Source organism: Neomonachus schauinslandi, chromosome 8 (assembly GCF_002201575.2).
Source record: "Neomonachus schauinslandi chromosome 8, ASM220157v2, whole genome shotgun sequence".
Lineage (NCBI taxonomy): Eukaryota > Metazoa > Chordata > Mammalia > Carnivora > Phocidae > Neomonachus > Neomonachus schauinslandi.
In genome coordinates, this window is record NC_058410.1 from 80,588,361 (window position 1) to 80,660,449 (window position 72,089).

General features: G+C 37.2%; 1 protein-coding gene and 1 pseudogene across 1 annotated transcript; both read left to right on the forward strand.

Annotated features, from left to right (window-relative positions):
- Positions 1-2,168: 2,168 nt before the first annotated feature.
- On the forward strand, positions 2,169-2,713 carry LOC110583090 (60S ribosomal protein L12-like). Its single transcript, XM_044917307.1, has one exon. The coding sequence runs from the start codon at positions 2,184-2,186 to the stop codon at positions 2,679-2,681; it is 498 nt and encodes a 165-aa protein (XP_044773242.1). The 5' UTR covers positions 2,169-2,183; the 3' UTR covers positions 2,682-2,713.
- A 26,241-nt stretch (positions 2,714-28,954) lies between these two features.
- LOC110583599 lies at positions 28,955-29,794 on the forward strand (annotated as a pseudogene).
- The last annotated feature ends 42,295 nt before the right edge of the window (positions 29,795-72,089 follow it).

Here is a 72,089-nt window from a genome sequence, read left to right on the forward strand (position 1 = left end):
TTTATTTATTTATTTGAGAGAGAAAATGAGAGAGACAGAGAACACGAGAGGGGGGAGGGTCAGAGGGAGAAGCAGGCTTCCCGCTGAGCAGGAAGCCCGATGCGGGACTCGATCCCAGGATCCTGGGATCATGACCTGAGCCAAAGGCAGGCGCTTAACTGACTGAGCCACCCAGGCTCCCCCCCCACCCCCCCACCCCCGCTCCCATTCTCAAGTCTTTGGACTCAGACTGAATTATACTATAAGCTTTCCTGTTTTTCCAGCTTGCAGATAAGATATTATGAGATTTCTCTGCCTCAATAATTGTATGAGCCAGTTCCCATAATAAATCTCTTCTTTTTATCTTGGTTCTATCTCTCTGGAGAACCCTGTAGCATTAACCCATGCTACAATCTAACTGCTTGATTATTTGCTCTACTTCATTCCCATCCACATCATGGCCACATCCCATTGTTGCCATCACTGGAAATTGCTTTAATTTGATCCTTGACCTCCCTGAGCTATACTTTCCAGGACCCAATCCCTTAATGATAAATTCAGTGAACACATTTCAGCTCATGTGTTACTTGGCCTTGCTACGGCATTGGGCCATCATTAGCCACCCTACTTCCTTGACATACTTTTGTCCCTAGGCTTCTCTGACACTGTGACTTCTTGATCTTCCACCTCCTTCTTTGGCTGATTTTTCTGAGTCAACTTACAGCTTCCTTTTTCTGTTCTACCCCTATATGTGGATGCTCCTCAGGGTTCTTTCTTCTGTGCCTGGGAAGTGTGTGGGGAGAAAGGCTAGAAGCAGGCTACCTCACCCAATTCAACTACTATCTTTATGACAATGACTCCCCGAGTTTGTAGCCCAAATCCATACGTTTACTAGATATTTCTGCTCTGTGTCCTTTGGTAGCTCATATTCTATACATCCAAAGCCAAATTCACCTTACTCCCAAATCTGTTTTCTCCCTTTCACTCACTCAAGTCAGAAGCATGGCATCCTTCTTAAATCTTCCCTCTCCCTTGCCTGTTACTTCTAACCCATCACTGACTCCCAGTCTATCTCCTGAGTGTCTTTGGACTGAAGCCCTTCATGCTTCCCAGTTTTTCTGCCACCACTGTAGTTCACAGGAAGCCAAACATTATATCAAGTAGAATATATTTAATAGGAACAAATCTGAAGTTGATCTAATGTCCTTTATTTTTATTTTAGCAAATATATGCAGTAATATTAAAATAATAAGATTATATATTTAGTTTTAAAATGTTTGCTTCTAAGGATATTGAAAAAATAACTGATATTTGGATTTAAAGATAACTATATTCTATTTGTGTGAACCACCTTCTAAAAGAAGATAGTCAAGCACATTTTTTTTTAAAGTAGGCTCCACATCCAACATGGGGCTTGAACTCCTGAGCCTTATGCTCTACCGAATGAGCCAACCAAGTACTTCAAGCACATTCTTAAATAGCACATTTTTAAAAAGAGGCATACGGTATACGTCCATCACACACATGCTATTGAATAAAGCTATTATACACCGCTAAAATGACAGACTGCTTTGGCAGAAGAGTGAAGCTATAATTCAAAAGCACTCAAGCCCTCTAAAACATTATGTTATCACTAGTTCCTTAAAGAAATAATGCCAGGAGGGACATTATTTTGCGTTCATATTTGCTTAGGGCCCTGCACTCTGAGGAGCTGGAGCTCCTAAGCAAATATGAACGCAAAATCACACATGGCCAGGACTAACAGGAAATTTCTTCCCTATTTTCCATTTTAACTTCTAGGCATGACATAAAAAATAATTCTAAATATTTCTAAAATACCAATCATACTGAAAACCCAGAAGAATAGGCATATAAAAGAAAATAAGTTATTTGTAAAAAAAAATCCTTTGAATTGTTTTACAGAACAACTGAGATAACAAAGACTTTTTCTTCATAGACTAGTCATGGCAGTGAAGATTCAGTGTGGAATACATATCAACACTATCATATCTGATTCTTACAACTAACTCTAATAAGGAAACTGAGCTTGCTATTCCAACATAAAATGAGAAAACTGGGGCATGTGGAGTTTTCTGCCTTTAGAATTACTAGGCAGGGTTTTGGCTTTCGGCTCGGGGAGGCAAAGGTGCAACTTTCTTCGGTCGTCCCAAATCCAGGTTCATCCGACACCAGCCACGTCCACCATGCCGCCTAAGTTCGACCCCAACGAGATCAAAGCCGTGTACCTGAGGTGCACCGGTGGCGAAGTTGGTGCCATGTCTGCCCTGGCCCCGAAGATCGGCCCGCTGGGTCTGTCTCCAAAAAAGGTTGGTGATGACATCGCCAAGGCAACTGGTGATTGGAAGGGTCTAAGGATTACAGTGAAACTGACCATTCAGAACAGACAGGCCCAGATTGAAGTGATACCTTCTGCCTCTGCCCTGATTATCAAAGCCCTCAAGGAACCACCAAGAGACAGAAAGAAGCAGAAAAACATTAAGCACAGTGGAAATATCACTTTTGATGAGATTGTCAATATTGCCCGACAGATGCAACACCGATCTTTAGCCAAAGAACTCTCTGGAACCATTAAGGAAATCCTGGGGACTGTCCAGTCTGTGGGCTGCAATGTTGATGGCCGCCACCCTCATGACATCATAGATGACATCAACAGTGGTGCGGTGGAATGCCCAGCTAGCTAACTACAAAGGAAAATATTTCAATAAAGGATGATTTGACAACCAAAAAAAAAAAAAGAATTACTAGGCAGGTTGATATACCCTTGTCCCATAGCTAGATAAGTACTAACTCTATCCAATATCAATTTAGTCCAATGAGCTCTGCATTGCCATTTGCTGCAGTTTTATGCATATGACTAATTATGCCAGTTTGCATTCCAACAATTCCACCTGTCCTATGAAGCAGTTTCTACCAGAAGGCCTTGGGGAAGCACATACACAGCTCCAAAGAATACCTGCAAACTGCTTAACCATTGATTAGTGACAGCAAAGTGCACAGTTGCAGAGAACATATTGGTTTTACTATGAAGGCACCTGGGATTTAACAATAAATGCCAAGTGTAATTTGGATCTGGAAACGATAAAGTGTGTGACTACTCTAAGATGTGATCTGACAGCTCAGCTCTGTCTATCAACCTGTAGGATGCCTTCTAATGACCCCCCAAGAGCTAATTTATATTACCTGGTCCAAAGCCAAGTAATTTGCCTTTCAAGCATTTCCTCAATGAAAAGCAATGACTTTAGCAAATAATTCAAACTGTTGCTTCTTTTCTTACACAAATCACTTTTACTCTGTGTATGACTTAAATAGTTCTTTTGTTCCAGACTTTTATAATCTTGACTTGATAACACCCATACAAAAACAGAGTACCATTCAGTCAAATTAAATTAATGCTGTGAGGACACTGTGAAGCCTGCCTGTGTCCAGGTGCCTAGAGCTCTCAATTTTCCTCTTATTTTTAGATAGGAATATTGATTTCAGAAACATCTAATTGATTTCAGTGAGTCCATGGCTTAGGCCTGCCATCATATCACATTAAGTTATATGCCTTCCTCAAAAAACCACCTTGTCAATGGTATTTCAAAAAATGCCTGACATATGACACTGGCAAATTCTAAGTGTTACATGACATTCTATGTCTGAATAATAGGACATAATTCACAATATGTGTCTTATTCATTTTCAAGTCAGTTCTGTTGAATGACAGGAAAAAGAGTATGTGTTTAAGATACTATTTTTTTTTCCTTAAAACTCCCAGAGCCTACAATGGCAAGTGTCACTAAGCACCAGTGTCTAGTAATGAGCACATAAGAGTTGATCAGTTCTAATGCTCTGCTCAGTAAAAACCAGCAAGTCGCTAAAATGTTCATTTAACATATGTCTACCCCAAAAACCACTCACTTCAAACATCTTACCTCTATTTGATTTAGCTTGAAAGCAAAATTGGCACAGTATTATACACCACTGGAGATTAACTTCTAATAGAGTTGTTAAGAGTACACATATGCATATGAATTGTTTGCCATTGTTTCAAAAAAGAAGTGAAGATTAAAAGAGAAATTGGCACAGATCTTTCAAATACTTAGAATGAGCCTGAAAATTAATTCTTGAAAGCCTTTTTCAATTTAGGTAAAAATAATGAAATAAGCATTTACAAAGAAAATAAAGAACACAAAGGACCATTAGCAAAAGCAGCACGAGCTTTGAGGGAATAAATCAGACCAAGTTGATAGCTTTTCCGTGAAGTTTTAAAATTGATGAATAAAGAAATAAAGAAGATATCTTTCATGTTATGGATATATTTAAGAAAATATTGATTTTCTATTACTCAAGTGTTCTAACCACATAACCAATGGAATAATAATAAGCAATTCAGTGTTTTGACCAACAGGCAGCTACTTTGGTCAATGTAACCCTTCTGAAGTTTTGGCAAAGAAACACTGGTACTAGTAAGTTCCTAATTCAGTTAAACATTGCTCTCTCTGGTCTGGAAGTTACAACATACAGCATACTGAGATTTTTCTAATTCAAGTATTTAGGAAACCTATCTAATAGTCCTAAAAGCAGAATATATCAATGCATCCATTTAGTTTTAAGATACTTATATCACTTAACAAAAAAAATAGCCTAGGAAAATATAAATTACCTTTGGAAGACAGGGTTAGAGTGTGAAAAAAATATTTTCTACAATAATGAGAATGAGAAAGTCTAGAAAGTATTAGCAATACAGTTTTGGGAAATAGCAATCAACAATTTATTTATGGTAAATAAAATTAATGAAATTAAATCACTTCAGAAAAAAGCATTTGGCAAATGGTGAAAAGCTGAAAATTTTTCCTCTAAGATCAGGAAGATTAGGATGCCCACTCTCACCACTTTTATTCAACATAGTATTGGAAATCCTAGCCAGAGCAATTAAGCAAGAAAAAGAAATAAAAGGCATCCAAATTGAAAAGGAAGAAGATAACATGATATCTGCAAGATAGAAAATCAATACATAAAAATCTGTTGCTATTCTGTACATTGATAATGTAACAATCAGAAAGACAAATTTTTAAAAACAATTCCATTTAAAATTGCATCAAAAAGAGTAAAATATGAAGGAATAAATTTGACCAAGGGAGGTGAAAGACCTGTGCACTAAAAACTATAAAACACTGATGGAAGAAATTGAAGAGAACACAATAAATGGAAAGATATTCCATGCTCAAGGATTAGAAGAATTAATATATTTTTTAAAGATTTTATTTATATATTTGAGAGAGATAGAAAGTGAGAAACACAGCATGAGTGGAGGGGGAGGGGCAGTGGGAGAGGGATAAAGCAGACTCCCCACTGAGCAGGGAGCCCAGTGTGGGGCTCAATCCCAGGACCTCAGGATTATGACCTGAGCTGAAGGCAGATGCTTAACCACCTGAGCCATCCAGGCACCCCTGGAAGAATTAATATTGTTAAAATGTACATACTACCCAAACACTCTATAGATTCTATTCAATCCCTACCAAAATTCCAGGGGCATTTTTCATAGGAATAGAAAAAAATCCTAAAATTTGTATGGAACCACAAAAGACCCCTAATAGCCAAACAATTTTAAGAGAGAAGAACAAAACTGTAGGCATCATGCTCCTTCCTTTCCAACTATATTACAAAGCTATAGTAATTAAAATAGTATGGTGCTGGGATAAAAATAGACAGACACAAAGATCAATGGAATAGAATACAGAGCCCAGAAATGAACCCACACATATATCATCAATTAATTTATGACAAAGGAGCTAAGAACATATTATGGGGAACAGTCTCTTTAATAAATGGTGTTGGGAAAACTGGGCAGAAAAAGAATAAAACCAGACCACTACCTTATACCATAAATAAAAATTAACTCAAAATGTACTAAAGACTTAAATATAAGACCTGAAACAATAAAATTCCTAGAAGAAAACAACAGTGGTAAACTCCTGAGACATCGGTCTTGGCAATGATTTTTTTTGGATTTGACACCAAATTACAGGCAACAAAAGCAAATATCAATAAGCAGGACTACATCACACTAAAAAGCTTCTGCACAACAAAGGAAACAATCAACTAAATGAAAAGGCAACCTATGTGATGGGAGAAAATATTTGCAAATCATATATCAGATAAAGGGTTAACATTCAAAATATATAAAGAACTCATAAAACTCAATGATAATCTGATTTAAAAATAGGCAGAGGAGTACCTCTGAAACAAATAATACATTATATGTTAAAAAAAAAAAAAAGAAGAAGAAGAAGAGGATAGCAGGAAGGAAAGAATGAAGGGGGGGAAATTGGAGGGGGAGACAAACCATGAGAGACTATGGACTCTGAGAAACAAACTGAGGGTTCCAGAGGGGAGGGGGGTGGAGGGATGGGTTAGCTTGGTGATGGGTATTAAAGAGGGCACGTACTGAATGGAGCACTGAGTGTTATATGCAAACAATGAATCATGGAACACTACATCAAAAACTAATGATGTAATGTATGGTGATTAACATAACATAATAAAAAAAAAAACCTAAAAAAAAAAAAAAAAGGCAGAGGGTATGAGTAGACATTTTTCCAAAGAAGATATACAGATGGCCAACAGGTACATGAAAAGGTGCTCAACATCATTAGTTATCAGATAAATGCAAATCAAAACAATGAGATACCACTTTAAACCTGTTAGATTGTCTATTATCAAAAACACAAGAAATAACAAGTTTTGGCAAGGATATAGAGAAAAGGGAACTCTCACACACTGTTGGTAGGAATGTAAATTGCTGTAGCCACTATAGAAAAGAGTATTGAGGATCCTCAAAAAACTAAAAATAGAAATATCATATGATCCAGCAATTCCACTTCAAGGTATTTATTCAAAGAAAAAGAAAGCACTAACTCAAAAAGATATATGCACATCCATGTTCATTGCAGTATTATTTACAATAGCTAAGATATGGAAGTAACCTAAGTGTCCATGGATGGACAAATGGATAAAGAAGATGCTGCATATACACACAATGGAATATTCTGTACACTTAAAAAAGAGGGAATTTTGTCATCTCCCCCTACACACATGAAGAGGTCATGTGACCACACAGCAAGATGGGTGGAAGCCACCCACAAGCCAAGTAAAGAAGCCTCACAATGAAACTCCTTGCCAGCACCTCAATCTTGGATTTCCCAGCCTCTAGAACTATGAGAAATAAAACTCTGTTGTTTAAGACCCTCAGTCTATGGCATTTATTGTGGCAGCCTGAGCTGACTAAATCAGGACAGGTCAAAAATAAAACTCCAATTTTCAATCTAGATTCATGGGGAAAATGACGATGACTCTGATTAACAGGAAGGAAAGGATTTAGTCTGAGGAGAGACCAATCTAAAGCCAGATAATTTAGGTCAACTTTAGCTGTTCCTAACATATGCTAATCAAATGGGGCTATGTGTCTTATATATAATAAAAACAAATATAATTGAGTATAAAATGATAATGCATGGGTATGTCTCTCTGGGATGATCACACAATGATTTTACATTAGAAACAATAGGATTAGCAAAGCTGTAAGAATGTAAAAAAAAATTATTTGAAACTCTCTGCTACTGGTTTATATTTGAGTGTTTCTATTTATTTTTCTCTAATGATGTTGGTAATAAGCTTTTCAAACAATCTTACTGCCAGGATTTGAAGTATTATATTCACATTGCTTTGACTTTTATTATGTTTTTATTATGATATGCCAGTTGGCACATAATGAGAGGAAAATCACTTAATACCCATTTAGACCAAAAAGGTTTTTCCATTACCTAACTTAAAATGATAAAACAATCATAGGAAGGTTTTTTTAAAAATGTAATCAGCCAGGTATTATTCTGATAATCACACCAAATCTTCAGGACTGATTTTTTTCTCTTACTGGATTTGTGTTGTTAAGATAGTTCTCAAATGATTGATGGACGTCTACCCAGTAATGGGCCATGTCAAAGTTAGTCTCCTAGGATCAATTCAACCACACCTATGCATGAGCTGTAGTAATTTAGAATTAAGTATTTGGAACAAATACTTTTCTCTTGTTGACTTCCATTGATGTTTTATCAAAACCAACACCATCTTTTTCCATTTAGTCTAATAAGGATATTTGTAGAGATAAGTTGAAACGTGGGTAAAATATTTTGCTTCTCCAAAAAAGCTCAAAAAAACCAAAAATTAGCGTCATCACAATCAGCAACAGGCTAAAATAGTCTTTTTTTTTTTTAAGTTAAAAGAAAAAGAAAAAAAAGGTCAAACTCACTAATAGGGATTTCATGATACATTCAGTGGAATATGATTCAGCATAAATCAGTAAAAAGCCTTGAAGACAAGGAAACTGGTTTTTATTTCTGTTTCTTGGGGAGACTGACATAAAATAGACACTCCATAAATACTGGGTAAGGAAAGGAAAGGAAAAAAAGTCATGGGGAAGAGAGGAAAAAAGAGTGGGAAAGGAGAAAGAAAGGGAGAAAGACAGAAACCACATTAAAGGCTTTAAATCCATGATTAGCTTGGTATCTTAGGTTCTCCAGAAAGCAGACACTGAGTCAAGGACTGAGTGCATCTAATTTATTTGGGAGGGGCAAGGACACCCACATTGGACGGAGGGTGGTACAGAAAGGGAAGGAAAAGCAAACAAGGATGTATTATTAAGGCAGCAAGCACTGTGGGCAATTGATGAGGATGAAAGGGAAGCTCTTGGAAACAGTGCAAAATGCATGCTTCCCATCTAAGGCACAAGATAGCTGGAGTGAATTTATCCCCACAGTCTTCATAACTGGTTAGGGGCTACCCCCGTTACTTCTCAGGCACATTCGGCCTGCTGTGCAAACGTCTCAGATGTTGGAAGTCAGGCTGGCATGAGCAGAAAGGGTAAAGGGATCCCAGGGATATGAATGAAGAACTGACAGCATTGTTACACTCAGCAACCAAAGAGAAATTTCCATTAAGTTATGTCCAAAAACAAAGAAAGAAGCTAGGTTGGAATATATAAACTTGGCATGTTCTGGTGCATCAATTAACAGATTTTAGGCTTCTATATTAGAAGAATCTGTTTTACAGTGGTAGGAATCAGTCTAAGGCAAATTTAAGGAGAGATACAGCATGATAACAAACCAAACCAATCAAACAAACAAACAAACAAAAAAAAACTGTATCTAATTCTCACCAATATCAAACTTCCTTAGAGACAGTCAATTGCCTGACGCAATTATCCTGAAGGAAATAAGTATGTAAAACAGACAAGACAGAAAGCTTAGTTATATGTCTCTGGGAGAGGTCTGGAGAGGCAAAGATTCCCTTAGCTAGGAATTGGTAAGTAAAACAAAAACAACCTTCAGCAGCATCCTCTTTCGAGGAATGGCTAATCAAGGTGATTATAAAGAAATCTATGAAAATATTCTCCTGGCACTTATTAAGTAAAAATATGTTCTTATTAACTCTTTATACAAGCCACATAAGTATGCTGTTGTTGTTAAAGCTGTATTTTCTGCTAACTTGAAAGCACTGTATCAAATGTCACATAAATTCAAAACAATTACATATGTATATAGGTACACTTTTTTCATTTCTGACTATTTGCAATCATTTCTAACCCCAGTTAATAAAATTACCTTCAGGCGAAGTTTAACTTATGATTCACTAAGCATTCAGCAAATGCCTTTATGAACAAAGCACAGGACTAAGCTTTGCGACATGAAGAAGAAATCACGGTGATTGCTCTCAAGAAATTTATGACCTAGGGGCGCCTGGGTGGCTCAGTTGGTTAAGCAACTGCCTTCGGCTCAGGTCATGATCCTGGAGTCCCAGGATCGAGTCCCGCATCGGGCTCCCTGCTCGGCAAGGAGTCTGCTTCTCCCTCTGACCCTCCCCCGTCTCATGCTCTCTCTCTCTATCTCATTCTCTCTCTCAAATAAATAAATAAAAATCTTTAAAAAAAAAAATTTATGACCTAGAAAGGAGATATGATGGGTGTGTAGAAAAATTAAGATTGCTAAGTGCCATCACAGAAAATAAGCTATGGAAAAGTCAGAGGGGATAGTTAATTTTGTGTGAGGGAGGGTCAGGTGGCATTTGAACAAAGCCTTAAACCACTTCCAGGATTTGGACGTGTGGAGAGGGATAATAGCATTCCATGGGTACAGAACAGCACAAAGACATGGTGGCAAAATAACCTGAATGATTTACAGATATGAACATAGTGTTCGATGTGGCTAGAGCATGGAATGTATACGAGGGAAAGGAAATTAGAGTCAGAAACATATTCGTAAAAGGTAGTGAAGGTCCCAGAGCTGCACTATTAGGGTAGCCATTAGCCACATGTGACATTGAACTCTTGAAATGTAGCTAGAAACATATTTCAAAGACTTAGTAGAAAAACAGTATAAAATATTAATAATTTTTATATTGATGATATGTTGAAATAATATTTTAATATATTGGGTTAAAATATATTTCTTTTCACTTTTTTAACATGGCTATGACACCATTTTAAATTACACATGTGGTGGAAATTGTCTTCTATTCTAGAACAATAGCTAGAATGCTTATGCTTTTTCTATAAGAAGTTGGGAGCCTTACGGTTAAGAGTGAATGACTGAGTGACGCAATTAGGTATCTGCTTTAAAATGATTAATCTTGATTTAAAGGGGAGAGGGTAGAGCAGAAGGGAGATAGAAAAACATACAAGATGTAATGAGGTCAGTGGCAGTGGGTGTGCAGAAAAGGAGATATATGTGGGACTCCTGGGTGGCTCAGTCGTTAAGCGTCTGCCTTTGGCTCAGGTCATGATTCCAGGGTCCTGGGATCGAGCCCTGCATCAGGCTCCCTGCTCAGCGGGAAGCCTGCCTGTCCCTCTCCCACTCCCCCTGCTTGTGTTCCCTCTCTCGCTGTCTCTCTCTGTCAAATAAATAAATAAAATCTTTAAAAAAAAAAAAAGAAGAAGATGGATGTAAGTGATGTTGGGGAGGTAGAATTGTCAGTATTTGGCAGGAAATCAGAAGCCATGTATAGGAAAGCACAGAAGTCAAGCACAATGCCAAGTTAGTGGAAGAAGTGGCTGGAATAAAGGCAATGATGTTAACAAAACAGCCAGAGGGAATTGGTTAAAAGAAAAAAAAGGTGGGTTCAGCTTGAGACCTAATGAGTTTTAGGTCCATAGGACATATAAGTGGAAGAGCTAGCAGACAGAAACATGTGAGAACAGATGCTCCTACAATTTAAGAGATTTTCAAAGACCATAAAGAGAGAGTGAGGAAAAAAAAAAAAAAACACTAACAGATTTTCTTAAATAGCAGTTTTTACTCAAGAAACAAAGTCCTCTTGTTCCTCTTAGATCAGGCATACAGACCACAGCTTCATGTGCTACCAAAAACATTGTAACAAATTGTCAAATATCATCAGATAATGGTGTCTTTAAAAGGAAGTTCAAGGGCGCCTGGGTGCCTCAGATGGTTAAGCGTCTGCCTTCGGCTCAGGTCATGATCCCAGGGTCCTGGGATAGAGTCCCACATCGGGCTCCCGGCTCAGCGGGGAGCCTGCTTCTCCCTCTGACCCTCTCCCCCCTCATGCTGTTTCTCTCTCGCTCGCTTTCTAAAAAATAAATAAAAATCTTTTAAAAAAAAAAAAAGGAAGTTCAAGCTATGGAAAAGCAGAAAATAAGGGAAAATGCCATTTAGCTCTTATTTATTGAGCTCCACTAAGAGTCAGGCAAAGCATAGCATGCTGGAGAGGTGGACATGAATGAGGCCTCACCCTATCCTGAGAGCATTCATAATCACATAGTCTTTTCTCAGGTAAAGTGAAAATGCTGGGGAATGAGGAAGCTGGTACAAAAATCTGTCAAACCTTTAAGCTGTAAAGATGTATAGAAACAAAACCTGAGGCAGAATGGTGCCATTTCAAGAATGGTACTATTCTTTCATTTTGTGACTGGTTTTAGTATAATACTAGCCTTAACACTTTTTAGCATTCTGTATCTTTAAGCTTATTTTTTTATGTTGATATTCTGGAATCATTTCTTTCCAGTGGAGACCAAGTCTGTTTTGTGTTTCATGTGAAGTCATGTCCCTAATTTAAAAATATCATTTCTGTGATCAAAATACCCACAGGAGCCTCCTTACAGCAAAGAAGACTACATCTTGTAAACTAGAAAATAACCATATCCATTTATTTACTAGTGAGGCAAATGACAATACCACATTCAATTCTCAAAGCATTAACTGGAATTGTATCACGGTCCACATGCAATTGTACAGGGCTTGGTTGGTAGCGCTCTAACAACTACACACAGAACATTTCGATGTTTGGGGGCAGGGGGAACAAGGACATTGAAGCCTTGAAGAATCATTAACTTCTCAAGAAAGTCTGACCCCCGAGTGACAGGAATAAAGAATACAAACATTTTTCAGAGAAATGGCACAGAATTGCCATGGTTTAAGAAACCAAATAATATAAACAGAAACTATCATCATGTCTGACAGAGTGTAAATACTGCACAATATTAGGGCTGAGTTCTGTGATTTCCATTGACTGAGGGTGAGTCACAGTTTTTCCAGATCTATACTGGTGGTTCTGGTGGAACACAGTGTAAAATTCCTTAAGAAAAGAAGACAGAAGTCTAAAAAATGGCCAAGTGTGGCAATTTTTTAGTACTGATAAATTATATACTCACTTTGACTCACTTTCCTTCCAAAAACAGAATAGAAAAGATAGATGCAGATCTAAGATCATGCTTTGTCAGAATCCTGATGATACATTCTAGGATACAGTCATGGCATTGGGGAGAGCTGATGGCACATCTTTATGCTTATAACTAACCCTAAAAGAAGAAAATATGATTGAATGATCGTTCTAATAACACAGGAATAAATGATGATACCGTGACAGATCAGACAAAGGAGTTCTTTCTCAGAGGAAAAATATTACTGCAATTTCATTTTAACTTGAACTGAACTATTATTTGGTAAAACTCTATAGATCCTTAAAGAATATTAATTCAAATCTTCTAAGCTGTCAGTGAAATACACTATAACTTTTTTCTTCTTCATTACTTCAGAAGTCCTGATGGTAGAATGAAGATGTAGTCCCCACTATAGAAAATGTCATTTTATGTGACCCTTATGATGATTATGGAAAAATCAAGGCACTGATCTTACCCTCATTCCACACTTATTTTTTTTTAAATTTTATTATGTTATGTTAGTCACCATACAATACATCATTGGTTTTTGATGTGGTGATCCAGGATCCATTGTTTTCGTATAACACCCAGTGCTCCATGCAGTACGTGCCCTCCTTAATACCCATCACCGGGCTAACCAATCCCCCCTCCCCCCTCCCCTCTAAAACCCTCAGATTGTTTCTCAGAGTCCATAGTCTCTCATGGTTCATCTCTCCCTCCAATTCCCCTCCACCATTTTTCCCTTCCTTCTCCTAATGTTCTCCATGCTATTCCTTATGTTCCACAAATAAGTGAAACCATATGATAATTGACTTTCTCTGCTTGACTTATTTCACTTAGCATAATCTCCTCCAGTCCCATCCATGTTGATGTAAAAGTTGGGTATTCATCCTTTCTGATGGCTGAGTAATATTCCATTGTATATATGGACCACATCTTCTTTATCCATTCATCTGTTGAAGGGCATCTCGGCTCTTTCCACAGTTTGGCTATTGCAGACATTGCTGCTATGAACATTGGGGTGCATATGGCCCTTCTTTTCACTACATCTGTGTCTTTGGGGTAAATACCCAGGAGTGCAATTGCTGGGTCATAGGGTAGCTCTATTTTTTAATTTTTGAGGAACCTCCACACTGTTTTCCAAAGTGGCTGTACCAACTTGCATTCCCACCAACAGTGTAAGAGGGTTCCCCTTTCTCCACAACCTCTCCAACATTTGTTGTTTCTTGCCCTGTCCATTTTGGCCATTCTAACTGGTGTAAGGTGGTATCTCAATGTGGTTTTGATTTGGATTTCCCTGATGGCTAATGATGATGAACATTTTTTCACGTGTCTGTTAGCCATTTGTATGTCTTCTTCAGAGAAGTGTCTTTTCATATCTTCTGCCCACTTTTTGACTTGATTATTTGTTTTTTGGGTGTTGAGTTTGAGAAGTTCTTTATAAATCTTGGATACCAGCCCTTTATGTGTAGTGTCATTTGCAAATGTCTTCTCCCATTCTGTGGGTTGCCTCTTTGTTTTGTTGACTGTTTCCTTTGCTGTGCATTCCACATTTAAATGATGACACAGTCAATGCCCCTTTCTCATTGTAACATTTGTTTAAGTTTAATTACTGTACAATTAGAAAACCATCTTGTTACATTAAATGCAAGACATTAATTTAAAAAGAAATAAAATGTCTATATGTCATCCTTTCTAAATCCCATCCAGGAGAAAGTCACCCTAGAACAAAGGGAATTTTAAAATTTTGATATTAAAATATCTTTTATTTGGACGGAGATTGCTAACCTTTACTAATCTCTTATTAAATGCCAAGCACTGGATGAAGTGCTGTACATAGATTATATCATTTAATTCTCATTCTACCTTATGAGATCCTAAAACAGGAAGGCCAAGGATTGACATTACTAGAGATGTGGAGACCCAAGCAAAGTCTACCTGCGCCCCCACAGTCCACCACCTTCCCACCCCACCAGTGCAAGCCCCCACCCCCACTCCAGGTTGCTGTTCCTCTGCCTTATGAGGTGGACTGATTGGCTGCTACAGCGTAGACTACTATTGCCCTGACATCCCTCCATAGAGAGAACACAAGTTAAAGAGGCAATACTAAACATGTCTCCGGGAGATTCCCATGGAAAAGGGCTACTCCTGTATTTATTAACTAAAGTAAAAAACAACATTTTTAGGATTTTTTCTTTGTCATCGCTAATAATTTTCTCTACCAAAAATAAGTAGAAATGGTAAGAATGTAGCTGAAATGTTTTACAAAAATAGTGGGTAAATCAAGTGCTGCAGCGATTTGTAAGTAACATAGGTGGAGGCAAAAGGAGGAATGTAGAGTTCCCTAGGAAAGCTGAATCAGAAATTCTGGTTACACGTAACAGAAATCAAGCTGAACTAGTTTAAGCAAAAAGGGGAGTGGGAGGATACTGAAGATTCTTAGGAAATACAAGGAGTTGAGCATACTGAGATTGGAAAGGTCAAAATGAGCAAAGTTCTGATTATTAGAGTTCCTTAAAAATTCTGCTAGTGAAAGCCAATAACCACATGCAAAGATGCTCAACATCACTAATCATTATAGAAATGGAAATCAGGGGCACCTGGGTGGCTCAGTCAGTTAAGGGGCTGCCTTCGGCTCAAGTCATGATCCCAGGGTCCTGGGATCAAGCCCTGCATCGGGCTCCCTGCTCAGCGGGAGGCCTGCTTCTCCCTCTCCCTCTGCCTGCCACTTCCCCTGCTTGTGCTCTCTCTCTCTCTCTAATAAATAAATAAAAGATTTTAAAAAAAAGAAATGAAAATCAAACCCATAGAGAGATGCCACTTCACATCCATTAGGATGATGGCTACTATAAAGGAAGAAAGGAAGAAATAGAGAAAGAAAGAGAAAATAACCAGTGTTGCTGAGCATGTGAAGAAATGGGAGCCTTTGTGCACTGCTGGTGGGAATATAAAACTGTGCAGCTGCTGTGGAAAATAGTGTCAGTTCCTTAAAAAATTAAAGAAAATTACCATATGATCTAGCAATTCCACTTGTGGAATTAGAATATATATGCAAAAGAATTGAAAGCAGGGACGATCATGCTCATAGCAATAGCCAAAAGGCAGAAACAACCCAAATGTTCATCAACAGATGAATAAACAAAATATGATATATACACATAATGGAATATTTATGCAGACTTAAAAAGGAATAAAATTCTGACACATGCTACAACATGGATGAACTGTGAAGACTTTATGCTAAGTGACATAAGCCGGTCACAGAAAAACAAATACTGCATGACTCCACTTATATGTGGTATCTAGAGTAGTCAAATTCATAGAAACAGAAAGCAGAGTAGTGGTTGCCAGGGGCTGGGCAGTGGGGGAGTGGGAGTTACCATTTAATGAGTGCAGTTTCAGTTGAGGAAACTGTTCTGGAGATGGATAGTGGTGATGGTTACAGCAAGAAATGTAAACACAGCTAGAAACAGAGAGGGACAGTTCTCAAAGAAGAGGGGGCCCCACAAGTGTCCACTATCAAAGGCAACTAATTTTTAGCAGATAAGCAGACAACTGGTATTTTTCACACTTCTACAAGGTTTCATTTATTCTGACTACATTGACTGAACATTTGTACAATTCACATTTCAGTGTCACTTAGTTGCTGAAATTATTTTTGAACTATCTCCATGAATCTTTCATGTCCCTGAATACTTGGAGTGGTAGCTTGAAAAAATTATTTAGTCCTCTTTACCAATGTGAATGTTGAATTAATAGGAAAGATTTGGATGTTACACACACCAGAGTATTCTTCTAACTTTATTTTTAGTTTTCAAAAATATCAAGCCAAAGGGATACATTACTTTGTGCTTTTAGGTAACTAGCAAAAGAGAATACTTTCTGAAGAATGGATATATAGTTTTCCTATATTTTTTCCATCTTATCTATGTAAATAGCCATAAGAATGGCAATGGTGGCCAGATGAGAAAATAAACTTAGAAATTAAAGGGCAGAAATGAACGAGTGAAAGGTGAAGCATCCGCTTTTGGATTAACAAAAACAACAGTTAAAGTCTAACAACTGAGGTTTTGTGTTCAGCAAATAGTGAGTATATAAATTAGTTAAGAGCAGCTCATGTATTTATTGTATTCCAGAGTATTCCATCCTGACCTTCTAATTGTCTCAGAAGAAAACACTTTATTGGATTGGGCAAGTCAATTAGGGGCCATTCGGTCATATCTTTATCATGGTTTCTGCGGTTTTATCCCTGGAGATAATTGCCAATTTAGCTAAGAGTAAGTGAAGCTACAAAGAAAAAAAGACATGTAAAACATCCTCTAAAATTTGAAAGTAGAAAACAAAATGAGACAAAGTAGAGGGGAAGAAAAAAGAAACAAATGTTCAGGTATTTACATCTTAGCAGTCTTTATACAGATGATAGCTGATATTTGACCTGTTCTGAATTTAATAATTTCCCTTTGAAACTAATTGTGCTCTTATTTCAACTACATCTTTTTGGGAAAGTAAAATTAAGAGAAATAAAATATAACTGCTTATTATATTATTGTACAAAAATTTTTTCTACAAAGTAAGGCTTTGGTTAAAAAGAGTAAAATGTTTAGTTGTAACAAAACTGAAGAACTGTCTCTTTTACGCAAAAAAGGAGTTAAAATTAAAATAAGCTGGGGGTGCCTGGGTGGCTCAGTCGCTTAAGCATCTGACTCTTGATTTCAGATAGGCTCATGATTGGGTCCTGAGATCAAGCCCAGTTGGGCTCTGTGCTCCTCAGGGAGTCTGCTTCTCTCCTTCTCCCACTGCCTCTCCCCCTTCTCATGTGTGCATGTGCACGCTCTTGAGAGAGAGAGAAATGAGAGAGAGAAACAGACAGCACAGGAGGGGGGAGGGTCAGAGGGAGAAGCAGACTCCCCGCTGAGCAAGGAGCCCGATGCAGGACCCGATCCTGGGATTCCAGGATCATGACCTGAGCTGAAGGCAGTTGCTTAACCAACTGAGCCACCCAGGTGCCCTAAGTAAATCTTTTTTTTTTTTAATTAAAATAAGTTAATTAAAATTAAATTTTTAAAAAGATCAAATTCCAGTGTAAACAATGGCAAATCCCATAGTTTTACCCATCCTGACATTAAGCGTCTAATACATAGTTTATCAGTAAAGACAGTGTTATGTTACTTAACTTGCAACATTGTACCAGAGGTGGTACAGTGTAGGAGTTAAACACCCAAACCTTAGAGCCACAGTCTCTCGGTTTGGAGTCACTTAATCTCCCAGTGCCTCAGTACCCTCATGTGGAAAATAAGGATGATGACAATGATGATGGTGGTGGTGGTGGTGATGATAACCCTACTTTACAAGTTTGTTGTGAAAATTAATGTACATAAAGTGTTTATAATGGTGGCTGACACACAGAAAGTGATATAAAAGTATTCCCATTGATCTTCTAGTAACCACAGATTCTGAAATCTGCAAGCAATGTTAACAGGTAGGAGAAAAGGGGGTATCTGATTTTATTACTTCGGGTTGATACCCATTTTTCATAGATCATATCACTTTATTTGGAAACATGTATGCCCCCTGTTCTCCAACAGAGTAGTACCACACCGGCCCAGCACCCCTCCTTTCCCTGTCTTACCAGCCCACTTCACTTAATAGATTTGGGGGCTCTCTCTCTGCTGCTTCTAATAGCATTCAGCAGCTTCTTTAAATATGGTGCAACTATACATGAATAAATACATAAATATGTTAGAATGACACAACAATGTAAGTAAACCCAGAGAAACTAAATAATTACATAAAGCAAATAAAATCACTGCTGCCAAACCGAACTACTTATGTCAAAAAGAAGGATAATTACAGCAGGAACTCTTATAAAATTACTTTATTCTGCACTAAAATCTTTTTTTTTAATGTACAGTATGCTTAAAATAATAACATTCTGCTAATGTTTTGCCAAGTAGGGACCAATCACGCATATTTTGTGGTTTTTAAAATTATTTTTTTTATTTTGGTCAATGTTTTTATCTATCCTAAATGTCAATGTCCTTATAACATTTAAATTAGAAATCATCAGAACACAAAGTGAAGACTATTCAACAATACATTAGAGAACAAACTTGTTCAAAAACAAACAGAAAATAAGTGAGTTGGTAGGTAGAAATAACCACACAATAATCCTCAGATGGGGAGTCTATTCTTGGCTATATTTCCAATGACTAGAACTGTGCCTGGCACACAGCAGGCATTTAATAAATGGTTGCCTGAGTTTTGAATGAATAAAATAGTTGTTAACCTCTAAACCTATTATCAAGGTTCTGGATTTTGTAAAAGGTGTCAACAGTCTGAGAAGTGGTTCTCAAATGGAAGAGAAACAACATACTAATGGGTGTTTGAAAATATGGTGGGAAGTTGGCTTTGTCACAATGACTGTGTGTGCATTTGGCAGGTAGTAGGTGGAGGCCAGGGATTCTAATCTCTCTGCACTAAGGGGAGAGGTAGGGAGGACAATTACAGGACAGCCCAGTGCAATAAAGAACTTTTCCACCCAAAATGCAAATAGCAGTCCATCAACAAGTACTAGAAGCAGAATTAGGGTGGAGGGATAAAAGAAACAAGGCAAGCAAATCAAAACAAGAAAATCAGAAAGGTAGGGGCAGGACTTGAGTACCTTTTAGAGTGCTCAGGAGGTCTCTGCTATGAGTGGGAAAGAAACTGTTTAGAAAACTGAGCCAAGCTAAAAACGCCTAAAAATGTCTCAATCAGAGCTTCTGGGGAATATGTACAAACTGCAGAAGTGACCCCAAGCACTTTTTACAGTAAAAACAAACAGGATGCAAAATTTCTTTAAGATAAGAGATGCAAAGAAATCCCATGTTTGTGGGAGACACCTGGGGCATGTTCCCAGAACTCCATATACACCCACCCACACACCCTTCACCTCCCACCCTCATACTGTCAGTGGGTGGCACTTTGGTAGAAACGCTACCTCAGGTCCTGAGCTGGGAACAGTTCATCAGAGATGAATAGCAGTACTAAGTTTGGAATATTGCGGGGGTAGTACCAGGATAGGAGCAAGAAAAAAAACAAAGCATTTAAGGAAGGTGAAGATGTTTAAGAGAGTCCACCAAAAACAAACTTCAAGGTACAAAATACACGAAGTATGCAAAGTGGCAACATTAAGGCCATGTTTATTTCGTTTATTAAATATTTACTGAACACTTCTATATACATCAGGCATTGTGCTAGGCCCAAAGGATAGAGATGAACAGAAGACATGGCTTGACGCTCATGAAGCTTATCATCTATCAGAGAAGAAGACATTAAACAAATAAACAATAATGGAAACTCATAGAACACTTAGAACATAGCGAGGAGGTCTATTTCAGATTGAAGTTATTGAAAGAGAACTTCCCTAAAGAAGTGGTATCTTCTGAGTTCTGAACAATGAATAGGAATTATATGATCTTTACAGAAATGCTTTCAGGGAAAGACCTCAGCCTGTACCCAGGCCCAAGGCAGGACCAAGCCTAACACATTCCTGGAGCTGTAACAAGGGAAGGAAGTGTAGCTGCTGTCTTGGTGAGCTCAGAAGAAAGACATGAGATAAGGTTGATGACCGGCTGGGGACAGATTCCTTCAACCTTCTGCAGGAATTTGGGTTTTGATCTCATCAGACTGGGAAATCACTGGACAGTTTTAATCAGACATGAGCCAAGTTTTGTCTTAATTAAGATCACTGGTGGCAATGTGGAGAATTGGAGGGGGCAAGAAAAGGGGCAGGGAGACCTTTAGAGAAGACAGTGCAATGGTCAAGGTGAGAAATGATGGCAGCTTAGTTGGGAGTGACAGCAACAGAAATAAGAAATATAAATGATATGAAGCACAGAGTCAAAAGATTTGGTAATGAATTGAATGTAGAAAGTGAGGAAGTGAGTGACAAGGATGACTCACTGGTATGAGCAACTGCAAGGGTGACAGAAGCTGTCATGTTCCAAAGTAGGTAAATTGGGAGGAAGAAGTTTCAGAAAAGGAAGGTCAAGGACTCAGTTTTGGACTCGTTCACCAGGATTATCTGAGAGCCATCCTAGTGGAGATGTTTTATATTTGAATCTCCAACTCAGAAGTGCACTCTAGATCAGGGTGTGAATTTGGGAGTTCCAGACACCAGCAAAGAATATATAAAGACATAGCAATCACCTAGGAAAAGCATGTTTGTCTCAATCCATGAAGAACACACTATTAAATTCTCTGAAATCAAGTAAACATGATCCCATGGGAGAATAATTTTATTTCCAATACCTTTCCATTATATTTTACTTGGTAACCTTTTTTTTTTCTGGTCTTTATTCTAACAAGCTAATGTGCAAAAGAAACAATTCCCAACCCCCCCCCAAAAAAGACCTTAAGTGTTATGGCTCTATGTGCTTCACATTTAAAAGATGAACTATTCCCTTTCAGGATGCAGCAATAACTGCTTTTTGCTCATATGCTTTTCCTATTATTCCTGAGTTCAATAAAACGGTCACTAACAAATGTTTATCAGAAGTTCACTGTGGATCTATAACATATAGTATGTTAGTATAAGAAATGTTTGCAGTCTACTAGCACATCTATATTTTCATAACTGAAATCCTGCTGGCCTCACCATCACCTACAACATAAAATCCAAACCCTACACTGCATATTCTTCCAGACCCTCTCTTGCCACACCCACATAACACGGCATGATTTCACAGTAATTTTTTTTAATTTTATTTATTTATTTGACAGAGAGAGCACAAGTAGGCAGAGTGGCAGGCAGAGGAAGAGAGAGAAGCAGGCTCCTCACTGAGCAAGGAGCCCAAAGCAGGACTTGATCCCAGGACCCTGGGATCATGACCTGAGCCAAAGGCAGATGCTTAACCAACTGAGCCACCCACGTGTCCCTCACAGTAAGTTCTTACACTGCTTCCCTCTGTTCTGCTTTTGCCCATCTGTTTCCTATGTCTGGGCAAAATGAAAATGCAGTGTTTCTTGTTCAAAAATTATTAAGAATTTCAAGACAGTGACAATATAGCATTAAACCAAGTACAGGGTCCCTCTATGCAATTGCATAGGCTGCAGGCCCATATAGCCAGTCCTAGACTCAGTTTCCTGCCCCAGGGATAATAATAGTATCTACCTCATAACGTTGGTTGGGAACTACAATAATGTAACACAAAGAGAAGGTACCTGGCACATAGTAAACATTATGTAAGTGTGAGCTATATAGATGTATACAACAAAAGACACTCCATTGGGACTTTGGAGTCATTTTTTGAGTTAGAAAGAATCTTGTCTTCCAAATCTTAATTTTATAACATAAGTGTAATAAAAAAAGAATACATGAAAAGTCCTCATATTTTGCATCTTTTATTCTTTACCCTCCTTCCATTTAAATCTTCTCCTAGTACAACTCAACACTCATCCCTTCCAGGTCATTGCCTCTTTGGATAATCCAAGGGAAAGGAAAGGTGTAGAGGTAGGATCTATATTTCAGTTTCTTTAGGAACTTATGAAAAGGATGAAAGCCTTAAAACCACTGGTCAAGGGGGCGCCTGCGTGGCTCATTTGTTGTCTGGCTTCGGCTCAGGTCATGATCCCCGGGTCGTGGGATCAAGCCCTGCATTGGGCTCCCTGCTCAGCGGGAAGCCTGCTTCTCCCTCTCCCACTCCCCCTGCTTTTCCCTCTCCCACTCCCCCTGCTTGTGTTCCCTCTCTCGCTGTCTCTCTCTGTCAAATAAATAAAATCTTAAAAAAAAAAATACACTGCTCAAACCTCATTCTAGGAAAGAGGTTCAGCAAGAAAATATCTTTGAGAAAAGTGTAATGGAAAATAACTCACACCCAACTAAATGGAATCTTCCCATTTCTGTCAACTGAAAGGAGGGAAATCAAAGGAAGGAAAGTCTCAAACATTGAGGTATGGCCCCGTAAGCCATTTTTGTGCCTAGTTAGCCATCTTTACTTTGTGGGGGAACAAGCACTTGAACCCAGAATAAGAATAATACCATATGGTCTCACTCATACGTGGAATTTAAGAAAGAAAACAGATGAACATATGAGAAGGGGGAAAAGAAAAAAAAGGAGAGAGGGAAACAAGCCATAAGTGACACTTAATGATAGAGAAAAACAGGGTTGTGGGCGGGAGGTGGGTGGGGGATGGGCTAGATAGGTGATGGGTATTAAGGAGGGCACTTGTGATGAGCATTGGGTGTTGTATGTAGCTGATGAATCACTGAATTCTACTCCTGAAATGAATATTGTACTGTATGTTAACTAACAAAACTTTTTAAAATTTATTTATATGACAGAGAGAGAGCACAAGTGGGGGTAGCAGCAGAGGGAGAGGGAGAAGCAGGCTCTCCTCTGAGCAGGTAGCCTGATGTGGGGCTGGATCCCAGGACCCCGGGATCATGACCCGAGTTGAAGGCAGGCGCCCAACCACCTGAGCCACCTAGGTGCCCCAACGAACAAAATTTAAATAAAATTTTTTTTAAAAAAGGAAAGAAAGAATATTAGAATTCATTATATCCAAGTTGATTATTTAAAAGTATCTTATGTCTGGATCTGACACTTCAGTACATTGGAAAAATATGAGAATTTACACAGAACAACCAGTTTGCTGAAGAAAGAAGGTGATGGTAGTCTCATCACTGCAAGTCTCTAATTTTTTTAGAAATAGAAAATGATTTCAACTGAGTATTATATAAGACTGATGAAACACAGACCTATACCTCTGAAACCAATAATACATTATATGTTAATTAAATGGATTAAAATTTAGAAAAATAAAAATTAAAAAAGAAAAAATGATTTCAAACGTTGTCAGTATATCTTAAAAAGTAACATTTCTTGCAGATATTATATAAGAAATAGTAATAGATATGTCCCCTTTCCCAGACATTTTTTTAATGTCCTAAAATGGAAGAAGAGTGGCCAAAAATAGTAGCAATCATCATCATCATAGAGGTGTGATTTTCTTCCAAGGAGCTTAAAGTACTTGTTAAACATCATTTTATAATGAAAAGAAGGCAAATGGACTATTGAATTACTGGCATTACTATCATTATTTCGATAATGTAATAGCATCTGTAGTGAATTTTAAAATAGTTGAGAAAATCAAACATCTAAGAAATATAAAAAGGCACAAGCATTTCTCTTATTTTGACCCCTGAACTTCACTTTCTATATAAAAATACCTGCGTGACTGAGTTCTGATAGTTCCTACTGTAAATTATGCCAGCCTGAGCTTAAGACAACATAACAATTTAGAGAATGAGTGGCAAATTGAAAATGTCACACTAACCTATTAGTCTGGATTCTCAATGTTGGTGACTCACAAATGGGGCACTTATTTCAGTACTGGCATCTGTGACAAGTCCCACACCAGTTCTCCAGGCAAATTAGACTCTTTGGGAACAAACGCTTAGACAGTAGAGCAATTTTTATCAGTCAGCTGTAATTAGTCATTAGTCCGTCACTATAGATGTTGAAGTCATTTATTGTATAGGGAGCAATGATGTCATCTGTCTGGGGTTCTGTTAGCACATCATCGCTAATACTTGTCAACTAATAAGTATTTGATCCTTCAAATGTGTAACTTTAGTAAAATTATTTGAAAGTGAGACAGACATAATCTTGCTATCAGTATGACAAAGTGTGTTAAAGACATGCTCCTTTAAAGAGGCAAAGTAGCTTTTGAACGTAGTTCTGCAGGACAGGGGCTTGGAATCAGATGGAATTACATGTCATTTCTGTCCCCCACTACTTAATAGCTGCGTGGACATGGACAAGCTAACTTTTCAAACCCTCCATCTTCTTGACCATAAAGTTGTCATAATAACAGTTCCTACTTCATAGATTGCTGTAAGAAGTCAAGAAATAATCGATGAAAAATGCTGAATATCTATAAGCTGCCATAAATCTCATTATTTATAGATTAAAATTCATTTTATAGTATATTAGAGAGAATATAATGTCTAATATAACTTGGGAAAGGAGTAGGTTTAATATCACCTCAAAGATCAGTTATTATCAGAGTTGCCAGCCACTCTTACCAGAGCAGTAGTCTTTGAGGGGATTGTGAAGAATACACTCAGGAGTTCTGAGGTATTACTTGAGGTAGAGAAGGCATGAAATGGGAGGTCGTGAGGAGGGGTGATAGGCTAGGTACATAAGAATTGGGAGGACCAACGCAGACTGACACAACCCTTCCCTCAGGTCCACCAGAGCATCTCAATGTCATCTGACAACACCTGTGGTTCCTCACTTTCTCTTACACTCACATCCAATCCATCAGCTCATTGCCAGAGCAACCTGCAAAATAAATCTAAAATTTGACCATGTCAGACCACCTCCAACTCCACCACTCTAATCTATACCACCATCATTTTCTGTTGTTCTCCCTCCGACTCCCAGCTCTCCCAACAAATCTGTTCTCAACAGCACAGCCATAGTGATCCTGTTGAAACCAAATTTTGATCTTGTCACTCCTGTACTCAAACCATTCCAATGGCTTTCCAAGTAATGTACAGTAAGATCCAAAATCATTTCCATGCACCTGCAAGGTCACCCCTACCTCTCCAATATCCTTCCATACCTACCACACTCCTTTACCCTCTCTGATCCAGCCACAACAGTCTCCTTGCTGCTCCTCCAACACATCAAGCACAGTCTTTTCTCAGGACCTTTGTACTCATGATGCCCCACTGTCCAGACCACTCTTCTGGATGGCATCCACATAGACACTTCCTTCAGAGGACTTTACCAGAGTTGCCTTCTCTGACTATCTTCCATAAACTAGCTTCCCCACCACCACCAATTTCTTTCCCTTCACCTGCACTTATCACCACCACCAGACACTCTATTATTCAGTTTATTGTCTGATCCCCCCACTAAGATGTAAATTCTATATGAAGAGAAATTTCTAATTTTGTTCATTTTTGTATCCCAGTACCCAATAGGTGCTTTATAATTGATTAGCAGAGTACAGGAAAAAGCAGTATCCTGGTAGACTCTTAGGATCTTGGCTTGTGGAAGGGAGAAGATAGGGTACAACTCACTGACTGAGACTGGGAATCCAAGAAGAGAACTTGGTCAGGGATGTATTAGTTCTCTATTGCTGCTTAGCAAATTACCCCCAAAAGGAGAAACTTAAAACAGCAAGCACAGAGTTTCAGAGACGTGGGAGCAAATTTGCTAGATGGTGCGGGCACAGGTTTTCTACCTATTACAACCAAGCTACCAGTCAGGTCTGTAATCATCTCAGGGATCTACCGTGACTGATGAGTCCACTTCCAAGCTTACTTATGTGGTTGTTGGCAGGTCGTAGTTCCTCCTTAGCTGATGTCTGAAGGTTTCAGTACTTGTAACAGAAGCCTCTCCACAGGACTACTCTCAACACAGCAGCTTACTCGGCCCCACTGCCCCTCCCTTCAGTGAGATATCCAAAAGAGAGAAAGCATAAGCAAGAGAAAGCTTTCAAGACAGAAGCCGCAGAATTTTCTAACCTAATAACAGAAGTGACATGCCACTGCGTCTGCCATATGGTATTGGTCACACAGATCAACCCTGGTACAATGTGAGAGGGGACCACACAAGTGGGTGAATACCAGGAAGTAGGGAACATTAGGGAACAGCTTGAAGGCTGGCCAGCCCAGGGAACAAATGGTGAGTTCATCAAAGGACAGGCTGACTTTGAAGGGCCTTTCAGATATTTAAAGGGAAATATCAGAGAGACAGTGGTGAGGGCAGTTCCAGTAAATGAGGACAGGTCAAGGGAACCAAGATAACATCCTAATTTAAGCGTGCTTCTATGATAATCACAACTTGTGATTCAAATTTATTATCTTGAAATCTCAAAAAAATTGAGATTAAAGTTGATCTACTTTCATGTTGTACCACTAATCTTGTTATTTCTGATGTATGAACTTTGAAGAATGTATATACTTATTAAAATTGAGGGAAATCTTCCACTCTGTAACTAATAACTATGTAATTAAATGGTACACTATTAATTCATTCTAGTAACAACACTTAGTGGATTAAGGAATATTTATAAAGAATAAAATTAGAATACATAAAACCCATTTTACATCTATCCCACATCATTGTGAAGTTTCAGATCACCACACATAAAAACAAAAACACTTCTCTAACTGACTCGTCTTTTCTAGTACCCTGTATTTCAGAGGAAAAAAGAACAATCCCTCCAGTTGTGCCCTTGATGCCACCTGGCCCCACCTTCTGTGAGGATGTGCTCATGAATGATCTCCCCACTTCTCACTTCTCTAATTACATGTTCTCATAGGACTTTTCCCCTCAGCTCATGAACATATTCATGCTCTCTTCTCAAACAACAACCCTTCCTTACCTCTTCCCTCACCAGCTATTTAATCTTACTTGCTTTCTTCCTTTCTCTTCCAAACTTTACAAGGAAAATACACTAGCAACTCCCTATGTTTTCCCCTCCATTTATTGAAATCCAACATACATTCTCATCGGCTCTACTGAAATCTCTCTCCCAAGGTTTCCGAGGCCTCCTCGCCATCAAATCCAGTGCTTTTTCTCACTTTAATCTCTCTCTGCGGCACTCAATTGTGTCAGAAGACTTCTTGCATCAAATCCTCATTTCTCGTTTTCACTATAGACTCTTCCGTTCCCATTCCCTATCTCTCTTCTTTGTTGGTAGCTACTCTGTCTCATGGCACCAGCCCAAATACAGGTATCTCCCAAGGATTGATCCATAGGTTTCTTTTCTTCTTTCATGTCTTCTCCCTTGCTAGTTTCACCCAGGCTCATGACTTCAAATAGCACCTGGATGTTGATAATTTCTACCTATCTGTTTATAGCACTTATTTATCTCTCAAGCTCAGCCCCACATTTTTAACTATAATCCTACATTTTTTACTGAACTTAATATATTTCCTCCTTCATGGGACATCATCCTCCCGACACCCTAGGCTGAAAACATTTTCACATGGCTAGCACTTCACTTTTCTTTTATTGCCAACTTGTAGTCAATATTCATTCAGCCTTCATAACAGCTGTAACATTCATTACTTCTTTATTCTTACCACCACTGTCTTACTTTAGGCCTTTATGGCTTTTCATCTGCAACACTGGTGGAGTCTCCAAATTTCCCTCCATTTTTCCTTCCTCCACATTCTGTTTTATACATGGTGCCAGAACCTTCTAAAACATTTCTAGAAAGACCTTGATTAAGTCCCTATTACAAAATGAAGCCCAAACTCCTTATTCTGATATGTTATTCTCTCCATTAATGGATCTGGACTTAGATGTCACATTGCTTACCAACCTCATGAAAACACTCCAGCCTTCTTGATTCAGTTTCTGCTTTTGAGTGGACTCAACAATCTAAGGCTCAATACCATTATCTAAAACAGCAAAAATAACTATTTGGCCTCTGATTAATGATCAAATTTTTTTATCTGTTAAAGAAAAAAAAATATTTGCAACACTTGCTAAAGAGGTGACAGGGGCTATCACAATAGGTATAGGGACAACTGCAATGGAGTTTTGCAGTACGGGAGAGAGATTGTGCTACGTTCTAAATACAACAAGAAAAAGTGAGAATCTATAGCCGAGGAGCAAGGTGGCCAACAAGTGTTGGTGAAGATGTGGAGAAAAAGGAACCCTCATGCACTGTTGGTGGGAATGTAAACTGGTACAGCCACTGCGGAAGACAGTATGAAGGTTCCTCAAAAAATTAAAAATAAATACCCAGTAATCACACTACTGGGTATTTACCCAAAGAATACAAAAACACTAATTCATATGGATATATGCACCCTGATGTTTACTGCAGCATTACTTACAATAACCAAATTATGGAAGCAACCCAAGTGTCCATTAATGGATAATGGATAAAGAAGATGTGATACACACACACACACACACTGGAATATTATTCAGCCATAAAAAAACAATGAAATCTTGCCATTAGCAACAACATGGATGGAGCTAGAGAATATAATGCAAAGCGAAATAAGTCAGTCAGAAAAAGACAAATAGATGATTTCACCCATATGTGGAATTTAAGAAACAAAACAAACAAAAGGGAAAAAAAACAGGAAAACCAAAAAACAGACTCTTAACTATAGAGAACAAACTACAGATGGTTACCAAAGGGGAGGTGGGTAGGGGGATGGGTGAAATAAATGAAGGGGAGTAAGAGTACAGTTATTTTGAGTTCTATTTCCCATCTTGTAAGATGGTGGGTGAAAAACCTGAAAAGCTGGATAATAAGAAGAAACCTGAAGCCAAGAAGGCTGATGCTGGTGGCAAGGTTAAGAAGGGTAACCTCAAAGCTAAAATGCTAAAGGGGAAGCCCTACTGTAGCTGAAATCCTGTCCTAATCAGAGGAATTGGCAAATATTCCTGTTGGTTATGATTGGCTATGGAGTCAAGAAAGACCATGTACAAAAGGAAGTACTCAGCAGTTAAATCCAGGATTGAAAAGAAAAAGAAGGAGAAAGTTCTTGATACTGTCACAAAACCACTTGGTGACAAGAATGCTGGTACGTTTAAACTTCGCAAAATGCCTAGGTATTATCCTACTGAAGATGTGCCTCGAAAGCTGCTGAGCCACAGCAAAAACCTTTCAGTCAGCATATGAGAAAATTTTGAGCTAGCATCACCCCTGAGACCATTTTGATCATCCTCACTGGGCACCAAAGAGGCAAGAGGGTGGTTTTCCTGAAGCAACCGAGCAGTGCCTTGCTACTTGTGACTGGACCTCTGGCCCTCAATCGAATGTCTCTGTGTAGAACACACTAGAAATCTGTCATTGCCACTTCCACCAAAATTGATATTAGCAGTGTGAAAATCTCCATACATCTCGAGAAGAAGCTGTGTAAACCCAGACACCAGGAAGGTGAGATCTTCGACACGGTCAAAGAGAAATATGAGATTACAGAGTAGCGCCAGGTTGATCAGGAAGCTGTGGACTTGCAAATTCTGCCAAAACTCAAAGCTGTTCCTCGGCTTCAGAGCTACCTCCACTCTGTTTTCTCTCACAAATGGAGTTTACCCTCACAAATTGGTGTTCTAAATTTCTTACAAAAAAACCTAATTAAAAAACTGATACATTAAAAAAAAGTATAGTTATCTTGATAAATACTGAGTAATATATGGAGTTGCTGAATTACCATATTGTACACCTGAATCTAATGTAACAGTGTATATTAACTATACTGGGATTAAAATTAAAAAAAAAAAAAGATCAGGTCCTATATAAAAGAGTTCAAAGGAATCTGAGTAGAGTTTAGTTAAGGAATCTTTGTCAATCTCAGATTCTGAGTTCAAATACTAGCAACCTAAACAAATGATCTCCAAGTCTCATTTTCATGAAGAACAAGAAATGGCTTTCAATGAAAGATCTTCCATCAGCACATTTAATTATTCTTTATCTGCAAGAGGACTGGCTTTTCATCATCCAGTCAAAAGCAAAGGGTAATAATTCAACCACATAGCCAATTTGAAATGCATCCTTTTCTTAGTTTTGTAATGAAAATAAAATTTTAAACAATATGTAGGAATGTGCCATTAGACATATTCTCGTGCTCACAAAAGACAATTACCTACTAACAAAATATTGTTTATTTGATCAGTAATAATACTTTATGAGTTAATCTATGAATTTAGAGGTAAAATCATTGATAATTAAAGTCATCAATAATTTTCATGAGTTAGAAATTCACAAAATTATGTAAATTATAATTCTACAGAATATTGGCTAATTCCATCCATGTCAGTATCAGACGACATACTAAAAGTTAAACACATCTATTTAAGGAGTGTGTAACTCCAGCAAATCTGACAAGAAAACGTATCATGCAAACCAAAGTATATTCCTTTTCCACCTGACAGTATGCTAAAATAGAGAAAGGTTAGCAAACTGATGGATCATCCCCAGTGCCCATTTTCTCATACTTCACATGTGGAATTCCCTCAGGCTCTCCAGGGTACTTTCATCTCCACCAGCCAAGTCTTGGTCCTTACATTCCTGCCTGTAGGCATGAGCCTAGTGGTAGTGGGTACAGAGCTGCTTTCTTAGTGTGGCTGCTTCCTAATATGACCCAGTTGGGTATGGAAGAAACATGCTTTGCTTATATAACCAAAAAAACCCACAAAAGTCTTTCTTTGACCACAATTCTTAATTAACATTCAGCAATTTTTTGTTACTAATATGTGTAAAACCTATACATCACACGTATCATGTTGACCTGAAAAGAAACATTTTACCAGAACATTCTTTGACAAGCACTGGTGGGTCATCCAGTAAAGGTGTGTAGACATGGAATCAGAAGACCCAGTGTGAATCCCAGTGCTGCTGGTTTTGAGTCAGCGACTCAGCATGTCACGTAGTCTCTTCAATTTTCAGTTTCCTCAGGAGTAAAACAGAGGTAACAATTCTCTCAGGTGATAGCTTTGATGTGAGTAAAAAGTGAGATAATACACTGTGAAAACTGTAAGGCAATACAAAAAATAAGGCACTTTTTTAATGAGGGCTCATAAAAATCTCTCCTTAGCAAAACCAGACCCCTCAGGTCATATTCACATCTCTGGAAAACTGACATTTCTCAGGTTCAAAAAACCCCAGCTCCATGTGTCTCTGTATGAAACTGAAAAGCAGGTGCACTTTGATTGACTAATGACTGTATATAACTTTGAAGAAAACTGAGCTAAAATAGGATTTGGGTAATATTAAATTGAAACTGAGCAATATTAGAGGCAAGAAATTCTGCTAGGTTTTCAGCTTAAGAAGCCAAAAATATGAAATAAAAATATGTATTTCTCTCAAAATCCCTACAGAGGTTGCATGTATTGGTGTCACCAGCCACATTCTAAAACCTATGGATCACTTGAGGGCCAAGTATAATCTACCTGGAAAGGAAGGAGAAAACCTTAATTTCTTCCTCTCCAAATCATCTCTTCTCTCATATAGCAACATCTTTCCTTCTCTTACGGCCATCTGAGAAGAGAAAGTCAATGGTGTATTCCCTATGTTCCAATAGTTTTTTTTTCCAATAATTAATATACCTCTCTCTATGTTCTTCTTACATCAAACCACGTCCACTTATAATGATAGTGGATAAGTTTGCAGGCTAGAAAGATCTTGTTTATATTTGCATATCCATCACAAATACAAAGCATCATATATATATCATATATATTTATTGTACATATATATCATATATGACTAGTTGAAGTTAACCAAATATTTAGTCACTGAATATAGGACTATCCTGAAAGCACTGCTTTATCAATGATGGCCAAAATCTTAACACTTAAAAGATAGGACTCACTGTTGGAATACAATTACAGAAGACATCAGACGCAGGGTTAGCACTAAGGAAAAGATGAAATTAAACTTTCAGCCCTTCCACTTCCCTCTCTTTCTTCCCCCACAGCACTTTCATGCTATTCCTGTGTTGCCCAGATACTCATATACCACACACACACACACATACACACACACACACACATACACACTCCTACCATGACCCTTGCTAAATGCCATAAGAATCTTTGTCCACCTCCTTTCAAACACAGCTCCTTTGGCACCACTTACTTGCCTTCTGATTATAGCAACTCCCACACAAATATAAAACAGAGTTACCCCCATTATTAATGTGAATATTTACATTTAAATATATGGGCATATACATTTATATATAAATACTCAAAAAACTTTTAAATCTAAAATGCCAACTCTCTGATCGGTGCTTTTATGGATTGTAATAGTCTAAGTGCAAAAGAGATATGTAATGATAAGATGATAATAGGTAGATAGATGATAGGCAGACAGACACAGCTAGATAGATGAATCAGCCAAAAGTCAAGTGCATATATGTCTGTGCATGTTTATAGGTATATGTGTTCCTATTTGGGGAAAGATACCCTTTAAATCACACTAGTTTAGACAGCCTCCTTGTCTATTATATGCAAGGTCAACCATAAGAAGAAACAACAATTTTCCCCCTGAATCATGTAAAACACCAAACAATGGACAAGACCTTTGCAAAATGCTTCTTACACTGCAAACTTGTGTCTTTCTTTAATTTTAGGTAAAAATGATTTCTAAAATTGGTTCTGAACCCTCAAATCATTCATGATTGTAGCAGTCTATATTCTAAAGTCTCTTTTCAGATGTCTTTGTCTCTATGACAGTTTCACAGAAAAATCATTTCTTTTCCTTTTTTGAAAAAAAAGTTACTTGCTTCAAGAAACTCCATTAGGGTTCTCTTTCAAAGATTATATGATTGGGAAATAATCTACAGTATTGAAATCTATCTATAGAAAATTATTACATTTAAGTCAATCATACAATATTTATGTTTTATGCAAGGAAATAAGTATAACCTTAGTTTTATGATGAAGGAAAGCATACATACAACTTAAAGTGACAGAGCCAAACATAACCTATAACTAGGAGACCACTTGTAGAAGTATCTAATGCACATGAAATTCGGAGTCAGGAGCTCTGTTCCTTTCCTCTCTATGGTTACTTCACAAAACAACCACTTCTGTTTTCTCCTAGCCGCTCTAGTGTTTGCCCTCTGAGAATCAAATGAGATAAGATATTTTAAAACACTGTATTGCAAGATGAAACACAGAGGGAGACAAACCATAAGAGATTCTTTTTTTTTTAAGATTTTATTTATTTATTTGAGAGAGAGAGAGAGAGAGACAGAGCACAAGCAGAGGGAGAAGTAGGCTCCCCACTGAGCAAGCAGCCCAATGCGGGACTTGATCCCAGGACCTGAGCTGGGAACATGACCTGAGCTGAAGGCAGACGCTTAACTGATGGAGTCACCCAGGCATCCCCCGATAAGAGGCTCTTAACTCTAGGAAACAAACTGAGGGCTGCTGGAAGGGATGGGGTAACTGGGTGACGGGCATTAAGGAGGGCACATGATGTGATGAACACTGGGTGTTATATGCAACTGATGAATCACTGAACTCTACCTCCCAAACTAGTAATACATTATATGTTAATTAACTGAATTTAAATAAAATTTTAAAAATAAAATAAAATACGGTATTGCTTCATTACTACTATTTAGGTAAATAACATTATAAATTACTTTTGGCTTTCCAGGAAAACAGAAACTTTCACCTTTATTATTAACTTCCAGAACTAAATATTTTGAGTAGTTTAAATTTTTTGACTTGCTGATAGAAACGCCAAACTATAGATATGAGGCATAAAGGCCTTGGTAATGATAGGATTTGTTAAGTAATTGCTTAAGATCTTACAAGTTTTAAGGCACAGGTTTTTTTTTTTGTTTTTGAACTCTTTCTTTTATTTTTAATTATGTTATGTTAATCACCATACATTACATCATTAGTTTTTGATGTAGTGTTCCATGATTCAGTGTTTGCATATAACACCCAGTGCTCCATTCAGTACGTGCCCTCTTTATACCCATCACCAGGCTAACCCATCCCCCCACCCCCCTCCCCTCTAGAACCCTCAGTTTGTTTCTCAGAGTCCATAGTCTCTCATAGTTCGTCTCCCCCTCTGATTCCCGCCCCCTTCATTTTTCCCTTCCTATTATCTTCTTTTTTTTTTTTAACATATAATGTATTATTTGTTTCAGAGGTACAGGTCTGTGATTCAACAGTTTTACACAATTCACAGCGCTCACCATAGCACATACCCTCCCCAAGGTCTATCACCCAGCCACCCCATCCCACCCACCCCCCACCACTCCAGCAACCCCTGGAAAACCTACAAAATTAAGTGTTTTGTGGTTTATCTAGGAATAATACAGAAAATATTGCTGTTATTTTTGGTGAAGAAAATCAGTTTTGTATAGTTTATTTCAATCTAAAGAAAATGTGAATTTTGTTTAAAAAAAAAAAGACTTCCTCATATCAGTGAGATCATATGATACTTGTCTTTCTCTGATTGACTTATTTCACTCAGCATAATACCCTCCAGTTCCATCCACGTCGTTGCAAATGGCAAGATCTCATTCCTTTTGATGGCTGCATAATATGTATATATACTACATCTTCTTTATCCATTCATCTGTCGATGGACATCTTGGCTTTTTCCATAGTTTGGCTATTGTGGATATTGCTGCTATAAACATCTGGGTGCATACACCCCTTCAGATCACTACATTTGTATCTTTGGGGTAAATACCCAGTAGTGCAGTTGCTGGGTTGTATGGTAGCTCTATTTTCAACTTTTTGAGGAACCTCCATACTCTTTTCCAGAGTGGCTGCACCAGCTTGCATTCGCACCAACAGTGTAGGAGGGTTCCCCTTTCTCCGCATCCCCGCCAACATCTGTCGTTTCCTGACTTGTTAATTTTAGCCATCCTGACTGGTGTGAGGTGGTATCTCATTGAGGTTTTGATTGGGATTTCCCTGATGCCGAGCGATGTTGAGCACTTTTTCATGGGTCTGTTGGCCATTTGGATGTCTTCTTTGGAAAATGTCTGTTCATGTCTTCTGCCATTTCTTGATTGTATCATTTGTTCTTTGGGTGTTGAGTTTGATAAGTTCTTTATAGATTTTGGATACTAGCCCTTTATCTGATATGTCATTTGCAAATATCTTCTCCCATTCTGTCGGTTGCCTTTTGGTTTTGTTGATTATTTCTTTTGCTGTGCAAAAGCTTTTAATCTTGCCCAGGGTCAGATGGCTTCCCAGGGGAATTCTACCAAACATTAAAGAAGAATTAATACCTATTCTTCTGAAAAATAGAAATGGAAGGAAAAATAGAAATGGAAGGAAAACTTCCAAACTCATTTTATGAGGCCACCATTACCTTGATCCCAAAACCAGACAAAGACCCCATCAAAAAGGAGAATTACAGACCAATATCCCTGATAAACATGGATGCAAGGATTCTCACCAAAATACTAGCCCATAGGATCCAACAGTACATTAAAAGGATTATTCACCACGACCAAGTGGGATTTATTCCTGGGCTGCAAGTTTGGTTCAACATCCGCAAATGAATCAATGTGATACAATACATTCATAAAAGAAAGAACAAGAACTATATGATCCTCTCAGTAGATGCAGAAAAAGCATTTGACAAAGTACAACATCCTTTCTTGATCAAAACTCTTCAGAGGATAGGGATAGAGGGTACATAGCTCAATATCATAAAAGCCATCTCTGAAAAACCCACAGCGAATATCATTCTCAATGGGGAAAAACTGAGAGCTTTCCCCCTAAGGTCAGGAACATGGCCGGGATGTCCACTATCACCACTGCTATTCAACATAGTATTAGAAGTCCTAGCCACAGCAATCAGACAACAAAAAGAAATAAAAGGCATCCGAATCGGCAAAGAAGAAGTCAAACTCTCACTCTTTGCAGATGATATGATACTTTATGTGGAAAACTAAAAAGACTCCACTCCAAAACTGCTAGAACTCATACAGGAATTCAGTAAAGTGGCAGGATATAAAATCAATGCATAGAAATCAGTGGCATTCCTATACACCAACAAGACAGAAGGAAGAGAAATCAAGGAGTCGATCCCATTTACAATTGCATCCAAAACCATAAGATACCCAGGAATAAATCTAACCAAAGAGGCAAAGGATCTGTACTCAGAAAACTATAAAATACTCATGAAAGAAACTGAGGAAGACGCAAAGAAATGGAAAAACGTTCCATGCTCATGGATTGGAAGAACAAATATTGTGAAGATGTCAATGCTTCCTAGAGCAATCTACACATTTAATGCAATCCCCATCAAAATACCATCCACTTTTTTCAAAGAAAGGGAACAAATAATCCTAAAATTTGTATGGAACCAGAAAAGACCCCAAATAGCCAGAGGAATGTTGAAAAAGAAAAGCAAAGCTGGTGGCATCACAATTCCGGACTTCAAGCTCTATTACAAAGCTGTCATCATCAAGACAGTATGGTACTGGCACAAAAACAGACACATAGATCAATGGAACGAACAGAGAGCCCAGAGATGGACCCTCAACTCTATGGTCAACTAGTCTTCGCCAAAGCAGGAAAGAATGTCCAGTGGAAAAAAGACAGTCTCTTCAACAAATGGTGTTGGGAAAATTGGACAGCCACATGCAGAAGAATGAAACTGGACCATTTCCTTACACCACCCACAAAAATAGACTCCAAATGGTTGAAAGACCTCAATGTGAGACAGGAGTCCATCAAAATCCTAAAGGAGAACACAGGCAGCAACCTCTTCGACCTCAGCCGCAGCAACTTCTTCCTAGAAACATCGCCAAAGGCAAGGGAAGCAAGGGCAAAAATGAACTATTGGGACTTCATTAAGGCACGGTTTTAAGGACAGTGGGAAGACTGCAGGGAGTTGAAGACATAATGGAACCAAATCTAGTAAAGAAGAAGCAGTACTGGGTAGAGTTCAGAGGCCTGGCTTAGAGTCTTACCCAGCCAACTTACCCTCCCCATGACTCTAAACTTTAGTCATATGACCCAGTCCTTGAATTCCCTAAGTAGCTGACCTCAGATTCACCTTCCTCCCCTTAAAAGAATCCCTTTAAATAAGGATTAAGTCTCCTTGAGACCCACTCCCTCTCCCCAGCTTTATGTATTTTATAAGCATACAGAATAGAAAAGTTGACAATATTATAAGTTCAAAATTTATCTCCCTAAAATATTGCTTTCACCTTGTCATTCTGCTCTTCCAAATTTCCAGGGTCTTGTTACTGACCTTAAGATGAAGTCCAGTTGACATAAGCAGCCTATAATGTTCAGCACAATACAGCTTTACCCATCCATTCTCACATCACCTCTTAACACCCTAACAGCATGGTTAAATACTCATGCCCATTCCCTCCCCAGCTTCATATGCAATTCTTTCTCTCTACCTATTTGAAGCCTACCCAACCTTAAAGGCTACTATAAAGATCTCTGTCTTTGTTGAAGACCTCTCTAGCTATTCCAAACCAATGCCATTTATCAACACTTGTACTTGTTTGCCTCTCTCCTTCATTTTTGCCTTTTGCTTCTGATTGTTTCATAAGTATGTGTCTAGTTTCCACCTATATATTATAAACTCCTGAGACAAGGATGAACTTGAAAGTAGGGACAACCTTCAGAACTACTGCAAAACAAACAAACAAACAAACAAAACAATAGCATAACCATCAAAAATGAGGGTGAATGTAAGAGTTAACACTGCCATCTGCACAGACCCTCAAAATTTTCATATTATTATTTAATTAGAGGAGATGACAATTTTGTTCTATTTGCCATGAAGGACATACTTTACAGTGAGATTGAGTTTCCATCTTCTAATGCTATGTTTGTGTACAATTTAGTCATACTTGCCTGAAAATGCAGCAAGTATCAGAACAGAAAGACCAATTGTTCCCATTAAGACTGTCACCAAGGCCTATATACACATATCATTAAAGATTTTCTTAAAAAGCAAATTTGAGACAATTACAGTTTAATTTATACCAAGTGTAGGTGTCGATAATATTTCTGAACATCTTTAGCTATTTGTCATTCATTTCTTCCCCTTGAAATCTTTCTCTTTGAAAATCAAGGAGAAATGAGGCAAATAAGAAAATTTCACCAAATTTTAACTTTTCCTCCCAAGCACTTCACATCCTAGTGCTGATCAGATTTTAGAGGGTTGTGAATACACCACTGTCAAATCCAGACATTTGACGTACAAGAAAAATAAAGATGTGCAGAGATTGATGTTTCACAATTGTACTTCTTAAGTCTTTTTGAGGAAAAGTATTATTAAATGAAATGAAATAGAATTAATCAAGATATAAATACTCTGTGTCTATGTCTATCACTTAGCTAAGGAATTTTATATCTTATAAATTTTACATTTTTCCACAATTTAATACATTTGAGTTCCTATCTGATGGAGCAGATTAAAGGCAAACTACAAGGTTGGTGAGAAGTATCAAAGAGAAGTGCCAAGGGGACTAAACTCTGGAGTACTGGAAATAATGATAAAAATTTATACAAACAGCTGTGACATACCTGGTTTTGAGGCCAAGTTGACAGATTAAGGAGGAATATTAAGATAAGAGTAGAAAACCCAAGTCAAGAACAAATCCACAAATTAGAGAATTTAGCAGAAATATACAGATGGAGTATCAAAAGAAATCTGTGCAAAAGCTAATGTGGGTGGAACATTTCTAGGTAAAAGTTACCTATTTGTCATAAGTTGAGTTTTTTTAGAAATTGTGATGGTAGGCATGACTTTGCTTGGATTGATAATTATTATTCCCCTAGGAAAGTCCTCTGAGGGCCTTCAACTGAGACTGTATCACCCCTGATACTCCAACTTCATCTGAGATGAATATGCATGTATACAAGCACCCCTCACCTGGCTCCCTCCTTCATCTGACCTAAACTGCCTCTTGGTCTCATATTCTCACCTTCATGTTTATTCAGATTTGTATATTCAGCTAATAGCTTTCCTTTCCTATTGAGCTTCTGCAACTCTGCTTTGGTGACCTACCTATACCCTTTATGTGACCTGTGTTCAGCTCTTCTCTTTTCAGCATGAACTTCTCAAAAAAAACACACTGTACTACCTGCTTCACATAATGGCAATGGCCTAGCTTTATCCTCATGAAAAACAGTATTATAAAAGAATCATGTACTAGCATGCCTTGTAAAATGAAGAAACCCTTGCACTGTGTAACATCAGGCAATAAGTTCTAAATTCTTACAATGGCAAAATGTCCAAAAATTTTAAGGATACAAGATCGTTTCCTTTAGAACACACATTCTTGATTCACCCCAGTCCTAAGACATCTCTCCTGGTCATGTGTTCCCTCCAAGACTGCCTTCAACTTATGTGATTTGGCCTTACGAAGTAGGACCCATATATCTTCCTTTAACAATCCAGTTTTATCTTACAATACTTTTTGTGAGTAGCAATTTCCCTTGTTGCCATTTTCTCATCAGAATCATAGCTAATTTGGTATTGCATGACTTGAGTACACCTTTACCTTCTTTCTCCTCCTATTACCCAGCTATTTGCAACACAGTGAATCCCATAATAAGATTTTGAGAGATAATAGAATATACCATCATCAAATAATATATAAAATGTAATCAGAAGAAATTTTACTTTTGAGTCTTCTAATTGTTGAAAGTAAATTGGTCTCCATTCTATTAGTTCAACTTCAGATACTATATATATAGCAGATTTATAGCTCCTCATTTTTTTGTAACTCTCTTTCCTCAGCCAGGAAATTCTACCATCTCATGATCCTATGAAATCCTAGGTATTCTTTAAGCTTCAGCAAAAGAGTTACCTCCCCAAATAAACCTTCATAATACTACCAAACTTTCCTGGCCTCCCGCTCTATCGCAGTGTATTTATTCCTTCATATTGTCCCCCTGTACATCAAAAGGAAGCCCACTCTCACCACCCAGATCTCATTCCCACAAACACAGTTCTGCAACACATGTCCTCAGAACTTTACCGGTAGCTAAAGATAATACAATTAAATCAGACGTTTTATGTAGAACAGAGTCAATTCAGTCACTAAGAGATTATTGCTATGATGTTAGACTGAATGAACTCAACAGCAGTCTGCATTACTTTAAACTACAAATGGATTAACGATGCAAATGTTTAGGCACAATGCATGCATCTTTTTTAGATGCAAGATGTACCAAGAGATATTCTAGGGTAAATGGGGACTTTATAAGTCTTTAAGTGGGCTATTCATAGATGGTATCAATGCCTACACTATCCCTTCAGCAACTTGTAACCAACAAAAGCTAGACTCTGAAATCCAAATCCAAGCAGGAATCAAGGTAAACATGGGGTTCAGGAAAACTATTCTAATTCTTAAAGATCTTCTGTTGAATCTTCAACTTACTTTTCAATTTATTACTACTATTTATTCATTTTTAGAAAGATTATCAGCTTTATTATACCTCACCTAATTGGATCAATCTAGGCTCAATATTATAAGTGAGGTGTTTGTAAAAATGTTATGTAAGCCCCATAAGAATTAACAGCTCTTTCTTCAGTTCTTTTACACCTGGACATAATTTGGACCCATCTCCTTCCACATGGTACCTTCTGAAATAAACTTGATTGTGCATTTCAGTTAGTTTCATACAGATAAAAAGTGTAGTACACTTGAAATTAATGTAACTGTGTGTCAACTATACTTCAATTTTAAAAAGTATGTGTGTGCAAAAAACTGTAAGACACTGATGAAAGAAATTGAAGAAGACACAAATAAATGGAAAGATATGTTCATGAATTGGGAGAATTAATATTGGTAAAATGTTCATACTACCTTTGGCAATCTACAGATTCAATGCAATCCTTATCAAAATTCCAATGACAACTTTCACAGAACTAGAAAAAGCAATTCTAAAATTTTTATGGAACCAACAAAAGCCTTGAATAGCCAAAGCATTCATGAGAAAGAAGAACAAAGTTGGAGGCATCACACTTTCTGATTTCAAACTATACTCTGAAGCTAGAGTAATCAACACAGTATGGTACTGGCATAAAAAATAATTACATACACCAGTGGAAAAGAATTGAAGCCCAGAAATAAACCCAGGCATCAATGGTCAACTAATATTTGACAAGAGAGTCAAGAATCCTCAATGGGGATAAAATAGTCCTTGCAATAAATGGTGTTGGGTAAACTGGATATTCAGATGTAAAAGAATGAAACTGAACCTCTATCTTACACCACTCACAAAAAATTAACTAAAAATAGATTAAAGACTTAAATCTAAAACCTGAAACCCTACAACTCCTAGAAGAAAACATGGGAAAACCCCCTTGACATTCTTGGTATGTGATTTTTTGGATATGGCACCTAAAGTACAAGCAACAAGAGTCAAAATAAACATGTGTGACTACATCAAACTAAATAGCTTCTGCACAGCAAGAGAAATAATCAATAGAGTAAAGAGACAACCTATGGAATGGGGCAAAATATTTTTAAACCATATATCCAATATGAGGTTAATATCCAAAATATATAAGGACCTCCTATAGCAAATATATAAAACTCAATAGCAAACAACAACAAAAATAAAAAACAAATACCTAATTAAAAAATGGGCAGAGGACCTAAATAGATATTTTTCCTTAGAAGACATACAGATGGCTAACAGGTACATGAGAAAGTGCTCCACATTACTAATCATCAAGGTAATGTAAATCAAAATCACAATGAGATATCACCTCACACCTGTTAGGATCTTTATTATAATCAAAAAGAGATAACAAATGCTAGCAAGGAGGTGGAGAAAAGGAAACACTTGTACACTGTTGGTGGGAATGCAAACTGGAACAGCTACTATGGAAAACAGTATGGAAGTTCCTCAAAAAATTAAAAATAGAATTACCCAGTAATCCCACTTCTAGGTATATATCTGAAGGAAATTCAGTATCTTAAAAAACTACCTGCACTCCCTTGTTCACTGCAGTGCTGTTTATAATAGCCAAAACATGGAAATAATCTAAATGTCCATCAGTGGATGAATGGATAAAGAAAATGGAGTGTGTGTGTGAGTGTGTGTGTGCGTGTGTATGTATGTAAATAGATGAAATATTATTCAGCCATAAAAACAAAGGAAATCCTGTCATTTTTAAAAACATGGATGAACCTGGAAGGCATTATACTAAGTGAAATAAGCCAGACAGAAAATGACAAATACCACATGATATCACTAAAAACCAAAATTTATAGAAACAGAGAGTAGACTGGTGGTGGTCAAGGGTAGGGGTGAATGTGGTCAAAGGGTACAAACTTCCAGTTATAAGATGAATAAGTTCTGGAGATCTAATGTACACCTAGCTAACTATGGTTAACAATACTCTATTGTATATTGCAAAGTTAAGAGAGTAAATCTTAAAAGTTCTCAACCACAATATAAAAAACAAACAACAGAAAACAGGTAACACTGTGAGCATCTGATGTGTTAACTAACCTTATTTTGGTAATTATCTCCCAATATATACATATACCAAATCATCACTTTGTTTATATCTTAAGCTTATACAACGTTATATGTCAATTATATTTCATTAGGCCAGGGATGAAGGGAATGTGTGTGTGTGTGAATCCTTTAGCCATAAGCATTCTTCCTGTAAAGACATATTTGCAAAAGGTGACCCAGTTGACTGTTTAGTATTATAAAACCCAGCAATAAAACTATCTTTGTAGACATACAACAGACTAGATGATAATATTTTGCACTATGATTAATCTCACAAGCTTCAAATCCTTTCTAAGGCTTAAATCCTAAATAACAGTGCAATATGATTTCCACTAGTTGAGTAATATTGTATTTGGTTTCTTTGTGATAATCCCATTACCAAAGTCTCCTGATTAGAAATTAGATAAGCATACATAATGAATATCAGAGAAGCATAAATAAATTGGCATGGTCTACAATAACAGCAAAATTGTTTAAACCTTCTAAAGGTATTCCTAACTAGCAACAGTGTTTTGCATAAGTGGTATCTAGGGACTTAAAAGAATTAAAACCAAAGCAGAGTCTTCATCTGAACTCCTTGAATCTTCCCCTCATGTGCATCTGAGTAACTGACCTATCTACAGTTCAATGCCTAATATAGAATCTATACCTCTTGAAAATTAATATCTTGTTATCTAAACTGCCGTCACCTAAGACCACATTTCTAAAAACTACTGTAATACTGAGTGAGCTCCACTGACTGAAGACTTATGAGCCCTAGAAAAGAAACCAGAGATAAAAGTTCCTGTTTTCTTAAGAGTAGCAAATTTTAAGAAAAGAAAAGAATATGGGCCTCTCTGTTCTTTAGTTAACCTCCTCTCCTTGTTCTCAATAGATTTTATAACAATGACAGAATCCTCTTTTTTCCTATCTTACTTCTTCTGTAAAGCTTTTGTTGTGGCTCTATCATCTAAAGACAAAGACAACACTTGAGATGTTAGAGGAAAGAAAGCTTTTACCTCAGGTAGTGGGATGGAAAAATAGGTTAAGGCATGTTTTATCTTCCTATACCTATGCTGTACTCAAATGAGGTAGTTTTTACTGTAAGTGTTTAGAGTAGTTTTAGGTTGTAAAACCTATTGATATGTTCAATGTGTTTAATTCAAACATGTTTATATCATTTGCTATATCCAAATGTTGAAATCTACTTTCAGAATTCTGATGATTTAAAAAATAATGACTTTATACTTCTTGCTGCTCATATTTTTATACTTGGTTATTAACTACATGGTGAATAAAACTATTTTAGAATGTTTTAATAGCTCTGATAGTACATAAAATAAAGGCTTTAGTGTTCTCCTTGCCCTTCCTTGCTATGATTTAAGTAGGATTTTACAGTTATCTCAAAAATAACCCTACCTTTTTTTCTTTTTTCTTTTTTTAAGATTTTATTTATTTAGGGGCACCTGGGTGGCTCAGTCATTAAGCATCTGCCTTCGGCTCAGGTCATGATCCCAGGGTCCTGGGATTGAGCCCCACATCGGGCTCCCTGCTCAGCGGGAAGCCTGCTTCTCCCTCTCCCACTCCCCTTGCTGTGTTCCCTCTCTCACTGTGTCTCTCTCTGTCAAATAATAAATAAAAGGTTTTATTTATTTATTTGAGAGAGAGAGAGAGAGACAAAGAGCCTGAAAGAGAGAGAGAGCACAAGCAGGGGGGAAGGGGCAGAGGGAGAAGCAGGCTCCCTGCTGAGCAGGGCACCCTATGCAGGGCTCCATCCCAGGACCTTAAGATCATGACCTGAGCCGAAGGCAGATGCTTAACTGACTGAGCCACCCAGGCACCCTTTACCGTTTCCTTTTCTGAAACACAAAGTCCAGAAGTTGTTGTTGTTGTTTTTAATTTACTGACAAAATCTTTCTTTAATCATAAGAAAACTGGTGTTTTTTTAATTCATTTTTTGAGTTAAAGGTCTTCACCTCCACTCAACTGTCACCACCATATACACCATACCTTGAGTTTAGATGAACACCTATCTAGAAAATGGTTGTAAAGGGCCATATTCCCCCTTAGAGACTAAATCTATTTGAAAGGGAAATTTCTATGTCAAGGGTGTGTATGAAGGAATGTTGATATTGGCAAACTTTAACCACCTATTCTGTCTTGCATGATTGCTATCAAATCCTACCAGACACTTGACCCACAAATATTAAGATAGCTCTTTTTTCATTTCCTTTATACCTGGACATAGTTTGGATCCATCTTCTTCCACACAGTTTCTGGTGGTCTAATAGTTTTATTCCAGTGAAGTTGTAGCTATATGACCAATGGGAAGAAACCATTGTGCACAGGCCATGCTGACAGAACAAGCCTCAGGCTGCGGCAGCCACACAATGTCTGCAGGAGTCAAAAAATCCAATTCCTGTGATCAGATTAAAGTACAAACCAACACATATATGGGAGGGGAGTCATTTGCTATATGGTCAATTTTACATTATTTTGAAATTTCACATTAAAATAAATTAAATATGACAAAAATGTGGAAATGTGGGAGATTTGGACCTGGTACATGGTAGGGTTAAAATAAGTATTTGCTAAATAAATAAATGAAATGTAAACCAACTTAGTCACAGGACAGAGTTTCACAGGTAACACAAAACAAAAAAAGACAATGTGTGGGAGACGTCGAAGACAGCATGTGCACTGTTTCTATCCCACTAGCAAGCCAAACTCTCTGGACCCAACCTCCCTCCACACAAGGCCTATTTTTCTACCCTCCCTTAAAAACAATTGTATCCTGTTGTCCACACTCACTGTCACTACTTCACCACCTTCCATTCATTTCATAGCTTATTTTTCAATCTGAGGCCATCTTCCCATAAGCCCCAAACTGATAAGAGATGGCCACAGTAGAGGAGGAATGGTGGTAGGGCACCACCTTAGGGAGAGAGTGTAGGCTGTAGGCAGGGAGAGGTCTGGGATACTGCAGACATACCCGGAGTTTCTGTCAGCCCCAGGAGGTGACTCTAAGGATAACCTGGTGAGCAGGTAAACTCACTGGGATTGTGACCACAGGGTAAGTGGCCCCACAGCAGGGGGTGTGAGTGTCCCTGATTGGGGACTGAACAGGATTCACAGCAAGCTCTCAAGCAGATCTGCAAGAGAAAGGCAGTGGGAAGGAACCACTGTATGCTGATAGTGCAGAGAGAACAAACCTTAGGTTGCAATAGCCACACTGCGACACTAGGCACACAAGAGCAGAGGAGGATATGTGCTGGTCATGCAAGATGAGACCCCTCAGCAGCAGAGTCTGAGGATAGCAAATGGACCAAAGGCTCCTCCTCTAACACTATGAAGTTAAATAAAATTGTGATATTGTTGAGCAAGGGTACCTCTGCTCCCAGATCCAGCAGGGAGAAGAGAAGGAAAAGCGGGGGTACTAAAAAGACTGCTAACATAATCTGGACAGGACTGAGGAAACCAGAAGCAAGGTTAATCACCTACACCACACAAAACAGAGCTCAGAGACAGGTTAAGTTCACTTGTGGAGAAATAAAGTTATATGTCTGCATATCTGAGTTGTAACTATGAGTTTTAACTCTATTATGTTTGAAAGTGGAGAGACTAGAACCCAGAGGAATTCCGTATTTAGCACCTTCCCTTGCCTGATGGATCTCCACAGGGACTGAACAGTTAAAGCTCATTGCCAAACAACAATTTCCCTTCCATACATGACACACAGATGCAGCACAATTCCCTAATTTCAGAGAAGGAAAACTGAGATGCACAAAAACTTAGTGACTAATGTAACTAAATTCTATGATTCTAAATATCCTGTTTATAAGTCACAGAAATAAAAATTTAGATTTTAGACCAGCACCAGTCTAGAGGGAATAGAAAAGACAATATGAGGCCCTGAATACATGGCCCATGAAAGGTTAAGGAAAGAATACAGCTAAACCTTCAATTAGAGCATAATTGAAATTACTGTTTTGAATCTGAGTTTTATGTTGCTTCTTTCAATTATGAGCTTTCTCCCTGATAACTGAGTTTTAATCATTTGAGAGGTATTTATTGAGGACTTAATTCTAACCAATTCAGTTCATTCCAATTAAGTGTTTACTGGGAATTAGCTGTGTGGCAGCCATGGTGCAAAGTGCTGGGAATAGAGTGAGCTATACAGTCACTGTCCCCATGGGCCTCAGATACAGTGGAAGTAAGGGGTGGGGTAGGGGTTGGGGAGAGATTGAAAGAGGTATGATGACTGTGATAAGATAGAAAACAGAGAGTACAAGATGCTATGGGGAGCCCAAAATTAAAAAATCTAATATTGACTAGCCTTATCCTAGTAAGTGAATGCCATAGGCCTTTATATACAGAAGACAGAAATTCATTTTTACTTGACGTTGAAAGTATAATGCCATTTTTAAAAGGATGACATTTAAAAATCAGATAGCATAGAACTTAAGTAATTTGAAAAAATATATAGATTATCAGGATTTGAACATTCATTGAACAAAGCCCTTTGTTCAACATTTGAATTCCCTCACTAGCATGATTTCCTAAAGTTTCACAATTTATATCTTATACATATTTCACATATATAAGTCATAGTTTATATCCCACCAATCACTGTTTGAAATAGATGGAAACCAAAGACCATTTTACGTGCAAATAGCATAAGTTTATTTTGTATATTATATATTATGGCAAGCGTTATATTATGTTTTCATTTATAATGAGTTTTAGAACCTAAAAGCTGCAAACATGATTGTGCTAATATTGAGTAAATGCATTAGGAATTTCTTGACTCTGTTGTTTTGTTTTGTTTTTTTAAGATTTTACTTATTCGAGAGAGGGATAGAGAGAGAGCGCGCATGCATGCACAGGGAGGAACATAGGAGGAGGGAGAGAGAATCTTAGCACGGAGTTGGTCGCAGGGCTTGATCCCACCACCGTGAGATCATGACCTAAGCAGAAACCAAGAGTTGGATACTTAACCAACTTAACTTATATCCAGGAACAGAAAACATCTCTACCATGAGTCTATTTTCCTGAAGGTTCTCATTCTGTACGTAGACTGAAGTTCGACAAGCCAGACTACCTACGTGAAAGAAGCCAATAGCAGAACGAAGCCCTAACATCCAGTGTAAGGGACAAAAAACAGCAATTCTTTTTTTTTTTTTTTAGGAGTTTTATTTATTTTTTATTTTTTTAAAGATTTTATTTATTTATTTGAGAGAGAGAGAGCATGAGGGGGGCAGGGTCACAGGGAGAAGAAGACTCCCCGCCAAGCGGGGAGCCCGATGCGGGACTCGATCCCGGGACTCCAGGATCGTGACCTGAACCGAAGGCAGTCGCTTAACCAACTGAGCCACCCAGGCACCCAGCAATTCTATCTTTATGTGTGTGTTGAGATAAGGAAGATGCAAGGAGATTTTAGGAAAATTTCACTCTGAGTTTTTATGCCCAAAGTGAGATAAAATAAGTCTGCAAAACAGCCATAGAAAATTAAATTCAATTTAAGAGGGCTATAATGCACTCAGGTTTTGCTAGAACGAAGAGCTAAATATCTCTATTTCTGTGTAGCTCGGTAGTAGACATGTTTATAATTGCTAAAACTTTTAATTATTAAACCCTATTGGTTGATAAAAGAATAAACATTTAAAATTATAAAATTAATGTAATCAAGTTTATTGATTGGACCTTCATATAATTTTAATTGGCTACATTCTTTAGCCTAGAGATGTTCTGTCGAAATTCTGTATTTTTATTTTGAATATGCATTAGTTGGAGTGAAGGCTAAGCTGCTGTAAGAAAGAAAGACAAAAACACAATGGCTTTACCAAAACAGAAGTTTATTTCTTCTTCATGTGGTCACTGAGAGCAGATGGATGGACTCTTCTACACAGGTATTGAGGAGCTTAAACCAGCGGAGTGACGCCTCCATCCTTAAGGATTCTAACATCCCTTTAATTCACATTCCATTGTCGATAACTCAGTCACACAAGCATTCATAACTGCAAGGGAGGATACCCATTTTATCTCTTCCTAGGTAACCATGTGCCAGCCACCACTGGCACCCTCTTCACAATATTGGATCAATTCACTTACTGTTTTAGAATTTTAAGATGCCCTTCATCTATCATTATTTGGTCCTCTGGGTATACAACACCACAGGATGTAAAGTTAGTGACACCAACATGGATTTTTAATCCATGCAATTTAGGGACATAGCACCTGGCCTGCAGTGGAGTTTATAAAGAATTAAGCGGTGCTACTCTAAATATGCTACATGCATCTGCTTTATTTATTGATAAAATATTTCGGAGATTTTGTCAAAAATTACTGGACTGACTTGTAAAGGTATTGGTTAATAAGTGGATAGCAGCTTGGTATACTTTATTCTACAAGAGAAGAGATATATCAATTAAATTAAAATAAATTAAAGCTATGCCATGAAATGGATGCTAGATTTGATTTTAACTGAGCCTTGTGATCTAATTTGTAGAGACCTAAGTAATATTAGGAAGGTTACATAGACTTACAGAAATTGTCCAATTAAACTTGGAACGAAGGTCTGGCATATTTTCCCTGACTACTTTTAATGGTAGATTTGATTTGATTTGATTAAATGGGGAATTTGAGATTTCTGATATTCTTGACTGCTTATTTTCATCTTTTGAGGATTTAGAAAACTAATAAATGAGATAAAAAATTAAACTACATAGGCCACTGCTGAAAAATAAATTGGGTTTTAAATTACTGATGAACTTCCAAAATGTAATAGTCATAGGAAGGCCCATTTTATCTTATCAACTGTGTTCTGATCTGTATCCAAGTTAGTGTAGAGAAACAATACTCTACACCAGAGGTCCTTGAATATTTGATCTTCAGACCCCTTTAAACTCTTAAAAATTGAAGACCTCCGAAGAGATTTTGTTTATGTGGATTCTATCTACTGATATTTATTGTATAAAAAACTAAAACTGAAAAAATTTTTAAATAATAAATAAAATAAATTAATAAAAATTAAAAAATAGCGGCACCTGGGTGGCTCAGTTGGTTAAGCGTCTGCCTTCGGCTCAGGTCATGATCTCAGGGTCCTGGGATCGAGCCCCGCGTCGGGTGCCCTGCTCGGCAGGGAGCCTGCTTCTCCCTCTCCCTCTGCCACTACCCCCTGCTTGTGCTCTCTCTCTCTCTCTCTCTGCCAAATAAAAAATAAAATCTTAAAAAAAATAAAAATAGAATAATTATTAAATGTTTACTTGCTTTAAATAAAAATATAAAAATAGCTATACTATCTAAAACAAAACAGAACAAAATACATGAGAAGAATGACACTATTGTATGCTTTTTTCCAAAATCTTTAATGTCTGGCAGAAGGCAGCTGAATTCTCACGTTGGCTTCAATATTCAACCTGTTGTGATATATTATTTTCATCAAAGCAGATGAAGAAAACTCAGCCTCCAGAGAAATGTAGGTGGAAAAGGAAGATTCTTGGGACCTCCCGAGAAGATCTCAGTGACTCCCAGGAGTCCTCCAACCACATGTTGAGACCATTGCTCTTCACAAACCCTGGGCCTGGGATTTAGGTCTTTACACCTGTCTCTTTGAAGGAATTCAAGATTTGCTTCACCAAGAAAAAGCAGTCCCGAGTCCTCAGTGAGAGAAGCCAAACCGTACTGAGGTTCTGACCTCTAGCTTGAAGAGAAGTTCTTAAATGTTGGCTGCTGAAAGACGGTATTACACTACGACTGCAGGGCGACAGATGGTAACCACACTCCCGGTGAACACAGCGTAAGTACAGAGTTGTTGAATCACTATGTTGTACACTTGAAACTAATGTAACATTGAGTGTCAGCCATATTATAAATAAATAAATACATATGTACATAAATACATACATAACAATACCTACCTCCTAAAAGCTAATGAACGAGTGTGTATAAAAGAGCTTTATTGACCCCATTAACTTGCAACTGTACATCTGCTAAAAGGGCAGCATGTTCCAGTGTGCAGCACTGGCATTCAGAGTAAAACCCACATGGATCTGTCAGCATTACCTGTGCAATCTGTCATATAGTGCTTCATTTCTCCAAACATTTAATTCCTCTTCTCTGTGGCTATGATTTCACAATCCAATTTTGTAGTGGTTACGAAGAAATATTAGTACTTACCACAGTGTCTAACATCTAGTAAGTACTCAATAAATTGTTAGTTCCATTCCCTAGACTAAATCAATGGCCTTGGAACATCTCAGTAAGTGACCTGAGTAAGCCTACATCAGCTCCTTCTGCCTTGCATAGATTCTTGGACATCGTTAATATTTTTTCCTTGTGAACTACAATATCTTAGTTTAAATCTGGGATGTATTAGTTAAAATAACTCATCTCACTTTAAAATTCATCTATAGTTTGAAATTCAGGGCCTGGATATTGCATTACGATCCACATATAGCTTTTTTTTTCTTTAATTTTTTTTAATTTTATTTTATCCACATATAGGAATTCAAGGTTTTTGCCTTGAATTCAATGGCAAAAAAGGATGGAAATCTATACACCAAAAAAAAAAAAAATGATGCTGTAGGAAAAAAATAACTTAATATTTGAACAGGGTTTAATAATAGACTTCCAACTTCTTTCTCTATTTTATTTCCCTGTTACTTAACTACAGCCATATATGCAAGAATTACAGATATCCAAACCCCCAAAAATCAAATTTAAGATACCCTAAAATCTTTGCTTTCTTCTTTTTATTCTTGAATCCCTCTCATCTCTATTTTCAGAGATGCTGCCTTTCTTTTCTGTGACAGAGCTCATTTGCCATGATTATTAACAGCCCACAAAATCAATGATTCTCTCTCTCCTTTTTTTGCAATGTCTCATTTCTTCAGCTCACACTGAGACCTGCACTAAGTTATGGAAACTGCTCTTCGCAGGGGAGTTTGACCTGAATTCACCTTGAAGTCTTGACTGTGTTCTGGCTGTTTGATGATGTACATTTCTAACTCATCTTCCTTCTTTAACGCTGAAGATTCTTTGCATTATTACGGAGATAGGGAAGTTGAAATAGGAAGCATATAACACAGGTGAGACAGATCTCTGAGCATAAGTAATGGTTTCTTCTATATTACATATGTGTACCTGGGACAAATGCCTGGACACAGTTTTTTCTTCCTGAAGACTTTCGAAAGAGTTCTGCTATTAATCACCAGTTTCTTAAAATAACTTAGCATAGGTAAAACTCCCAGAGTAAGAAAGTTCTGACATATGGTGAAAATCCCCAGCAACTGTGGGATTATAATGTAACAGTCACAAATCTGTGTGTGCATCTATTATATGTAGCTCAAGACTTCTCAAAGGGGAATAAAGCCCAAACATTGTTAATAACACCCACTCCTGAATTCCCAGTCCAGTGCTCTGCATAACAAAGATGTTTAATACAGTTTGTGAATATGATTAAAATAATTCCTGATTCTGTGCCTGTGAGAAAAGTATAGACCAAACTTTTTTCTTTAACAGCAATTCAAATCCATACCCATACCTTTTCCACTAAGCCAACCTAGGAAGAAAGTTCTATCAGAAAGTCAATTCCAGGACTTTAAAGAAACTGGGTGGGTTTTTTTTTTTTTTTAATTCTCTCTCTTGAATATTTAAGGGGATTTAATCAAACCACAAAATGTAAAAGAAACTAATTCTGTAATCTATCATTACTGCTAAAAAGAAAGAGACAAGAGGAAAATTCAACCATAATGAAAGGTTCAATTATTTCAATTACATCTCTTTTCAAAATGAACATTCTTTTACATCAGACATCTGCAATTTAGTGCAAATTTGCTCCCTAAAATAGCATCAATTATAATGCTTTAACCAAAAAAATGATAAAATACATTCACAAATTATTTAATGGTATTTATAAGTGTAAGAATTATACACACATACACACATATTTCTGATTGGAGAAGTTCTATCTTTATAGCTAATCCAATTATTATCAAGGATAATCCAATTACACACACACACACACAGGTGTGTTGGGTGGGGGGCACATATAGTATCTTTTTATGGAGATAAATTGCTCCCTCCTCAGAATCATAAAAACCTACAGAAAGCCTTTTATATATCATCATGTCTATGACTTTTGAACTTCCATGTGCATGGAAAGTCAAAAAAAGTATTTAACTGACTTTTTCTCTTCTGTGAGTCCATCAAGTCTGTGCCCAAGCATTTATACTTACTTTAACATTCCAATAAGGGAAATGTTAGCTCCTTCCACTTTAAATTTGGAGATGAGATCAAATTTGCTTCTCAAACTGAGACATATTACGTAGGGCACAGGATGTGCAGGAGCTGGAGAGAACTAACTGTTAAATGTTTAGGCATTACAGTTGAAATCAGCCATGGGGGAAGTACTTACCCTGTGAAAATTGGCAAATGCTACAAGTCTGGGCTTTTACTGCGGTTATGGTCATTTTGTTACAGTTGTTGAGAGAGCCAGTTTACCAGCATACCACTGCATGTAGTAAGGCATAGAGTCAGCAGTCCAGACATGAGCATTCTATTCTAGGAGCCAGGACAGCAATTACTTCAAAGAAGTGGCACCACACAGTAGTTGGGTCATCTTTCTTAAGTGTTGACTTATAATAAAAATAATAGCATGTAATATTCATATATTTATTAGCTCCCTAGCAGAAAGCTCAAAATTCTTCATTGCCCATTGTCCAGGTAAGTTTATAACTGACAACGTTAAAGTTTGTTAGACAGTAAAGAATATAACGTATATATTTTATAAGAGTTACAATAAGCCTCTGTATAGTAATCCAAAAGTCTATTTTAAAAACTTCAATATCTGGGGCACCTGAGTGGCTCAGTCGGTAAAGTATCTGCCTTTGGCTAAGGTCATGATCCCAGGGTCCTGGGATCCAGCCTTGTGTTGGGCTCCCTGCTCAGCGGAGAGTCTGCTTCTCCCTCTCCCTCTGCCCCTCCTCCCACTCCTGCTTGTGCTTGCTCTCTCTCTCTCAAATAAATAAAATATTTTTTAAAAACTTCAATATCTTAGTTATAGTTCTTTGGCATTTACTTCTTAGAACAAAAGTGTTTTTACTAAAGTGAAAAGGAATAATGAGATTTTACTCCCACCATACAAAAATTCACTAAGCCTATCAAAATAATAACTATTATTACTACTGTTTAGTATCTATTATATGCAAGTATACCTATATATACTTTTCTTTAACACATTGATACTCAACCCTATGAGTTAGAAAGTATTATTCCCATTTTATAGCATTAAAACTGAGAGGCATAGAGAGTTTAACTTACCTAAAGTTTCAGAACATGTAAGAGTCCAGGCTTGGATTAGAACCCTCTCTCTGACTCCAAAGTTCATTCTTTTAACCACTAGATTTAATTGCTTATTATGCATAGATGGTTCTCATGAATTCAGATACCACGGGTTTTTCTTTTCACTAGCTTAAAGCCTTCAGAACTGTGTGTCAAGCTAACTGTTATAATTATTGACAGGCTCATGACTGATGTGGATCCACAAGTTGTTTAGATTGATGGCCTTTTGAGAGTATATGCTAAATTGAGTTGTTGCTTTTAATTCACCCATTGACTAAATATTTGGAATAAAAATTGCCATAATATTAAATATCTGCAAACTCCTTCATTATTTGGTATACCATGGTCCCCAAATCTTCCCTGCCTCTCACGCCTTCTCCACTCTGTGCAATGAAATTTCAGTTAGTGCCAATGGCTTGACATACTAAAAAAATTTCTTTCAAATTGTTAACTTTGATGCAAAGCAATACAGTAAGTCCCTAAATACACATTTTCCTGTTAGCTTTGTATTTAAAAATTAAATCCTATTATTCAATGTGGAATAAGGAATCTGATCCTATAATTCATGTATCAATTTTGTCATCATCTTTTATCAGTAAAAGGAAAATCTACATACTTAAAATGAAAAAAAAAATGTGCTTAGAAACAATGCCAAGACATAGCTGATAGAATTCCACAACAGCAATTGACATGAAAATATCATTTACTTTTCTGAAACTGGCAAATCTAATAGTGCCTGTTATGTTGAAAATGTCCTATATATGTTAGAGAAGGAAAAGCTTAAATCCTGGAGAAGTCACTGAAAGTACAACCTTATAATAATCACATTGTGAGAAGAGAGATGCCCCAGGATTTCAGGGACATTATTAAAGCTGTTGGCAGACTCACTATTGGTTCACGAACTATTCATTAGCACTTCACCTAAATCCTCAGTTCTCTTGAAATTGAAAGACTCTTACCCAGCCCATTTATTTTCAAGTAATTCCAAAGGAGAATATTATTAGATGATTTTTAAGGATGAATAAGAGAGTTTAGAGGGCTACCAGCAACTGCTCTTTAGCTGAGTCATTCTTTATACCTTCACGGATAACACAATTTGGTTCAACTTCACCTTCATTTTCAGTGACAAATAATTAGTTATCTCACATATGCAAGAAAAAAATTGTATTAAAAACTCAATTACTTTACCCAATTGAGATTACTTCCCTAGATGTAATGGCTCATTACCATAAACATGTGTACTCCAATCAGAAGCTTCTCAGATATTATGAGAAAATATATTTATTTCATTAGTAAGGAGGTGAGTTTGAAACCTTATAATGTCGACTTAGATTAGCACTGCATTTCTCCTGATATCAATATAAATTTCTAGAGTTCATTGATTTTCCACAAGAAATTACAGATGCAGCTTGCTGAGGAATAGTACTTTTTTTTTTTTTTTTTTGCATTAGAACAAGTTAAGAGTTTATACTAGATTATTTCTCAGGTTAAGTTTCCAGGGCTAAATTTTAATGATCCTATGTTTATATTCCATATATTTTTATATTTATACTGAATTAGCCCATACAAAAAAGCTCTGTACACTCAAGTGTCTTATATATTTATGCTATTATTTTCCCAATATTTTCCTGATCTCATGTGATAGCAATATTCCATTTTGTCGTTTCTCTAATGAGTTTGACAATGAGTCTTATGTTAATGACAACTGTTCTTAAATAATTATTGTAATAAACAGTGGTCTTGTCTTCCCGCTCAGCAAACACAATGCTGCATCTGTGAAATCGCAATTGTTGCCATGACAACAGAGGTGGCCAACAAGGAGAGGAGGCAAAGCTTTTGTGTAACATCAAGTAGAAACAGCATGTAATTTCTTAAAGTTGTTATTCAAATTAGATTTCGTGATCCATTTCAAAAAAGAGAAAGAAATGCGTAAATTTTCCAATTTTTTTCTCTCTTATAGGTTAATGGCTCTAGGAAACTATCTCTGTATAAGATAAAATAATTCAAGTCAAATTCAATTTTTGCAAACTTAATTGGCATATGTCACATGGCCTGACAGTTCATTTAAAATAGAACTGATACAACACCTGATGTCAGTGTTAATAAAAACAGACCACTCCAAATTACCCTCTGGTAAGCAGGGCCTAGTTCCACCCAGTTTGTTAAAATGTATGGGGTGGTAAGGAAAGGATTTGATGTAGATGTGTTTTTCTATCTGTCAGCACACATACTGCCCTCACAATTAGAGCCCAGCATGGCTGTCAGTGTGTGTAGGTAGAACTGAAAAGATTGATGTGGAGAGTTCACTAGGCACCCAGACAAGGGCCCTTTGCTATGCAGCTGAGGTAGCTTTTCCCACAGGTGGTTTTTCCCCACTCTGCCTCTTGGATCCCCAAGGATTCTGGAGCCTTTGATAGGAAAATAGATGCACCAAGGCCAGAGTCTACATAAAAATGACAACCAGCTCTCTGTAGGATTGTGGGCTGAAAAAAATGAATATAAAATAAAAATAAAAGCTAGAGGTATGTCACAGAACCCTGGTGAAGGCAGATGATAGGCGAGAGGAGACAAGGTGCAGAAATCAAAGGAAGGAGCATTATGGATTGCAAGAAGCAGAAATGTCTGACACCCTTGAAGGCAATTCTGTAAAGAGTAAACAGAACACTGTGTGTCAAACTGAGTAATGTAATTTGGGAAGATGTGGGTGAAGGAAATTGCATAGGTTATACAATTCAGGACCTTAACAGAATACAAGTTATTTAGCACACACACTAACAATCCCAAAGTCCCAAAGCCAAAGCTGTGAGAGTTATTATCACAGGCAAGCATTTGCTTTCCTTGCCCTGAGAACAGTAACAAGTTAGTTAGCGTCTGGACACTATTGGTTGCTGTTGCAGAGCTGGTGGTCCTCTGTGGTTAACTAACTTTTCTCTCTGTGGGCATCCTAGGTTTTTTTCTATGCTGAACGGTTTACAAATGAATTGCACCCAAGGTCCCATTCTGAGCCCAAACAAGCAAAATAGAATGTATAACCATGAAGCTGTAAGGAGTCTCCTGGGAGTGTATCCAGCCTGGTCGAGAAAAGCCTGCCCAGGCACAAAGCCCCTTGATCGTTGTAAAGGAAGTAGAGCCCAAAGACAGTTTAGAGTCTGTCACTTTAACTGACCTCCAGGCCCACAGGGACTGTCTACACTATGAAACTCCCACGCTGCACTGTGGTAAGCTCCGAGGATACAGAGGTAAGCAAGATGAGGCTGGTCACTGAACAACTGATACTTCAAGTCTAGCACAGAAATGGCAGGCTCCTACAGGTGAAATCAGTGGGTGAGGCACTGCAAGAGCATTTCATAGGAAGATCTAACCTAGGGAAGTCAAAGAAAGATTTTCTGGAGAAGAGACAATTAAATCACGATTTAACCAGGCAGGGGTCAGATGCAAAGCCCCTAAGGATCCATTTGATGGACTCAACTCAAGTAGGGCCGAAGTGGGAATCAGTGGACACTGGATTACATGCCTCTTGTACCTTATTTTAAGGATATGGGCCCATATCCTGAGGGTAGTGGGAAGCCATGGAAAAGTTTAAGCAGAGAAGATAAAGAGGCAGAGACCACAAACTAAAATTGAAACACCTATGTTTGGTAAACCTTGCAAAATATCACTGCATAGGCAAGGTGACTTGGATAACTCTCCAACAGATTAAAACAGAAAAGGAGGAGAAGAGCCGCCTCTAAACTGCTTTGTGATATAGGCAGTGCATGTAGCCTTGGCTCCTGGCATACTCAGCACATCTCAACAACAGGGGAGTGTGGGGTGCAGCAGGAGGTACTGATGAGCCCAAGGACTCCACCAGTGTCTGGCTGAGCTGCCAGCTTTCTAGCCTCATCTCTTTTCCCTGCTTTGTCTCAACCCTAATATAACCCCAAATCTCTTTCACGCAGCATTTGGAAACACTGTACCTTTGCTAGAAATTTGGGGGCAACATGGCAGCAATGCATAAAACACTGAACACCCCTTTTCTTAAAAGTCCTCTAGAGCCCCCACCTTACCCCTACTCCCCCCCAAAAAACTGCTCAGGCTTCAGCCTCCTGCCCACTAGACCATAAACTCCCCTAGGGCAGGAATTTTTATCTATCTAATTTTATCTATTTTTTTTATCTATTTTATCTATGCAGCCTCCTGTGCACTAGAATATAAACTCCCCTAGGGCAGATTTTTACTGAATCTCCAATACTTAGGACCGTGCCTGCCTATGTTAGGCACTCAATAAATACTTGTCAATTAAAGCAATGAGCCTCCAGAGTCTCCTCACATCTCCCAGCTTGTTTTCTGGATTCCCTTCCAGAAGCTCCACTTTCTCACTTCATTGTGCAGAACAATTTATATTTCACCGCCTACTCCTTTCCACAGCTGCCCTTACCCAAAGATTCATTCATATGTTCTGACAAAGGCCCTCATGCCTCACCCACCACAGCAGAGAGGAGCTTGCAGAGCCTGGGATTTCAAGCTTCCCTTTCTCTTGAGTCTCTGTAATCAGTGTGGGATTAAAGTAACCTGCTTTCTACCCAACTACTCAAGAGTTATAGAAGAAACATTTCTCTTTAGCTAGAATAATCTTTATGGAATTATACTTTTTAATTTCATTTACATAAAATAATAGTAATGAAAACATCCAATCTGCTTTCTTGAAAGTTCATAAAAAAATTTCACTTTTGTATTTAAGTTCTTAAAAAAAATATTGCCTACCCCTATTTTATATAATAGCATAACTTAGTGATTAGACATTGTCTGAGAGGCTCCTTTTCTCATTTATATTTCTTTCAAGTTTTATTCCCTTTTTTCCTCTGAATATATATGCTCATTGTAGAAAACTATGTATATACATATATATACAAACACACACATATATATACAAAAATATTAAATCATAATCATTTCCTCGAATCCCTCCTTTATACATTTTTCCATCCATAGTTAAAATGATACTATATATACAATACAGTGTCCTGATGCCTTGCATACTAGGAGTCTACTAACTAAAAAAATTTATACTATATTAAATCAAGTACCAAGATTATGATACAAATCATGTGTTATAGAGTGCAGAGAATTAAGAAATCACCGGGATGGCTTTTCAAAAGAGATGTCTTCGATCTGAAGGAGACAGGAAGGGCATCTGGGGAGAGAGAAACCTGGGCAGTAGAAGTGGTTCTCTGAAGGACAGTAGGGTAGCCATCTGGGTGAAGCAAGAGATTTATACTATAGAGAGGATGAGAGGCATATGGGAAGGGATGTTGGAGAAATGGTTTGGATTGTTCTAGGAAGAAATAGGTCAAAGTATGATGATGAGCAGCCAGGTATAGATGCATCAACAATTTCACTTCAGGAATAGGAAGAGATTGAATTTGGAAAAGATTCTATTTGATCTTCATACAACATTGTCAAATTATAGTTGTATTTCTGTGTGTGTGTGTATGTGTGTGTGTATATATATATATATATATCTCCCTGATTTTGCCGTGTTTCAAGGCATAACCCTTTTCCTGCCTAAAGAAACTACATGCTGGAATTTATTTTATGAAAAATTAGCATAATCCAATTAATTCTCTTTTCAGGTAATGGGACTAAATGAATTTGTCTATTTTTTTTTTTTAAAGATTTTATTTATTTATTTGACAGAGAGAGAGAGCGAGAGCAGGAACACAAGCAGGGGGAGTGGGAGAGCGAGAAGCAGGCTTCCTGCCAAGCAGGGAGCCCGATGTGGGACTCGATCCCAGAACCCTGGGATCATGACCTGAGCCGAAGGCAGACGCTTAACGACTGAGCCACCCAGGCGCCCCCTGAATTTGTCTATTTTTGAAAGTATAACTCTTCACTGCCAAAAAGCACCCTGCAATGCTGTAATTAGTAATTAGAAGTAATGCAATAATTTTAGATACATCATGCAAAAACATGAAGAGCATATGTAAAGTTCTTCTTTTGTACCACAATTTAACTTTAGTATCATATGTAGTATATATAATTACATATATAATATATAGTATATAGTGTATATATACTGTATAGTACATATATATAGTGTGTGTATATATGTATATGTAGTGTATGTATAATATAATTTTCTGTCACTTTTCTTGAAATTTTACATAAAAGAATTTGTTTTATGACTGTAATTTAACAAAAGACAAGTTAAAATGGGTGCTAGAAAAGATTAAATTTATTCTTATTTTTAATTTACACTACAAAACCTCAACCCCATGACTTTTGTTTTGTTTACATCCAGACCATATTTAGCAATAAAAGGAAGAATAGAAGGGTGGGAGAAGGTGCTGCAGTCTAGAGTTTATGTGCTCTTTAATTTTCAGTATTCATCTATTATACAAGACCCACTTATCTCATAGATTGCTTATTTATGCTTTTGGTCATAGGTACAATGTTTAAAAAAATCTACACTTAAATTACTTATTTAATGTAATTAAACTTCCTCAGGTGTTTTTTTTTTAATTGTCTCAGAAAGGATTTACTATATTCCTATCCCACTTAGCATTAACCAAAGTCCTTTAGTTTAGACAATATTGTTTTACAAATTATATATATTAAGATAAACTCCAGAAAGGTGGCAGGAAAGCAAAACCACCTCACAGACTATCATCTGTTCCTTTTTTCAATTTGTAAATGCAATACAAATCTTAACTATTTTTTCCACGTATGGAAATTAAATTTCCCAATATGGAAGCTTACCTTATTCAAAGTCACAAAATATGCTAACACAAATTTTCCTTGCCCCTTTGAATCTACCATTCTGAATAGCACAAACAAATGACTTTTCATTTGTCATCCAGATGCTAATGTTTCAGTTAAGATGTGTGAACCACAGTTAACTAGTAGCAGATGAAATGATGTTACTCCTGTTTAAAAAACAAACAAACAAAAAACTTTCCCCTTTGGCTATCCCCCTGGCCACTGGCCCCCCTTGGTTCACTGGTAATGATGATCCTGCATTATATTTAGAACCAAATAAACAGAGTAAGGTGGTTAGGTCAGATGTATTTATTTTAAATAGGTGACCCGACTAACTTTTCTTCATTCTTTAATTTTAACCACAAAACAGAACTTAATTATGCCCTGAGAGTTCCAACTTAGAGGGACCTCAGTAAATATTGCCCTTATTCTATATTTCACTACTTCCAATATAGGAAGTACTGTTCTCCTTCAACACATTGAGTATATCCATTATGTTAACTCTGCTGGGCTTAAAAAATGTCTCTAAAATATTAATGAATTCTTTGGAGGGATCTAACAAAGGATTTATAAGCAACCACTACATTTCATAAATAGTGCCAAGGAGTTCGTTGGCTGTGGCCTGATTTAATCTTCACAACCACCTTAACTCTCTTGGCTTCCTCTGGAGGCTAACTCTCCAGATTCTCTGGCCAGGGCTGCCATAAATAAGTGTGTGCTATTTGTATCAATAAATTTAAACTTCCAAGGGAATCTAGTCAAATTTTCTACCTCTTCTTCACTTCTATGTCCAACAGTTAAGGTACTATATGATATGCACTTTTAACATAACTGTCATCATGGAACCATTCAATATATTCTTCTAATTTTAAGAATACATGTATGCCTGGTCCACATTGTCCATATTTGGGGGAAATGGTGTATCCTACTAATAGTCTTCCAACTTTTGAGAGGAAGTCTTATTCTTAGAAAACACATAAAGTATGGACATACACAAGCAGCCCTAGAAAGCACCAGATGCTCTACTAATAGGATAAGATAAAAGAATTAAGAAAAGAAACTCATCATACTGTTCACTTTCCCAAAAAACTTGTTCTTTGAGAAGAGTTCATGTTAATTTTACACACCATTGGAATTTTATCAAATCTCAAAAAACAAGACAGTACAACTTAGTTTATAGTCTCTTCTAAGGGGGGTCTTAGAGCTAGAGCCTTTGTCTTCTTTTCTCCTTTGTGTCCTCTTCAGAGCTGCAGGCATAGCTCTAAGACCCCGCAAAAGTGCTCATTTAATACACGGTGATCATCCACTTTTAAATTAACATTAAAGGAATATTTACCTGACATTTGGATCACTCTCTTCCTTCTAAAGACAACTGATAATAATTTCACAAGGAGCAAATTTAATCTTTTTTCAAAAAGTATAAACTCTTTTCCTAGACAAGTGAAAATGAAAACACAATGGTCCAAAATCTTGTGATGCAGCAAAAGTGGTTCTAAGAGGGAAGATTATAGCAATACAGGCCTACATCAAGAAGCAAGAAAAATCTCTAATAAAGAACCTTACTTACACCTAAAGCTAGAAAAACAACAAACAAATCCCAAAACAAGTAGAAGGAAGGAAAAAATAAAGATTAGAGCAGAAATAAATGGAATAGAGACTAAAAAAACAATACAGGTCAATGAAACAAGGAGCTCATTCTTTGAAAAGATCAATAAAATTGATAAACCTTTAGCCAGACTCATCAAAGAGAGATGGGGGTGGGGGGGGGAGAACTCAACTAAATAAAATCAGAAATAAAATTTATTTTGTTTAAAAAGATATTTATTTCTTCAAATAACAACCAATACCACAGAAATATAAAGGATTATAAGAAAATCTTATGAAAAATTATATTCCAAAAAATTAGACAACCTAGAAGAAATGGATAAATTCCTAGAAACATAAATTCCCAAAATTAAGTCAGAAAGAACATAAATTTGAATAGACCAATTCCTAGCAATGAAATTTAAAAATTCCCAACAAAAAAAAGTCCAGAACCAGATGGCTTCACTGATGAATTCTACCAAAGATTTAAAGAAGAGTTAATACCTATTCTTCTCGAACTATTCCAAAAAAATAAAAGAGGAAGGAAAGCTTCCAAATTCATTTGATGAAGCCAGCATTACCCTGATACCAAAACCAGATAGAGATAGTATGAAAAAAGGGAAACTGCAGGCCAATATCTCTGATGAACATAGACTTAAAATCCTCAACAAAATACTAGCAAAAGGAAAAAATCATTCTCCACAATTAAGTGGGACTTATTCTTGGGTTGCAAAGGTATTTCACTATTCACAAATCAATCAATGTGATATATCACATCAATAAGAGAAAGGATAAGAACCATATGATCATTTCAATAGACATAGAAAAATCATTTGACAAAGTATAACATCCATTCGTGATAAAAACCTCAACAAAGTAGGTTTAGAGGGAACATACCTCAACATAATAAAGGCCGTATATGAAAAACCCACAGCTAATATCATACTCAATGGAGAAAAACTGAGAACTTTTCCTCTAAGATCAGGAACAAGACAAGGATGTCCACTCTCACCACTGTTATCCAACATAGTACTGGAAGTCCTAGTCACAGCAATCAAACAACGAAAAGGAATCAAAGGCATCCAAATTGGTAAGGAAGAAGTAAAATTTTCACTAGTTGCAGATGACATGATGCTATAGATAGAAAAACCAAAAGACTGCCAAAAAAAACTGCTAGAATTGATAAATAATTTCAGTAAAGTCACAGGGTACAAAATGAAAATACAGAAATCTATTGAATTTCTACACACTAATAATGAAGTTGCAGAAAGAGAAATTAAGAAAATAACCCCATTTATAATTGAACCAAAAGAATAAAATACCTATGAATAAACTTAACAAAGAAAATGAAATACCTATACTTTGAAAACTATAAAACATTGATGAGGCGTGCCTGGGTGGCACAGTTGGTTGAGCGTCTGACTCTTGATTTGGGCTTGGGTCATGATCTCAGAATGGTGAGAGTAAGCCCTCTGTTGGGCTCCACATTGGTCATGAAGCCTGCTTGGGATTCTTACTCTCCCTCTCCCTCTGCCCCTCCCCCTGCTCTCTCTCTCTCTCTCTCTCTCTCTCTAAAATAAGTAAATCTTAAAAAAAAATTGATGAAAGAAATTGAAGATGACAGAAACAAATGGAAAGATAGTCTATGCTCATGGATTGAGAAAAACAATATTGTTAAAATTTCCAAACTATCAAAAGTAATCTACAGATTTAATGCAATCCCTATCAAAATACCAAGAGCATTTTTCACAGAACTAGAACAAATAATCCTAAAATTTGTTTGGAACCACAAAAGACCCTGAATAGCCAAAGCAATCTTGAAAAAGAACAAAACTGGAGGTATCACAATCCTAAATTTCAAGATACACTACAAACCTGGAGTAATCAAAACAGTATGGTACTGGCACAAAAATGGACGCATGGATTAATGGAACAGAATAGAGATCCCAAAAATAAACCCATGATTACATAGATAATCTACAACATAGGAGGCAAGAATATGCATGGGAAAGAGTCTCTTCAACAAATGGTGCTGGGAAAACCAGATGGCTATATGCAAAAGAATGACACTGGACCACTTTCTTACACCATACACAATAATAAATTCAAAATGGATGAAAGACCTAAATGTAAGACCTGAAACCATAAAATTCCTAGAAGAAAATATAGGCAATAATCTCTCTGACATCAGCTATAGAAACATTTTTCTAGGTATGTCTCTTTTGGCAAGGTAAACAAAAGCAAAATTAACTATTAGGGCTACATCACATTGAAAAGCTTCTATACAATAAAAAGCATTCTTTCTGAAAAGAAAATAACCAACAAAACTAAAAGAAAATCTACTGAGTGAGAGAAGATATTTGCAAATGATATATCTGATAAGGGATTAATATCCAACATACAAAAGATTTTATATAACTCAACACCAAAAAACAAATAATCCAGTTAAAAAATGGGCAGAAGACATGAATAGACATTTTTCCAAGGAAGACATTCAGATGGCCAACAGACACATAAAAAGATGCTCAACATCACTCATCATTAGAGAAATACAAATCAAAACCACAATGAGATACCACTTCATGCTAGTCAGAATGGCTAAAATAAAAAACATAAGAAACAACAAATGTTGGCAAGGATGTGGAGAAAAAGAATTCTCGTGCACTCTTATGGGAATGCAAACTGGTGCAGCCACTGTGGAAAACACTATGAAGATTCCTCAAAAAATTAAAAATAGAATTACTATATGATCCAGTAATTCCACTACTGGGTATTTACCCAAAGAAAGTCAAAATTTACCCAAAGAAAGTCAAAATACCCCCTTGTTTACTGCAGCATTATTTACAACAGCTAAGATATGGAAGCAACCCAAGTGTCTATAGATAGATGAATGGATAAAGAAGATGTGGTACACACACACACAGTGGGCTATTACTCAACCATAAAAAGGAAGGAAATCTTGTCATTTGTAACAACACAGATGGATCTAGAGGGTATATGATAAATGAAATAAGTCAGTCACAGAAAGACAAATACTATATAATTTCACTCATATGTAGAATTTAAGAAACAAAAAAAGGGGCTCCTGGGTGGCTCAGTTGGTTGAGCATACAACTCTTGATCTCAGTTTGGGTCTTGACATTAGGGTTGTGAGTGCAGGCCCCGCACCAGACTCCATGCTGGGCATGGAGCCTACTTAAAAACAAAACAATAAAAGAAACAAAACAAAATGAACAAAGAAAAAAAAAGAGACAGACAAAAACATATTCTTAACTATAGAGAACAAACTGGTGGTTACAGCGGGGCGGGGGAATGGGTGAAATAGGTGAAGGGCATTAAGAGTACACTTATCATGATGAACACTGAGTAATGTATAGAATTGTTGAATCACTATATTTTATACCCGAATTAATGTAACACTGCTAATTATACTGGAATTAAAAAATAAAAATAAAAGTATAAACTCCTCACAGACTAGTTTTAAACACCTTGCTGTTTTCTAATAAATAAAGGGAGATATGGTCCACAAATATAAATACAATCATACCTTAAAAATAAATTTGTTTTTTAAAAGCATCTTTTTGTGTACTTTTTGTATACTTCTGCCTAAAGGAATACCATGAAAGTAAAAGAACATGGCTCCCCATGGGTGGGCTGCAAAGGAATATATATCTAGCCACTTCTCCCTCTCCCAAAAAGAACTCCACTGTCAAGTAAGAGATTTACAATAAAATGAAAGACTTTTCTTCTGTATTAAAAGCCAAGAAATCTATTAAGTTCAGCAAAAAAGATCAGTAAGCTTTCATTTTCTGATATTCAGTGATCAAAAAAGTATGTTAACAATTCAACAATATTTACTGAAAAAATATTTTGTATTTATTCCCCAAACATTGATAGACTGTGCTAGACACTGTGCAAGGAACTAAAGATTCAAACAAGAATAAATCAAGTCTTTCCTTTTGTAGAATCTTATTGAGGAGGTTCGGGGCAGGGGCTGGACTGAAGAGAAGAGGAAGGAGGAGACACACATGTAAACAAATCATTATAATATCATGAGTATACTTTATATATTGTATAATATAATGAATATACTTTAATAAAGTTGAATGCAAAGTATATTGAGACTACAAAAGAGGAAGCAACTAGCTCTGTTGTGAGAGATCAAGGGAAACTACACAGGGCTCAGCACTCTGTATGATTCCAAAGGAGCATATGACATAGGAGCTTAAAGCCTCACTGCAGAGATAAAGTCTACCCTCCTGAAGTAACTAAATACCAATTCAAAGAAACCAGTTACTAATTAGCAATTTAAAACTTTCTGAAAGCAGCTTTTTCTATCTGTTGACTTTGTTGTACTTAAAATTTATTCATTCATCTCAGTCAACTAGAATTACTAGAACCAACCATGTATTGATCACTGTTGTAAGCACCAAGGGCCCAGCAGAAAAAAAGACAGACATGGTCCCTAGATTTACACTTTAAAAGCGGGGAACCTGTAAGGAACCACTAAACAAATTAATAAACATGATTACCTCTGAAAGTGGTAAGTGCTATGGAAGAAATAAACAGGATGATATGATGGCAGAAGGAGAGAGGACTCTAGATAATGTTATCAGGTAAGGATTACTTTCTGAAAGTGTAATAATTGAATTAAAATCAAATGATTTTGGGGGGTACCTGGGTGGCTCATAACAGTTCTATTCATAATAACCATAAACTAAAAACAATGCAAATGTCCATCAATAGTACAATGATTAACATTAAAATTGTGTGGTATTTTCATACTACAACAACATCGCAGTAAAAAAGACCTGCTACACGGTAGTGTAAGTGCCTGACATTAAGCTTCCGATTGCCAAGACACCCTTTTCAAAAGACGTCCATCATGAATAAACATATTGCCAGGTCTATGACCCAGCTACTAGCAAAACAACCAGATAAGGAACTGGGCTGTTCCCACCCATGAAGGTCCCTCTTCAAACCACTTGAGTGACTACACTTCTCCCTTCCTGTACTATAATTCCCATTCTTACACTTTAAATTACCCAATAAAAGATGAAGCCATGGGGCACCTGGGTGGCTCAGTTGGTTAAGCGACTGCCTTCGGCTCAGGTCATGATCCTGGAGTCCCTGGATCGAGTCCCGCATCGGGCTCCCTGCTCAGCAGGGAGCCTGCTTCTCCCTCGGACCCTCCCCCCTCTCATGTGTTCTCTGTCTCTCTCATTCTCTCTGTCTCAAATAAATAAATAAAATCTTTAAAAAAAAAAAAAAGATGAAGCCATGAAGCACTAGACACCATAAGCTCAGACCCTATAAAGGCAGAATCCCAGGTTCTCTCTCCCCAGGATGTCCCTGTGCAGTCCTCAGTATGTCCTATACCCTCCAGGACTCATGAACAGTAAATCTTGTTCCTCAAGTTACCCTTATTGTTAAACGAATTAAAGACTTGAATATAAGACCTGAAACCATAAAATTCCTAGAAGAAAACATAGGGGGAAATCTTCTTGATATTGGTCTTGGCAATGATTTTTTTTGGATTTGACACCAAAAGCACAGGCAATGAAAACACAAATAGACAACTGGGACTACATCTAACTAAAAAGCTCTGCATAGCAAAGGAAACAACAGAGTGAAGAGGTAACCGATGTAATGAGAGAAAAATATCTGTAAATCATATATCTGATGTGGAGTTAATTTCCTAAATATATAGGGCATTTTTCCAACTCAATAGGAAACAAAACAACAACAAATAATCTAAATCGCTTAACTGACTGAGCCACCCAGGTGCCCCAAAACTAATACTTTTTGAAAGTAATCCAGTGTCAAGAAGAAACATTATTATTTACATTACTACATGATCATTAATAATCCAGTTCTTAGTAAAAACTTTAAGGTGTTATAAATGAGTAAATTCACTGTAAACTCATTAATTGTTCCAGATTTCCATGGGCCAATAAAATTCGCGTGCCATTTTTGTCTAATGTGTAGGCATATCTTTCCATCAAGGAGTCCAGTGCAGAAAAGCATCACAAGAAGCAACAAGGCAGTCTTACAAAGCAAATGAACTAATGTTATCAATAAATTTTAATCCCTACATTTTTATTCGTATTGGTTGATGTTAATGTTACCTTTGTTCATAGTGTCTCTTCAGTAGAGTGTAGAGAAGAGATAGGTTTTTGTTTGCTTGCTTGCTTTTTGTTTTGTTTTTTCTGGTTTTGTTGGTTTTCACTTTACATCGCATGGAATAAAGTTGAAGCCAGTCTGTAGTCCCACTGCCTTCATCTTAAGATGGGTGCTGTGTGGTGTTTATTAAGCAGTGAAATTTGTTCAAGGGAAAAGTTTGCCTTTGCCATAACTATTTCTTCTTAAACCCTGATGACAGATACGTACCAGGCAACACAATGTATACCCAAATAGACTTCTTCAACCCTAAGTGGCTGTTTTTCAAGACACCCTAATGACAGGTTGTCCATGAGCAATCTGGTTGACTAGTGCAGTGTTAACTCAAATGCTCACCATGCTGCCTGAGACTCAGCAGGGAAGGAAGAGAAGGCAAGGAAATTAACACAGAAACAAAAAATCTCAAGAAATGACAAAAAAAAATGAGAGGACTGAAGAGGAGAATCCATTTTGAAGAGGATTAAGCCACAAAGAGAAGAGCTCTGAGAATCATGCACAAAAATGCAGCACAATTGTAATCTGTAAATGTCTTATGCTCTCTCCCACCTGAACTAATGTACAAAAACGGACACAGCAGATAAATTATAGTTGCCAAAAATCCCAAAGGTCTGCTCAATCAATACCTTATGTTGAAAGAATTATACCATCACTATAGGACCAAAACCCAGAATTGGTCAGAGACTGACCTTTGGTTAACCCCAGCAGTCTCTCAAACCCGTCTTCTCTCCATGACCTCTCCCCTCTGGCTGCGTATGAGTCTCTCCCACATCCACATGACTGACAGCAGTTTCTTGAATCTGACTCTCTCAGCCAATCTCAGCTCCATCATTGACTCATCATGTGTCCTCCAGGAAAGTATTTAATCTTTCTGAGCCTCAGTTTCCTCGTGTGTGAGATAAAAATAATAATTTTATCTTCCCACAGGATTCTTGTGAGGATTAAATGCACATACAAGATGGTGCTTGGTACGTAGTAAATCTCATTAAATACAGTATATAGATGTTACTACTAATTCCATACCTGTTTCCATATGAGCTTAATGTCTGAGTAAGGAACTGGAGATGTTTGCTTGAACATATCTGCCCTAGTAAAGTTCAAACTAAAACTTGGTTGAAATGTCATATACAAGTCTATGTGTACAGAAATGTAACCTTATGTGTTAGTTAAAATCCTTTTAAATCAATCTTTTCTGGGTACATATTTAATTAATAAAAGTTCAAATTCTCTTTCAGGTCTGTTTCTCCTCACTAACCCATTCATAATTTGGTGACTGTCTCTATTGTCAGAGATGATGAGTTCTTTAAATCTTTATGGATCCTTCTTCTGGTAAAATTTTTCAAATGCTCTCCATTTGTAAGAGATAGTCCATCCTAAGTGGAACTTCTGCCATAAATCTTTTCTGGGTTCAGCAGTCAACTTTGCCCCTTCACTTTTCTCAAATTCTATAGGACCTCGACAATCTAAACATCACTTGATTCTACTATCTCAGATTGTATATATTTTAATTTAAAACATTTTATTTTTAAAACAAATAAAAATTAAATCACTTTGAAATTATATGTTTGCTTATGTTAACTAAACCACAGGGGAAGCACTCAGGAATATTTTCTGACTTCCTCAAATCCCATAGGTATAACAGGATGTCAAATTAGCTCTTATTTAGTGAATGCGTTCTATGTGCCAGACTATAGACTAAGTGCTTTTCCTATTTTATCTAATTTAAACCCATGGGTTTGGGTGGGAGAGAAATAGATTAAGAAAGATAGTAAAGGGGGGATGCCTGGATGGCTCAGCCCGTTAAGCATCTGCCTTCAGCTCAGGTCAGGATCCCAGGGTCCTGGGATCAAGTTCCGAGTCAGGCTCCTTGCTCAGCCAGAAGCCTGCTTCTCCCTCTGCCTGCTCTGCCTGCCACTCCCCCTGCTTGTACTCTCTCTCTCTCTTTCTCTCTGACAAGTGAATAAATAAAATCTTTAAAAAAAAAAAAAAAAGAAAGAAAGATAGGAAAGGGGATTATCTTTTGTGAAGCCAGACATCATGGGTTTCACTCATGTTATTCATCGAATTCTAACAATCTGATGGCTATACTAAATTCTCCACTTTGTGGATGAAAAAACTGAAGGTATGTGGATCTAAGTAATGAATCCAAAATTATTTAGTTAGCAAATGGCAAAGTTCGAATCCAATGATTTCTGACTTTAGCACCTGTGGACTAGGTCCTGACTCATTCTCTGACTGGCTTGTGATCTTAGAAAAGTGAGTTAAACCTGCCAGACTTCAGTCCCCTCACTGGAAAGGAATTACTAAAACCAAAAGCTAATACTTATTCAAGACCCACCTTGTTCATGAGCTGTGTTAAGTGGTTTATGGCAATTATTCTTTCTCTTCAGAACAAATCCACAAGGCACTTATTACTATCCCTGTTTTACTGATAAGGAAAAAGAGGCAAAGAGAGTGATAGAAATTGCCAAAAACACACAGCTAGTGTGGTTGAACTGGAATTCACATCCTACTTTCCTCTCCATCAAGTGCTACCCTGCCTCTAGGGATTGGAAAAATCTTTCATAAAAACTGCACCTTGTAAGCACAAGATGAAAGAACATGTATGAAAATGACTTGAACAAAAATGTCAGCTTTGCTTACAAAATTTCAGGTATTACCAACAAATGTACTAAAGGACAAAACCAAGCTGTAAAAAATTCTTGACAAGCTGAAAGGGTTGGCCAAATTAAGATGAAATTTCACAGGATAATAGCCAGGCCCTATAATTAAGTTTAAAAAAATCAAATGTACCAGTTCTAGAGGGAGCAGGTATGGTTAGCAGCTGGTACATAAAAGGATTTTAATAGATTTCAAGCTCCAGCATGAGATAATACTGTAATGTAGCTATCCTCAAAAAAAAAGTCAAAGTATGGGGCGCCTGGGTGGCTCAGTCATTAAGCGTCTGCCCCAGGATCCTGGGATCGAGCCCCGCATCAAGCTCCCTACTCCGCGGGAAGCCTGCTTCTACCTCTCCCACTCCCCCTGCTTGTGTTCCCTCTCTCACTGTGTCTCTCTCTGTCAAATAAATAAATAAAATCTTTAGAAAAAAAAAAGTCAAAGACTTCAGCTACATTAATAGAAGTTCAGCGTCCAAACAAGATGGACAACAGTGGGACCAAATTTACACTGGTCAGTTCATATCCATAGTACTGCGGTTCACTCAGGTAGTTCCGTTTTAGAGAACTGGTAACAGAAGGGATCAAAGAACTAGACAGAACTCAGCAATCTGCCATGTCGGATGTTTACGTTATGACAATATATCAGAAAACTCAGTAATAATCATTAAATATTTGCAAGATATATATTCTAGATTGCCTCTTAAAGCAAAATAAGAATCATGGTTGGAAAACACAGAGAAGAATGTTTCAGTTCAGTATAAGGAAAGCTTTAAGAAATAATAAAGCTATATAAAGTTGAATGAATGTGAGTATTCCCTGTCACTGCAGGTGTTCAAGCAAAAGGTCAACCACCACTTGTCAGAAATACTACACAAGAGATCTAGACACAAGACAAGGGCTCAGACTATATGGACTTGAGGTCCCTTCTGG

Coding starts and splice junctions, on each gene's coding strand:
- LOC110583090 (XM_044917307.1), top strand. CDS start 2,184: ATGCCGCCTAAGTTCGACCCCAACGAGATCAAAGCCGTGTACCTGAGG.